Consider the following 72,089-nt stretch of genomic DNA (forward strand, 5'->3'; position numbering starts at 1 on the left):
ATTTGATTCTCAAAACCACCTTGAAAGATAGGTACTACTCTTATCTCATTCTATAGATAGGGAAACTGAGGCAAACAGAGGTTAATAGATTTTCCCAAAGTCATACACTATAATAGATTTAGAGCTGTGAAGGTCCTTAGGACAGCTAGATGGTAAAGGGGATAGAGGAATTGGCCTTGCAGTCAATGCAGACTCATCCACATGAGTTGAAAGCCAGCCTCAGATATTGATTAGTATAGGCAAGTCACTTAACCTTAGTTTGCCTTAGTACCTCATCTGTAAAATGAGCTGGAGAAGGAAATAGCAAACCACTCTAATATTTTTGCCAAGAAATACCAAAATAGGATCACAAAGAATTAGATGCCCCTGAAACAACTCAACAATTAAATTAACTAAACAAATTTTTTAAAGAACCTTAGATTGCCTGCACCAACTTTTCCATTTTACAGATATGGAAACTAATTCTCAGAAAGATTATTTCCCCAAGGTGGTCTAATAAATAGAATCATTTTGGGGCCCAAGGAACTAAAATACTCTACCTTCTCCCTCTCCATTAACAGATCTCTTCTACTCTTGATCATAACATTCCATCTAGACCAGGTTAAGTAATGAGAGAACTTGACCACCAGAAGAATTAGAGTTCTTTGCTGCAGTCATTAACCCATTCCCTGTTTCTACCCTCCAGCCCAGAGCCCTAAGAAAAATTAGTTAAAGCTTAGATTGAGCTCATAGTCAGGATCCCCTCCATAGGGAAGAATACAAAGTTATTCAAAATATAATATCAATTGGATATGGGACAGCTATTTATTTCCTTTATTATACAAATTCCACAAGCTTAAATTGATTTTAAAAAACGTAAAACAATATTTAGTAACGTAACTACTATATTCAATGTGCAGTAACAGAGAGTTAAACCAACAGCAGTAATAATTGAAAGTTTGAAATTTAAATATCAAAACACAAAGCAGTTTGTAGAATTACTAAATGGGCATTGTTTTATTTTCCATCAATTCTGCACAGGCTAGACAACTCTCTTCAGATCTTTGCCTTCTAGCAAACTAGTCTAGATCTTGAGGATTCTCTGACTGATAAACCTTTCCTACAAGAAATGTTGAAGCAGTTGCTAAGGATGACTCCTATAAGTGAAGCTGCTACCAATTAAAAACCCAGGATCATTAGACCTCTCAGAATCACAAAGTCATCTCTAAGCCTGCATATATTCATCTCAGGATCAATATTAAGTCACACATACTCAGCAAGGAAACAAAAAGCATCCTGGCCACATACCTCCTTTAGCGTCCAATAAAAGTAGCTGCCAGGGCATAGGGAAGGGCAGTCACTCTCTCATCACCTCACTGGAACACTATTTCTCACCTACAGTTTCTAGAAAAGAAGAGTCAGAGATGAAACAACTATTAAGGTCTATTGAGTCATCAACTCTTTCTTCTCAATAGCCAATAAAAGGATTGCTCTTCCACCATCAAAGTCTTTCAATGCTCAGTCACAAATGTCCATCTGAAAGCATCAAGTAGCTTCGTTATCTTCAAAACACCTAAGCAATGAGCTGTCACACATGGTCAGCCAGAAGCAAGCAGGATATCCTTGCACATGTCTTGCAGTAATTAGTGACGGAGCTCACTTTGTCCACAAAAGAATCAATTGCTAATAGAGGGATTTCAGGCATTGTGAAGTACAGGTGGGGTGGGGTAAGATTTTGGAAGGCATTGGCAGCTTCTTCTCAGTTCCATTACATCACCTACAACTAATGTCATTTCTATTGTAGAGAACAGAATCAAACTTTAATCTATGGAAGGAATGCTTTTCCCCCCATTCTAGGTTCAAGAAATAGGCTAGAGAAAGAAAGGAGTCTGTTCTTAGACAGTTAACCAACTAGCGCTAAAAATATTCTGCTCTGGTTATTCTTTAATTTTATATGCCCAGTCAGTCAATTTAGAGACCTCTGCTTCCCAGGAAAATCAGCAGCTGAACAACAGGCAGTAAATGGCAAAGAGAGGAGTCTTAGAAATTTGCCCACCCTACCTACAATGACACAATTGATGAAGAAGCATAGAATACAAGATCCCACTGTGTTTATTGTTGGTTGATTATTGAAAAGCATTTGATTGAGAGGAAAATGCAGCCTTAAAGTTTTGTTTTTCTTTTTTTTCCCAATGATTTAGTAAGTAAAGGGAGGGAAAAAATGGATGTTTGATCATTGAAAAACAAATTTTTTAAAAATGCAGGCTTAAAGGCTCTCTAACAAGTTAGATCATATATATATATTAATATTAATTATTAATATTAAACAAGGTACAAAACAGCGAGACACGTATGCTAGCCAAAAGTGTTTATCAGTGACATGGAGATTGTCTTCTGTCAAGTCCAAATAAAAGAGATGTTCTCTATAGAGGATGATGTTCTCCAGATGTACTTTGTTTGCAGATGAGCCTGGAAGACTTCAAAGAGTTTCACCTAATAACACGCATAAGAAAAACCCATTGGATGAAGAATTCTTATTACCCAGATACAGTTGGATGGAAAGCTAATTGAGTTATTCCATTCATAGATCTCTTTTAGACAAATGCTAGTGATGGACAATGATCTGGATAGTAGAAGGAAGAGAACAAATTGTATTGCATTTGGGAAATTTGTGTCAACCTCTCAGTGAACCCAGGTTGCTTCCATATAGTAAAACCTTGCTTTTGAACACAAATATTCTCCTGATGAGGCTATGTGGCTGTGGATGGTAGAACAATTTAAAATTAATTCAATTTAAAATAAAAATCAAGTGGAAACACAATGATACATGGTAATATCAGATTGGCAAAAATGAGGAATCACAAAAGTGGCACATTTGGAGAGACTGTGGGAAGACACACCAGTGCATTATTCCTAGAGATATAATTGGTGCAAATATTTTGGAAAATAATTCGGGATTATATTTTAAAAGTTATCAAACTGAACATTTGACTCAGAGATATCATTACTAGGTGTGATATCTGTAAGGATATTAGAGTCAGAGGGAAAAAATCCCATAAATACAAAAATATTTATAGCAGTACTTTTTCATAGTAGCAAGGAACTAGAAGGAAAGTGAATGTCCATTGATTGTGCCAAATCAATACTATTGCACCATAGCCAAATGTTAAATATGAAGTATCAGGAGAAACCTAACAAAGATTTGTACAAGATAAGATAGAACAAAGGAGAAATAGGAGAACAATTTACCAGATATTCACAATAATATAAAGCAAACAACATTTAAAAACCTCAGAACTATCAAAACAGTGAAAGAAGGTGCCTTCATCAGATTGATGATGGAACATATTTCCTATTTAACCTCTTGTTAATCCATTTTTGATGTACTAACATTCCCCAATGGGAACAGAAATCTACATTTAAATAAACTTCTAAGAGCAATAGATACTTCAAGAAATAATTTTGAATGCATAAATTAATGCAATCACAACCATTATTGATTGATATTGGTTGGCTGAAAGACAACTTTTTCCTTATCTTTAATATATTTTTCCTCCCCAGTTTTCACCAAGAAATAAAGCATGCAACAAATGAGACTAGTGCTAATGATCAAAACTACAGAGAAATAATGGATGATAATAATAGGAGGCATCTCCTTCCTGGAAACTGGATAGCTTGTCTCAGGGAAAGCTTTCATCTGAGATCTATAGAAGGAAAGGGATGTGTTTTGATGGAAAGGATGGGACAGAGGAGGAACTGTGTTTCTAGAACTGTATAGAAGTAAGATAATCATTGGGAAAGGGGAGTGACAAAACTATGTAGCAGGAACTGGCTTTTTACATAGGTGACATGTAGGGTGTTGTAATCTGACCAATGATCACACTTCCTGCCTCCTTTCCAAGATCACCTTCACCTGCACTAAGGGCTTAAAGCTTCTTTAACAGTGCATGAGTTTTGCTAATTTTTTTTTTTGATTGCTTGTTTCTTTGTTTTTAATTTTTTGTTACAGATACAAGGCTCTCTGTTTAGGGAAAGGAGTGTATTTTTTAAATGAATGTGATATAAAAACAAAAAATCCTACTAACAACTAAACAAAAAACCCTGTATGAGCCTTCTATTTCAAATACCAATTAAGAACAAAACCTTAGACGATCAGAGATAGAAAGAAACTTTACAAATGTGAGGACAAGACTGGAAAAAACAAAGAAATGGAGACCAGAGTAAAACATACATAAATAATTCTTGATCTGGATCACATGAATTAAAAATATATATTTATATAAATGAATTTCATTATTATTAGTCACCTTTGCACTTCAATACAGTTTATATATTACATTTAAAAAATATTCCCAAGACAGGCTTCACCATTCAGCCAAAGGGATCCAGGACCCAAAACTAGATATTAGGGAATAATTCAGTTAATCAAAAAAAGTATTTATTAAGGTGGAGCAGGCACCTATTGTAATGGAAAAAATACTGGAGTTCAAATTCTGATTTTGCTGATTGCTTGATTGTGTAACCTTAATTAAGTGGACTGGACCTCAGTTTCTTCATATGTAAAAAAAAAAAAAAAAAAAAAAAAAAAAAAAAAAAAAACCCGAAAGAAAGAAAAAGAAAAGAAAGGTTTGGACTAGCTATCATCCGAGATCCCACAACAGTTCCGAATTCTTTGATACCACGGAGGCCCAAGTATTTGGAGAGGGGGAAGGGAGAAAAGGGTCAAGAAGGGGCTTTATGGGAAAGCATGGAAGGGGGGAGATGAGAGCAAGCAAGGGGCAAGGACCCTGGAAAGAGCGGCATCAAGGCAAGCCCTTAAAATTGTGGGGTGAAGGTCCTCTCCGTTGCCTGGTTGGGAGGGAAATGGAGGTGTGTCCAGTTTCCATGGCAACTCTAACCACGGTTCCCTAGGCGGCCTAATCCCCTTTATTGCTCAGAGCCAGGGCCAGGACTCTCTCCAACAGGGATCAGCCCCAAAGCTTCTGTCCCCGGAAGGGGCCCGGGGAGTCCTTCAGAGCCCTCCTCACCTGAGCAGCAGGGGAGATGGGCTCCACAAATGAGGTCAGGGTCCCCCTCCCAGTCCAGTCAAACACTGAATTAAGTCTCTTCACTCCATTGAAGAGGGTTTATCGAACCCCCTGAGGGGGCACCATCAATCTAAGGATTCAGAGAGATCAATCCCAGGTCCCTGCCCTCAGGCTGTTTATAATGGGCACTGCAGCCAGGAAGCCTTCCCAGATTACCCCCAGAGGGATCTGATTGCTCTTTTACAAGCCATCTCTTCACTTTCAGTGGTCCCACCTAGCCAGCCCTTAAAGAATCCGTTTGGAAAAGATTCATTTCTGGGTGGTCTGCTTCTTTGTTTCCTGCCCCAAATCTGTTTCGTATGCCTGCAGACCTATCTGTGTATCCAGGAGTACAACTGCCTGAGGGCAGGAAATATCACTTCTCCACCCCCTTATCCTAACCACTTCCCCTCCTCCTCCAAAATATTTAGAGCCGGAGACATCTAAATCAGACCCCTTCATTTTTAATTTGAACCTCCAGCCCCCTTCCCGGCTTCCCCACCTCCACAAACACTTTTTGGACTAGGAGGTGCCTGAGGACAGGAAATATGTCTCTCTCCAGTAGTCTGGGAGGACAAAGGACTCTGTGTTCCCAATATGACTGAAATGTTCCCTGAAGTCTAGAGTCGTTATAGGACTTAGGACTGGGGTCTCCTCGAGTACATGGACTTCCTTTTCCGCTAGGAGACTAGAAGCTCTCTAAGGGTAGGGATTGTGTATTTTTCTTCTCCCTCTTCTCCAGAGCTCCACTTTCATCTTTCTCTCTAGAAGCCTAAGGAAGTCCTTCTTATCCTCAAGAAGGGCAGTCTAGGGTCCTTCTAGAGTGCCTGGAGCCAGACAAATCAACACCAATGTCTCCTTGAATCTTACATAAACTATTGCAAGAGCAACAGCTGTGGCAGGTTTCTGATGACTCAGCAGTGTGGGTCTGTAAATTGTTTCCCCTGGGGCTGGATCAGACTTTGGAGACTCGGGACAGCACACACAGAAGCCTTTGCAATACTAGGGGAGGACTAGGAAGAGAGAAGAGATAGGGAGAGCGAGAAAGGGAAAAGTGTATGGGGTCTGGGATAATTTATGAAGAATCTGTTTTTCCCAAGTTAGGAATGCTTAGGCCTTGATCCCAGCCCCCTGATCACTGCCCGATCCCTCTTCCCCCCTCCCTCGCCAGTAAGGAGGCTTCACACACACACACACACACACACACACACACACACACACACACACACACCACAACACAACACACACACACATACACACACACAACACAACACAACACACATCCTAATGATAGGGTCCTAGGCTGGCACTCAGCCAAGAATAGGTCCTTCCCATCATCAGCACTTGGGAGAGCTCTCCAAACTATAGTCCGGGCAAAGATAGAGGAGGGGGGAACACCTCAGACAGAGAAGAGGGGGAAGGGATCACTAAGTACCAATCCTGAAGTGGGGGGGTGGGGAGGGGGGGGAGAGGAACAATTTGACAGTACTTGCTCAGACCACTAGATGTCACTTCCATTACAGGGGAACCTACAAGGACGAGACATATTCCCCCCCCCCCCCCATCTCTTTCCAGGCTCAGCTCCAAGGACATTAAATTTACCAGTCACCAAAAAAAAAAAAAAAAAAATGGCACTTAGAAAATTCTCGAAAGACACTAGAAGTCAGTTTGGAGAGATTCTCAACTTTACATTGATTGTAAACTGAGACCTGGAGAAGGGAAATGACTTGACCAAGATCACAAAATTCTTCCCCCTTCTCTTTTTCTCTCTTCCTCCCCTCCCTCTTTCTCCCTCTCTCTGCCTGTCTGTCTCTCCCTCTTATTCTCTGTCTCTTCTCTCTTTTCTTCTTTCTTTCCTCTGTGAGTGTCTTGTCTCTTTCTCCCTCTCTCTGTATATCTCTCTTTCTCTGTCTCTAACTCTCTCCCTCTTTCTCTCCCTCTCTCCTCTGCATTCTCCTCTCTCTCTTTGTCTCTCTCCTTCCCTCTCACCATTTCTCCTTCTTTATCTCTCTCTTCCTCCCTTCCCTTCTCTAATTCATTTGCTCTCTGGACTTGCATTTCCTCAACAATGAAATAAAGAACTTGTAAGCTCAGTTCAAATCCCATCTCAGCCACTTGGCATTCCACCTCGAATAAGTTCTTTTGCACTGGCCCATCTCCCAGGTCTGGAATGCACTCCCTAGTCACCTCATACTTCTAGAATTCCTCCATCCTTCAAGAGCCAGTCAATCCCCACCATCAAGCCTTCCCTGATTCCCTTGTTAGTATCTTCCTCCTTACTTAAAATAGACTTTTTCCTCCTTACTTAAAATAGACTTTATCAGTATATATTTATTCTATACAAACTTATACATATATATTCAAACGTGTATATACTTGTGCATACATGATGTAAATACTTTGTGTATACATGTATTTATGTGTGTATACATTATATATTTGTATATATGGTATCCCCAAAGTCTTAGAGCAGTTTACAGCATGTTTTTTGTTTAATTATTTCAGTCATATCCAATTCTTCATGATCCGTTTTAGGGGAGTCTCTTGGCAAAGATGTGGAGGAGTATATTATTTCCTTCTCATTCTACAGATGAGGAAACTGAGGCTAATGAGGTTAAGTGACTTGCCCAAGGTCACACAGTTAGGCAGATTTGACTTCCGGTCTTCCTGATTCCAAACCTGCTACTCTACGCACTGGACTTTGGAGCTGCCTAGAATCAGAGGACTTGAGTTTAAAATCTTGAGTTGTTACTTCTTGCCAATGTGGTTTTAAACTCACTGGCTTTAGTTTCCTCATTTATACAATGAAATGAGTAATTGATCTCCAAGTGTGCCTCAGTTTACTTATCTGTAAAAAGAGGATAACAATTCTTGACACTACCTGTCTCTTAGAATTTTGGTCTATACTTATCTAATTATCTATATGCATTTATGTATTGTCTTTCCTGGCTTTATTGTAAATTCCTTAAGGGCAGGGACTATTGTTTTTCCTTAGTTCTTACAAAGATAAAGACTACCAACTAGTGTCCTACTCATATTCAGACCCCAGTTTTTCTAAGATTGGGGTTAATTTAGGAGAGTATTGGACCAAATATAGACTTTGAACCCAACTGAATTAAGTGATCTGATCTTAGCAAACTTTGCTTATGTGTTTATCAATAGATTTGTCAAAATCCATTTAGAATAGGGAAGAAAGGAAGGGAGGAAGGAAGGAAGGAAGGAAGGAAGGAAGGAAGGAAGGAAGGAAGGAAGGAAGGAAGGAAGGAAGGAAGGAAGGAAGGAAGGAAGGAAGGAAGGAAGGAAGGAAGGAAGGAAGGAAGGAAGGAAGGAAGGAAGGAAGGAAGGAAGGAAGGAAGGAAGGAAGAACAATTTTTAATATTCATTTTTTATAAAATTCTGATTCCCAAATTTTCTCTATTAGTTCTTTCTCTAAATGTGAATAGTATTTTCCACAATGAGTCTCGGAATTAACTTTGGATCATTGTGTTGCTGAAAAGAGCTAAGTTGATTATCACACAATGTTGCTGTTACTATGTACAATGTTCTCCTGGTTCTGCTCACTTTGTTTTCCATCAATTCATGTAAGTTCATGTTGAATTTGCATTATTAACAGTTCTCCATCACTTTCTTAAGTTCAGACAATCAACAAGACCATAAATCAAGTCCTGATTTATAGCATTTGTCAATTTCTGAAGTATAAATGATCACACTGAAAATTTAACAATTGGCTCTGAGCTACCATTTTGAGCTAACTCAACCATATTCTTGCTTCTAGATATAAACATATGAGATCATGAGGCAGGAGAGACAAGATTCTAACCCAAGACTTCTGCTTCCAAATCAAGAGCTGGAAGTGCTTTTATACACACTTGTAGGCATGTTTGTAGGAGGTTGGTGGTTAAACAGAAGTGGATGCCCTCTGCCTCTTTTTATATTCCATGCAGTACCTTCTGAAGAATTTTAATATGGACTGGTTGATTTGTTAATGATTTATAATATGCTACCTACTCAGGGCATCAATCAATCAATAAACATTTATTAAGCACCTTCTATGTGTCAGACATTGTTAAGCACTGGGAATACATAAAGAGGAAAAAGACAGTTTGTGCCCTCAAGGAGCTTACAATGAAATGGGAAAGACAATAAACGTACATGGACAAATAAGCTATATAAAGGATAAATGGAAAATAACCTCAGAAGGAAAGCACTATAATTAAAGCAATTGGAAATGGTTTCCTCTAGAACAAGGGTGGGGAATCTTTTTTTCTGTCAAGGGCCATTTGGACATTTAAAATATTGTTCACAGGCCATACAAAATTATCTACTTATAGAACTCAAGCAATAGGAGCAATTGAACTTTTAGCTCATCATTGTCTAAGATTGCCTTAGGAACTGTTTTCATGGCCTCTATATGTCCTATGAGCAGGACATTCCCCACCCTCACTCTAGAAGATGGCATTTTGGGTCTTGAAGGAAACCAGTAAACCAAGAGGAGGTAGAAAAGTGTTCCAAGAGGGACAGAGAGAAAAAAATGTCCAGAGACACTTATACATTGTTGGTGGAATTATGAAGGGATCCAGAATCCTGGAGAGAAATTTGGAACTATGCTCAAAAAGTTATCAAACTGTGCATACTCTTTGATCCAGCAGTGTTACTACTGGGCTTTTATCCCAAAGAAATACTAAAGAAGGGAAAGGGACCTGTATGTGCCAAAATGCTTGTGGCAGCCCTTTTTGTAGTGGCTAGAAACTGGAAACTGAGTGGATGCCCATCAGTGTGAGAATGACTGAATAAGTTATAGTATATTATTCTATAAGAAATGAACAGCAGAATGATTTTAGAGAGTTGCATTAAGACCAGGAGATCATTATATACTTCGACAACAATACTATGTGATCAATTCTGATGGATGTGGCCACCAATAGAGCAGTGATGAACTGAACCAGCTACAACCAGTGAAAGAACTCTGGGAGATGACTATGAACCACTACATAGAACAATCCCTCTATTATTGTCTGCCTGCATTTTTTATTTTCTTCACGGGTTAATTTTCAATATTTCAAAGTCCGATTATTTTAACTGTTTGGACACGTATACATATATTTTATTTAACTTATACTTTAACATATTTAACATATATTGGTCTACCTGCCATCTGTGGGAAGAGGGGAGAGAAGGAGGGGAAAAGTTGGAACAAAAGGTTTTGCAATTGTCAATGCTGAAAAATTACCCATGCATATCTTGTAAATAAAAAAGCTATAATATAAAAAACAAACAAACAAACAAACAAACAAAAACAAAAAACAAAGATAGTGTCCTTGCCACATATGGGCCCCTCTATACATATGGAGCCCTTCTTAAATCTTTATAATAGAAATACAGAAATTCAAAATTGGAAGCAACCTCACAGCTGGATGAAGCATGAATTCCCTTTATAATATCCCCCAAATCATAAAATCACAACATGAGGGACCATCTGGCCCAATCTTTCTTATTTTACAGATAAAGTAATATGCCCCAAGTCACAGAGGTGGCAAGTGACAGGGAGTTCCATTCCTATTCCAGCTAAAACCAAATCTAACTCATTCTTTGAAACCCATCTCAGACGCAACTTATTCTTTTTGTCAAGCCTAATATAATTTATCTCTTTTCTGGATCTTACAACAATCATTGTCTATATAGTTTACCTGGCAATAATTCATGTACTTCTTGTCTTCTGTTGTGGTGTTTATCCTCCATTTTAAAGCTGATGTAAGGAAAAAGTCAGAAGACCTGAATTTGAACCCTGTTTCTACTACTTAATTAGCTTATGTAATCTTTAACAAATCATTTTCCCTCTCACTGGACCTTGAGTTCCTTTTCTACTAGGAAGGAGTTCAGGAAAATAATTTCCCTTCTTTGAATGCAGAGAATTTGTTTATTATCTATTTATTATTATTATTTATTATGGACTTGGAATATTGCATATACTGTCAGGCAACTTGGTCCTTGGTTTTTACTTAACTTTTTTCTCTTTTTAAAATTTTTGCTGAAAGGGATAGCTAACTGGGAAAGAGTCCAAGAGACTATAGATTTAGAGCTGGAAGGGACCTTAGAGGCTACTTAACCCTCTAATTTTACAGATAAAATATAATTGAAGCAAGAAAAGTTAAGCATAATCCAAGTCATACAACTACTAAATATCCAAAGCAGGATTTGAATCCAGGTCTTTCTGAATCTAAGTCCAGTGTCCTATCTTCCACATCATGCTGACACCCTAATGTAGGAAATTAACATCGTGTAAATACAAAAGACATCAATAATCTGGAGGCAACTAAGTGGCTCATTGAGTCTAAAGTTACAAACATCTGAGTTCCTATGGGACCTCAGACACTTGTTAGCTGTGTGACCCTTAGCAAATCATTCAACCGCTGTTTGCCTCAGTTTCCTTCACTGTAAAATGGGGATAATAATAGTCCCTACCTCCCAAATTGTTATGAGGATCAAATGAGATAATACTTTTGATGCACAGTACCTGGCATTTAGTAGGTACTATGTAAATATTAGCTATTATTATTAATAAAAGTAAAATATAATTTAAATAGTAAAATAAATTAGGAAACTTTAAATAAGAAAATAAAGTAAAATGAATTGTTTGATCCTTTCTCATCCTATATCCAATGATCTTTCTCCATCACATCCAATTCAGGTACCTTCTGTCCTGCAAACCTCCCTCTACCTTTTAGTTGTATGTATTACTTTTCCCCATTAAAATGTAAACTCCTTTTATGATGGCATATTATTGTTCTATAGGAAATGATGAGCAGGATGCTCTCAGTCCTCCATGAACTCAAGCAAAGTGAAATGTACTATGTACAAGTTAATAGCAATGCTGTGAGATGATCAACTGTGAATGATTTTGCTATTCTTACAATTATCCAATACTACTCTGAAGGACTTATGATGAAAAAGGTTATCTATGTGTACCCAGAAAAAGAATTGTGTCTGAATACAGATTGAAACATATTCTTTTTTTTTTAACTTCATTTTTCATGTGAGTTTTTTTGGGGGGGAGGGAGATCTATGTTTTCGTTCACAATATGATTTTAAGGACATGTTTTACAACTTCACATATGCCTTCTTATGAGGGAGTAGGGGTGAGGGGGAGGGGATAGCATCTGGACCTCAAAATTTTAAAACTCAAAATTATTAAAAAAAAAAATACAAAATTATATTTTTATGATATAAAAGGAAATTTAAAAAGTAAATATTAGAATGTAAACTCTTTGAAGGCAGGGACTGATTTGGGGGAGGGAGACTTTGTAAACCTATCCTTTAGCACAATGCATGGCACACAGTAAATGCTTAATAAAAGCTTAGTTTCTTGCCTACCCCAGGGGATGGGAAGTCACCAGTGAAGAAGCCTCTGTTGGACAGAATTAATGGCCAACAAGTTCTTCCAATTATTGAACCCAAGTTTGCTTTTCTGTTTCATTTGAGTCAACAAAGACCAGTCTGTTATTCTTAGGTGTGCATTTGTGTGTGGATATGTACTTGTGCCTTTCAATTTTATTTACAAAGTCCTGGTCCAACTCTAAACTTGGATAACTTAGGCTGTTAGGAAATAAAATATATAAACAACTTCTGGGGCCCCATCTAGTCCTGTTTTATCCCAAGGCAAGTCATCATGACTTGGCTGTCATTACTATGTTTTAGAACATATCGTTCACTCATTTTCCATCAAATTGTGAACAATATCTGGTCCCACAGGGTAAGGAACTTTATGATTCATGAGTGTGATCCCCTTATACTTTTGTCCATGCTGTTCCTCCTTCCCATAACTAAGTATGAACTATCCTTCAATCCCAAGTCAAGTTGATTTCCTACACAGGGCTATTGAAATTAGTGCCCCCTCCTTCCATTCCTTTTTGTATAATTTATTTTGTATTTATTTATTGGTAATTATGTTATTTCCTTCTAGTAGAATGTGAGTTCCTAAGAGTAAAGAACATTTTGTCTTTTATCATCAGTACCTGGAACATAAAAGAGAGAAGGAAGAAAGGGAAGAGTGGGGGAAGAAAGGGAGGAGTGGGAGAAGAAAGGGAGGAGTAGGAGAAGAAAGGGAGGAGTAGGAGAAGAAAGGGAGGAGTAGGAGAAGAAAGGGAGGAGCAGGGTAAGAAGGGGAGGAGTGGGGCAAGAAAGGAAGAAGGGAAAAGTAAGAAAGGGAGAAAGAGAAGGAAGAGGAAGGAAGAAGGAGGGAAGGAGGGAAAAAAGGAGAGAGAAAGAAGGGAGGAAGCATAGAGGAAAGGAGAGAGGAAAGGAGAAAAGGAAGGTAGGAAGAGAGCACAGAAAGGGAAGGATGAAAGGAAGGAAGGGAGGAGAGAGGGAAGAAAAATGAAAGGAAAGAGGGAAAAAAGGAAAGAGAAGAAAGAAAAAAGAGAGGGTTTCGGGAGAGAAGAAAGAAGAAAGGAAGAAAGGATGGACAGAAGGGGAAAGAGAGAGGGAGGGAAGAAGGAAAAATAAATGGAGAAAAGGAAGAAAGGAGGAAGGGAAGAAAAAAGGAGAGAAGGCAAGAAAATGGAAAAGAGAAAAGAAAGAAAAGAAGAGAGGGTTTAGGAAGAGAAGAAAGAAGAAAGTAAGGAAGACAGAATGGGCAGAAATGGAAGGAGAAAGGGAAGGAAAGAAGGCAGCCCTTCCCTAACCAAGTCAGTCCACGAGATCTCTTTCTCTTGTGAGTTCCCATATTATATCTGATGTAAACTGAGATCTTTTTTGGGAAAAATGATGTAACCTTTGGGGGGGCCCCCATACACTCCCAGACAAGCCCTTCCCAAGTTAAGCGGCTTCATTCAATTGGAGATCTCTGTCTGATGGTCCTTTATTGATTAGCCTTGACAGCCCCCAGCTGCAGGCCAACATTTTGCCCATATAACCAGGGGTCTGTTAAATACATCTTTGCCAAATTCCTCATTAGGAATCCTGCCCGCTAAGAAAGCCTCCTTCCTAGTTAACAATAAGTCTCTTTTCTACCACTCAGACTTTTTGGGTTTGCCACAATGACCAGAGGGGATTCCCCACCTCAATTCTCACACCTCAATTACCACTAGCACTGCATCCTATCCTATCTCTTCTCCTTAGTGGATAAGAACACAGATGACCTAAAATTGTCAATTAACTATTTCTTTCATTATGCCCAATGTTAAAAGTATGGGAGGACAAAGCCAAAAATTGCATCATATGAACAGAAAGGAATGATTTTCAATTTGCAATGTCAGAAGGAAGAACTAGAGATCTCTGAGATTACAGAGCCATTGGAATATGGGACTATGTCCTCTCTCCCCTGATAGTAAGCTAACAGAGGGCAGGAGTAGTATATTTGGTTTCTTTAGTTTCCTCCCCAACAGAATGCTACACACATATCAGCTGTTCACTGTCTGAGAGCATTTCCACATTAGAAAGGTTGCCTCCTTCCAATAAAAATGTTGAGAAATCACTTGTTTGACTTCCCTGTCCTTGAACACTGTGATAACTTTGATGTAAGAAAGAAGTATAAGGAGCAGTGGAAAGATCTAGAATATAGAAAATTTGGTAATAGTCCCAATGTTCTGATGAATTAACTTGGTAGATTTGGACAAATTATTTTCCTACTCTGAATTTTTCTTTCCTCTCTCATAGAGTATCTGAACTAGATATCCTCTGAGGTCCCTTCTAGCTCTATGTCTTAAGTTTGAATGTTAAAATTCTTAAGTTCCCTCCCTGTCAACATTCTACATCTTGTGCTTTAATATCATCTTCTAAGACCCCTTCCAGCCCTGACATTCTAGTCCTCGGTTCTAACATTCTAAAATTCTATGTCCTGACATTCTACACTCTAATCTCCTTCCTAGCTCTGATGTCTTAAGACTCTAAGTGCTGGAGGGCTGTTGTTGTCTTTCTTATTGAAGAATATAGAGCCTTTCTCTGAAGCATGATGGATTTAGGTTAATTATCATCTTGAGTACAACTTCCAGCCTAGTAAATCCCACCTGTAAGACATTAGGTAGTGTGGTCAAACACAGCTGTGCAATTCTTTTCCCAGACCCCTCTAAAACACAGGAAAGCTCCTCCTCTCTACTAGGCTGGACTGGTGACCCTGTTTTGCCTAGAGGCAGGGGCATGGATAGAATCACCTGGTCAACTTCCTAAGAAATTTCTACTTAAGGAAAAAAGATTTTATTTTGCCGGAGTCCGGCTTTCCTAAGTAAGTCTTTGGGTGGGGGGATGGGGGATCCTTAAAAAAATTTAATGGTTTTTGCCTTGGATCAGTGTAAGGAGGGTGAGAGTGGGGCCTTGATGGAGTGGCCAGTGTGAAGAGATGAAGTGTTGAATGTGCCGGGCCCCTCACCCCCACCTCCTCCATTGTCCCTAACTCCCCTTAATGAAGGCTGAAACCAGAGCAGCCAATGAGGCTTGGAAAATCCGCCTGTTGTGTAAAGGGGCTTTTCCATAAATCACCCTCATTCAGTCTTGGACAGCCCCGTGCCCTGGTGAACGAGGGAGCCCAGGAGCTAGCGACTGGGGCCCGCTGGTTAAGAACAGGTGCTTTGGGGAAGCCTCTCTCTGCTTCAGGCCTCCCCCAGGGGACATGGGAGGAAACACAGCCGACCTTCCCAGGCTCATGACCCTGAAGCTCCCCTGCAGTCCTTTTAGAAAAACGGAGAGGGTCATTTTGCATATATTTGTATGCCACCAGCATTGGGCTCTAATTCTACCCAAGTGCCCCTACACAGAATGCTGCAAAAGCCACTTCAGAGGGTGGTTGGCAGAGATGGAAGGGGAAGCAATAAGCCTCCAGATTCAGGACAGAGATTTCGAATTTCAGTAAAGCCAATCCATTCCTCAATAAGTCGACAATCTGGCCTAGATACTCATTCTGATTAGCATGCAATGGTTGATGATGGGTAGGGGTGGGGGTTGGAAGGTAAAGGTACATTCAGGGAGACATGCAGAGTCCTTGATCCCTGGGAGCTCCAGGTCTGATGAAAAATAATTAAGACCCTGATCCTGGAGTTACCGATATGAACCCCTCTGTCCTGCAGAGGCTCTGTGAATGAGCTGGGGTGGGAGGATAGGCCCTGACTTCAGGGAGTTCACAGGGTGAAAGAGATATTTGCTCTACCTCAAAGTGCCCCTAATCTCATGGGGGAGAGCAGTCACTGACTTCAGAGAGCCCCTGTCTGGTAGGAGACATATATGTTCTTTCTTCTAGGAGCTCCCAGACTTATGGAGGAGATACAGGGCTTCACCTGGGGATGGGAAGATAAAGTCCCTGACCTGGGAAGGCTATTGCTCACCAGACAGTTAAATATCCCTAGAGAAACCATAGAAGGTCAAGCTGGTATTTAGTACTCTCATTAATGGTCTATTGCTGCCTTTTCCCTTTGGGTAGAGCAATTATTAACAGACCCCACACCTCCACTCAGAGAGAAAGTCAGACCAGGCTGAAGTAGCCTATAAGGGGTCACATAGGAGGGGAAGCCTTAGAAATGCATAGTGTAGCTACCTGCCCAGCTGAGGGGATTCACTGATGCTGACACTGTCACAGAGAGTCCTTAGAGACCAGTTCCTATCCTCAGAAAGCCCACTCTGGTGGGGGGCTCACAGGCCTTTTACTTAGACTGGGATAATACCTTAACCTACCCACCCAGGAGGTCAAATCTCAGGGTGCACCACCAAGAAACCTGAGTCACCTGACCCCCAAAGGGCAACAGAACAAGATTCACTCCCTGACTCCAGAGCAAAGGGCCCACTGTCCTTCCTTCTCAGGCCCCTCATCCCACTTTGTGCACAAATGTGGGCATTTGGCTCCAGGGTTATGTTGGTGAGCCGAATCTACTTAATGCAAACTTTCATCTCAGTTGGTTGCAGGAGGCAAAGTGTCTTCAGAACCAGAGAATGGGGACTGCAAATAAATTTTACCCTGCAAAACAGTGACCCGATGTACCTGTGATCTACATGGCTAGACCAGGAGGTCCTGTATCTTAGCTTGCCGTGTACAGTAACATCCCCAGGGTCCTGCCTTTAGCATCCTTGCCTCAGACTTTGGAAGGGATCGGGAATGTTGAAAACGACACTGTTCAATTAGAGTCAGAGGAAATGGCCTTAAATCCCAGTTTAGCTGCTACTAGGTTTGTGACCTTTGACAAACATTTAATCTCTATGGACTACAGTATCTTGGGCTATTAAAAAAAAAAATCAAAAGACAAAAAAACAGTTAAGAATTTAATTAGATGGCCTTTTACCCTTCATCCTACATCGGATTCTTGCAGAGTCCAGACTCAATGCCTGCCTAGACCACCCTAAAATTCTAACCTTTTAGTTTCATTCTTTCCATTTAAGAGTAGGATTATTAAAATGCAAATCCCCACTGAAAGAAGATAACACTTTAAACCCAGTGTCTTGGAGTAAATACAGAACAAATATTGGATGGATTGATTAACTACAGAATATCAGTTACCTCTCCCCTCCCTATCCCAGGGCCACCTACCCTCCTGGGGCCTCTGGTTTCATCAATAAGATAAAAGGACTGGATAAAATGGTTTCTTCTAGCCTAAGATCTTATGACCTCTCCAGTAAAGTTGGGGTTTTTTGGTTGTTTGTTTAGTGGGGTTTGGTTTTTTTGTTTTGTTTTGTTTTGCTTTTTGATCTTTAGAAGAGCCAACCTACACCAAAGAGCAAAATTCACTGAATAAAGGATTTAAAGACCTAGGTTTTAATTACCAATTAGTTAAGTGACCTTGCATCTTCTCTCTGAGCCTTTTACTTATTTATTTTTGGTAAGACAGTTAAGTGACTTGTCCAGGATCACACAGCTAGGAAGTATTAGGTGTCGAAGGCTGAATTTGAACTCAGGGCTAGTGCTCTATGCATTGTGCCATCCTGCTGCCTCTGAGCCTTTGTTTCTTCCTCTGTAAGTTGGGAGTGGAAGTGGAGAGGGGGACAAGATGACGACTACTTTCTTTGTATTATTAGACACTGTTGATGGCCCAGGAATCTTGTAAATAAAAGAGTCTCACTGGAGTTTCTATCCTTAAGAAACTATGTAGTAATAGAATAGGATTGTGTAATGATTTAGTGACCTTAACTATGTGAAGTCACATCATTTAACTCCTGGATGCCACGATCTACTCCCTAAGGATCCAATTATGAAGTTATAGGTTGCAATCTGTGTTTCCATTGTTGGAAATCACAGATTCTTCACTTATTAATATATTCTATTATTTTAATAGTTTTCTAATATTGAAATTCCTGGTATTAATCTTACCTGCTCTTCTTCAATCTTCTTCATATGTTACTATAGCCTCTGACAATATTTTATTGAAAATTGTGGTATCCCTATTCATTAGGGATATTGATTTATAGTTTGGGTTTTTTTTTTCTGATTTTGTCTCTTTCTAATATAGGTATCAAGACCACATTTGTATCATGGAAGAAATTGGTAACACCCTTTCTTCCCTTTTTTTGTAAATTGTATATCAGGGGTTCCAAACTACGGCCCTCGGGCCCACTGAGGACATTTATGTGGCCCACTGGGTTATGGCAAATGGGCTGAGGGGCAGAGACAGAGTGCGAGGTTTTGTTTTTAGTATAGTCCAGCCCTCCAACAGTCTGAGGGACAGTGAACTGGCCCCCTATTTTAAAAGTTTGAGGACCACTGAGATATTTGAATTAGTTATTTCTTAAATTTTTGATAGAATTCATTTGTAAATACATCTGATTCCATTTTTCTATGAGAATTCATTTGTAGTTTGTTCATTTTATTTTTCTGAAATAGGTTTATTTATATTTTCTATTTATTATTTATAATATTTATTTAAATTTACAAATTTATGTATAAATATTTATTACTTATAATATTTTCTACTTATTATGTATATCTATTTTCTAGCCATCCATTTCGTTTAAGATGTCAGTTTTCTTGGCTTATAATGGGACAAAATAGTTTCTAATAATTTTCTTTACATTTTCCATATTTTTTGTAATTTTCTATTTTTCATTTTTGACAGTTTGATTAACTTGGTTTTCCAGATAGTTTATTTATTTATTTACCTGGGATAAAAAAAAAAATCCAGATCCCTTCTCATACTTAAATGAACTCAAGAGGCAAGGAAGGGCAGTTAGGTGGTTCAGAGTCCAGGAACTCTACTTGAATTCAAATCTGATCTCAAACAAGTGTCTCCCTAGCTGTATGATTTTGGACAAGTCATTTAACCCTGTTTGCCTCAATTTTTCATTTGTGAAATGAGCTGGAGAAGGAAATGGAAAACCAATCCAGTATCTTTTCCAAGAAAACCCCAGAAGAGGTCATGGAGAATCAGACAAAACTGATATGACTGGACAATAAAAGGGCAAGATTGAGCAAAAAACTTTTTTTTTTTAATTTTAAGGAATGAAATTAAAGAAAAAAGATGATAAATAATAAAATTAAGATTGGGCTTATTGGTCTCTAAGATTCCTTCTAGTTCTCACATTCATCTTACATACATCTAGGCATAAATGAATTTATTGCTGGCCACCTGCCTCACCCAAATAGACTTTTTCTGTCACCTAGTATACAGATTTCCCAAAGCTCTATCCCCCTCAATTCTATTTCTTTGCCTGCCCATAAGGATCTCCAAGCTTTTCTACTAAATCATCTCCACACCAACTTCTACCCGTGGTGCCTGTACTACTGAACATCTATGACTTGGACAAGTTCCTTCACTTCCTTCACTACTTTCATAGAATTATACACTGGGGTTGGAGTTCAAATCCACCCTCAGATATTCACTATCTATGTAATTTTGCTTTACCCAGTGTCTTCAACTATAGAATGAGAATGATACACTGACACTTAGCTTCCAAGGCTGTTGTGAGCCTATTTGCAAAGTACTTAGCATGGTTCATGGCACCTAATAAATGCTTGTCTCCTTCCATATTTATTTCTTCTAAATCACATAACCCTACAATTCTCCTAGAGAATTAGACAGAAAAGGTGATGCCAGATCAGGGTGAGGTGCTCTCAAAAAACCTTCTCTGGAGAATGATGCTGCTCCCCCAATTATAACCCCATAGTCTCTCACCTCATCAGCAGGAATTTTCCACATATCTTGAGATTTCTGTTTGTGTTCCCCATTAGCCCAGCCAACACAGAGTGCCTGGGGGTGTCAGCTGTAGATAGAAACATGACTAAAAGGCTTTAATGACTGCCCATGGATGGTATGGACAAGGGATTTGAGCTGGGGGCATGGAAGCGAATAAAGCAGGCGAGGCTGTGAGTCAGATGGAAAGTGTGAGGGAGAGGGGTGAGCTAACCCCAGAAAGCTGGACTCAGGCTCCATGCCCCGCCTGCCCAAATGTCCACTCAAAACACAAAGCATGGATTTTTAAATGAGGTCTAATTGCTTCACGTCACATGTGAGGAAACTGAGACCCAGACAAGAGAAATAACTCTGTCCAAGGTCACACAATAGCAGCACCAGGGTCTGAAACCAGGCACTTTTAACTGGAATCACTGTATGACTCTGATCAAGGGAAGTTAGGTGGCTTGATGCATAGAGGATCAGGCTTGGAGTCAGGAAGAATCATTTTTGTGAGTTCAAATCTTCCTCAAACACTTACTTACTAGCTGGGTAATCTTGTGTGCCTCAGTTTCCTCATCCGTAAAATGAGCTAGAAAAGGAAATAGCAAAATACTCCAGTATTTCTGGCAAGAAAATCCTAAATGGGGTCAGCTAGATGGCACAGTGGATAGAGCATCAGCCATGAAATCAGGAGGACCTGAGTTCAAATGTGGCCTCCGACATTTAACACTTCTAGCTATGTGACCTTGGGCAAGTCACTTAGCCCCAATTACCCCACACACACACACACACAAAATGGAGTCACGAAATGTCAGACATGACTGAACAACAAATTCTAACAAGTGCCTGGACCTGGGCATGAGAATCAGGATGCAAAACAGTATTTGCAGTACTATTCAGGCTTTGCAATTCAGGAAAATGCACTGAATTTGGAGTCCAAAGGACTAAGCTTCTTAGGAATTGAGTGATCTTAGACAAGTCATTTCCTTTTTGGATCTTCTTTTCCATGAAATGAGAACAGACGCTTTAAGCTCTCTGCCAAATATAAATTCCGTGACTCTCAGCTTTACCAGGAAAGTTCTACTAAAGCCAATCTTGCAGCCAGGATCAGTTATTCAATTCCTAAAATGGCCTTTTTTCTCCTCACAGATAAAATCTTTTGTGCAGAAGTGTTTTCACAGCACCAGCTTTTGTCATCTGTCAAATAGTGGTGTTGAACTAGAAAGAAACTGTCAATTAGTCAATAAACATTTATTAAGCACCTACTGTATGCCAGGCACTGTGCTAAGGCAGGATGGTATGGAGGAAAGAGCAATGGATTTAGTCAAAGCTGGGTTTCAAACTGGAGGCCTTTTGCTCTAAATGCACTGCTCTTCCACATCTTGCCTAGCAGTGTCAGACACCCAGTAAAATTAGACTTGATGGTCTTAAAATCAGAGTGTTCCTTTCCAGAAAAAAAAGTATTCCAGAAGCATCATAGAAATGAGAACCGCAATTTGTACTGCAAGGCATGATTTTTGCCTTCATGTAATATGTAATCTGGTTGGGAAAGCAAGATTAAAACAGGAAAAGATGTGTCTAACAAGAGAGCTAACAAGAATTAGGGGGAGATAGGTGGAGAGAAAGCCTGGCCTTAAGTCAAGAAATATTGAGTTCAAATCCAGCCTCAGACAGCTAACTTAACCTTGCTTGCCTCCATTTTTCCATTTGTAAAATGAGCTAGAGACAGAAATTACTGCAGTGTCTTTCCCAAGAAAACCCCCCAAGTGAGATCATGAAGAGTCAGACGTGACTAAAAAGTGACTGAACAACGAAAATTAGAGGGAAAAAGGAGCCCTGGACCCAGGATACTTGGAGAAGAAGGAGATAAAACCTGAACTGGGTCTAAACTAATGGACAGATTTTAGATATAAGGAAGAGCATTTAAGGTAGAAGGAATAGCATGAACTTTAATGTTGAGTCAGAAATGGAAATGGTAACAGTGATGAATTCCACTGATGAGATGTAGATTACTTTAGGGCAGGGTTTTTTAATCTGTCATCTGTGAATAAATTGGGAGGGGGTGCTTTGAACTTGTATGGGGAAAAAAAGCATATCTTTATTTTCACTAACCTTTGTTTTCAATCAGTTAATTAACATGCATTAAGTAAAAGCCTACTAGGTGCCAGGCACAGTGCTAAGTAAGATACAAAGACTGGCAAAAGGCAATTACTGATATCAAGAAGCTCACACTTCAAACAGGAGAAACAACTATGTGCAAACAAGCTATTTACAGGATGAATTGGGAATTGTCAGCAGAGGGAAGGCATTAAATTAAGAGTTGTGGAAGGTGAGATTTTAAGGAAACCTTATGGATTTTATTTTATGCATTTAACAACATTCTGAGGAAGGCTTCCCAATCAGATTGCCAAAGGAAATCAAGACACAATAAAAGGTTTAAAAATTCCTGCTTTTAGGAAAAAGTGGAGTCGAGCTCTTTCTTACTAAGACTCCAATCTATTAGTTGTGTGTACCTGGAGCAGTCAATGTACTTCTCTAAACTTCAGTTTCCTCTTGGGCAAAAAGGAAATAATAATCACATTACTTACCTTGAGGATCTCCGAAGAGTCATTTTGGGAAGCTTAAAGCAACATGGAAATGAGAGTCGTTAATTTTTTCCTAAAGGGAATTCTGCTTCTTTCCCCTTCCCCCAAGAAATTCCCCTAAAGTGTGTGACATCCAGCTATGCTCTGCAGGATTTGGGGAAGTCCGCCCTTCCCTCCTCCACCCCCGTTTCTTGTAAGTGCCTCTCCTTTTCCCTCTACTCAAGAGCCCTCCGCACCTATCTTCATTAAGTGTTTTTCCCTTATAGACAACGGGATTATGCATGTTTCTAGAGGGGTGGGGTCCCTCCTCACTGCTGGTGGGGAGGATAGAGGATGGAAATCGGAGGATTCTCAGCTCAGCTGCTGCTCATTTGGGTGCAATTAAAAGCTGATGGGAAACAAATCTGGGCACGCTAGTGGCAGCCGCTAAGACTCCCAGGACACCCTCCCAATCTTCCCAGCCCGCATTCACACCTCCTCCCTCCCCCCAAAAGCAGTTCTGTAATCCCAGAACACAATTAGCAAAGTATTCTTCTTCTGCATCAGTCTCTGGGCCTGACGATGCCCTTCTGCCGGGAACAGGATCCGTCCCTTTCTCCACCGATTTGGTTCCCCAACCATAGGCGCATTCTCACCTCCTTCATCCAAGCCTGAGAATTCGGAAGCGCGCCCCCTCCCTTTTTCCTTTCTCCCAGTAATTTGCCCCAGGAACAAACTGGAAGAAAAAAAAAAAAAAAAAAAAAAAAAAAAACTTTTAAGAATGAGATAAATTTTGAATTGTGTGGCCCAGAAATAGTGTCCGGATGGTTAAAACAGGGACAACTTCTAGAGAATAAAAGGAATCAGGAAAATGTGCCGAGGAAGAGTTGGGGGGATGGGGGGTAGGAGTGGGGAGTGGGAGATAAGAGAGTGCCACAGCTGGGCATTAGATAGGTAAATCCTGTGCGGTATGCGCATCCTTTGGAGATTATCCCAGGATTTGGAATTAACCAATTTGGATTTAAATCCTGGCCCGGATACTGACTGAAGTTGTAAGATCTTGGTCAGTGGCTTAACTTTTAAGAGTCTCAATTTCCCCATCTTTAAAATGGGGACAATTATGCTGTAAGAAATTACTTTAAGAAAAAGTGCTTTTCTTCATATCCAAAATACATAGAGAATTGACTCTAATTTATAAGAAATCAAGCCATTCTCCAATTGATAAATGGTCAAAGGATATGAACAGACAATTCTCAGATGAAGAAATTGAAACTATTTCTAGCCATATGAAAAAGTGCTCTAAATCACTACTGATCAGAGAAATGCAAATTAAGACAACTCTGAGATACCACTACACACCTGTCAGATTGGCTAGAATGACAGAGAAAGATAATGTGCAATGTTGGAGGGGATGTGGGAAAACTGGGACACTGATACATTGTTGGTGGAATTGTGAACCATTCTGGAGAGCAATTTGGAACTATGCCCAAAAAGTTATCAAACTGTGCATACCCTTTGACCCAGCAGTGCTGCTATTGGACTTATATCCCAAAGAAATACTAAAGTTGAGAAAGGGACCTGTATGTGCCAAAATGTTTGTGGCAGCCCTCTTTGTGGTGGCCAGAAACTGGAAACTACATGGATGCCCATCAACTGGAGATTGGCTGAATAAATTGTGGTGTATGAATATTATGGAATATTACTGTTCTATAAGAAACAATCAGCAGGATGATTTCAGAAAGGCCTGGAGAGACTTATTATGAACTGATGCTGAGTGAAATGAGCAGGACCCAGGAGATCATTATACACTTCAACAACAATACTATATGATGATCAATTCTGATGGATGTGGCCATTTTCAACAATGAGATGAACCAAATCAATTCCAATAGAACAGTAATGAACTGAACCAGCTACACTCAGTGAAAGAACTCTAGGAGATGACTCTGAACCACTACATAGAATTCCCAATCCCTCTATTTTTGTCTGCCTGCATTTTTTATTTCCTCTACAGGCTAATTGTACACTATTTCAAAGACTGATTCTTTTTGTACAGCAAAATAACTGTTTGGACATGTATACATATATTGTAGTTAACTTATACTTTAACATATTTAACATGTATTGGTCAACCTGCCATCTGGGAGATGGGGTGGGGGGAAGGAGGCGAAAAATTGGAACAAAAGGTTTTGCAATTGTCAATGTTAAAAAATTATCCATGCATGTATCTTGTAAATAAAAAGCTATAATAAAAATTATATCAGCTAAAGCATAATAAAAAAGAAAGAAAAAGTGCCTTTCCTGTAAAAAAAACAAAAACAACTTTATATACTAACAATGAAGATAGGAGTTTTTCTTATTTTATTGATTGTTTCTACAGAAAAATGTAGAGAAAAGAACATCGGATTTTTAGCCATTGTGCCCTTGGGCAGATTGTTCTGGGTTTCAGTTTTCATCTTGTGCCAAAAGAGGGTGTTGGATGCTGTGGAAAAAGCAATAGAGGCAGAGGATCCAAGTTCAAATCCAACCTCACTACTTTTACCCACTCAGCTAACCGTCTCTGGGACTTAGTTTCCTCATCTGTAAAATTAGGGAATTGGATTAGATGGTCTCTAAGGTTCTTCCAGATCTTAAACTATACACACACACACACACACACACACACACACACGTAATGTATTTAGGTATGTGTGTGTATATGAAGGTATATATATATTTGGGTGTAGATGTGTATATATGTATATATATTTCTAATGATGGCAAGGTGCTTTCTTTATTGCAAACTTGGTCTGTAAGTAGTGTATATATTATTATCCTTATCTGAGGAGAGAGAGAACAGACAGGTTAAGCCTCTTACCCAGGTCCAGAAAGTTAGTAAATATACTATGCTATATGACTACCAGAACTAAAGAGCTACTTCCACACCATAATAAAACATTGAAGGGTGTATTAAGTGAAGAAGTTAACTATGATGAAAACTATAAAAAAGTATGTATTTTTCACTTTACTGGAGCCACTGTTTAAAGGGGGGTGGGAAAGATGGTATTTGTGAGGGTTAGGACCTGGAAAGGTGATTTTATAGTAGGGAACTCCCAGTGTGGAAGCCCCTTCTTCGAATGTAGCTACTATGAGTCTAACATCTCAGACACTAATTAATGTGACACTGGGCACCTGCTGTGTCAGGTACTTTTGTCAAGGAGATTAGGTTCAACTAAGGTCTTTTGCATTCCAAGGCCAGATCTCTTACTAACCTTGCCATTTCTCCTGATTATTATCATCATTGTACTAAGTAAATGTTGCATAATTATTAGAGCACTGACCTAGATCTGGGAAGACTCATCTTCATGACTTTAAATTGGAACTCAGAACTTACTAGCTTTGTGACCCTGGGCAAGTCACTTCACTCTGTGTGCCTTAGTTTCCTCATCTGTTAAATGAGCTAGAGAAGGAAATGGCAAAATATTCCTATATCTCTGCCAAGAAAACCCCAAAGGAGCTCATGAAGAGTCAGACATGACTGAACAACATGATACAGGGGACAGGTCATCATTTTTGATATATGGTGAAAAGCAACATGTCAGGCAATGAGCCATCATCACATTGACATTTCTGTAGAGAACCTGGCTATAGAATCTCTCATCCTTCTAGTGAGGAATACTCAGATTTTACTAAAGTTCTCTGAGTTTCGTCTTTGATCCGTTTCACATGCTTCTTTCTCTTATAGTCATTCATACACATATTCTTTCCTCCTTAGTTGATAGTAAGCTCTTTGAGCATAAAGCCTGGCATATAGCAGGGGCTTAAGAAATGTCTGTGGATTAGTTGGCCCAGGACAGGAACAATGTCCTGTTGCCATGCTCATTGTATCTCCAACCCCTAGGACAGAATCTGTTCCACAGTGAAAATTTTTTAAATGTCCATTGAATTTGTGGTGGGAAGAAGTATGATAGTGTCACTTGTCCTCAGATGAACTGATATAGAAAATATTGGATGCCTGGTGGAAAAGGAGTGGAAGTAAGGAATATATCAAGGGAGACAAGATTAGGATATATTCTTTAGGACATATTCCAGTGTTTTCCCTCTTAGTTCATCCTATTTATCACCCATAATGTGCCAGATCTTATAGAAACTGGAAAAGTTTCAAGTACATACCAGCAATATTGCCCATTAGATGTGGAAAGCCTGAGGCTTTCTAGAGAGCTGGATAATTGAGTATGATCTTTTATTTCTTTTTTTTTTTTTGCCACAGAAATTTACAAAAACTGTGTACTAAAGTATGGAAAGGTTGAGATGAAATCATAGATCCTTGAGATGTTGAAGTATTTCCCTCAAGTGCTATTAAAACCTTTTTGAAAAATCCAACTTCTGTCTCTGTATGGATGGAACAAAATGAAGAGGCTGTTGGAAGGGGAGCAGGGAAACATTCATAGTTAGACTAGAAGAATCTTGGGGTGTTCTTCAGGAGGATGGTTGAGAGCCCAGGATTTAGCAGACCTGAGTTTGAATTCTGGCACCTGAGACAAACAGTTCCTTCTGGGTCCTAGGATTCCACAAAGTAAAACCTAGAGATGTTGTGGTCAGAGTCAGTTCAGGGAAAAATTTATTTGGGGGTGTGGATTCCAGTGGGAAAAGCTTTCTGCCAATTGAAGAAGTACAAATGCTTTCAATCTCCTCTAAACCTCAAAGCCCTAATAGCCCATAGGAGCTGGAGTTCTTCTATTTACAATCTGTTTGACCTTGGACAAATTATCACTTTTCCTTTTAGGACCTATTTTCTCCTTTGTTAAATAAAGTCTTTGATCTAAAGAGTATCTAAGATCAGTTCAAAATCTCAAGGTCTATTATCTCTTATCTATCCTTACTTTGTCACTACACTCCTTTATGTATTGACTCTCATAGAATAAGTTTCTTGAGCGCAAGACCTAGCTCATTTTTGCATTTGAGTTGGGATCTCTCTCTTATACTTAGCACAGCACCCAGTTCTCAGTAAGCACTCAATAAAAGTGTTTTGTTTGTTTGTTTGTTTAATTCACTCATTCCTCAGGTAGAGCTGGTAAGGAGGCCAAGTATGGATTGGTAGCAACTGTAAAGAATTACCCCCAAAAAAGAGCCAAATAAGGCAGAGTAGAAAAGGAAATAAACTCAGCTATTTCCTTCTTGAGCCCCTTTCCTTGTGTTTCCCCCTTGGGAGCTCTAGTTTCCTATCACCAGAGCATCTCTGGACCCAGATTCCAGAGGAGGCATAGGAGTGCCAGATGGTAGGGAGCCAACTTGGAGAAACTCTGATGTGGTTCTGAGTACATGAAAGGTGTGGTTCCCTGAGTGAGTGGAATGAAGAGCGTTCCTTAGGTTGTTTGGGGGAGAGTCCCAGCAGGAATGCTGAGGACCTTGGGGGAAGTGATTTCTGGCGATTGCCCCCCACCAAGAGCCAAACAAATATTGACCCCAGGAGAGTGGAGAATGCCTCTCAAAAGCCCTTCATTGGAATGCCTCGCGAGGTTCCCCTATCACTAGTCTACATTCAGAGTGGAGCCCATCCCTGTGCAGCCCCATCAGGGATCATAGCCATCTGGATAAAGTGGGGGAAGTGGACTGATGGAGAGAGGCCCAGAGATCTGGGGAGCTGATGTTGTAGCATTGTTTTTTAAGGGCTTGAGGTTTGGGGCAGGTCCTCACAAACCACTTTAACCACCAGGTTAAGGTGAAAAACCCAGGAGCATAAGATGTAGGATTCCCCCCTGACCATAGGATTTCAAGCTGTAAGGAAATTTAGAGATAATCTAGACCTAACTGTCTCTGATAATCTGACCCAATCAACCCTTACTGAAGTCCAGAGAGAAGATGTAATCAGTGATACATGACACTGATAGCCTAAACCTAGTGATCAGAACACACTAAGCCCTGGAAATTCTGAGATAGAATCAGGTTCTACCTCTCATTAGCTGTGTGATTTGGGGTAAATTGCTTAGCAAACTGTTTAGCCTCTTTGAGCTTCAATTTCCTTCTCGATAAAGTGAGGATAAATATACTTCCAGTACTTATCTCACAGAATAATGTAAAATGTACGTAAAACATTTTGTTTTCTATCTGCAAAGCAGAATAGAAATGTGATTTAGTATTATCTTTTTTAACATGCCAAACTGAATTACTCAGTAAAAAGATAAATAAATAAAAAGAAAAACATTCCCATTAACTTAGAAACTACTAAACAGAAAAGGTTCTTTTAATGATCAGTATAAAATACTATATTTGGTTAATGAGCTAAACAAAATGACTAAGTGGTTTCCTGCACTATTAAATTTGACCTGGCAATTGTAAACTACATGGAATCTTTAGAGACCCTTCAGTACAACTCCTTTATCTTAACCATGAACAAACAGGGGCCCAAGGAGCTTAAATGATTTGCCCAGTCACAGTAATTGGGAAAACTTCAACAAAATAAATAAAAATACAATATAATACAGGTAATGTGAATTTATGGTTTTCTGATTCACTATGCAATCTGTAGGAATCCATTTTAGTTGAATATAATAAGGATCTACAGCATTCTTCTTTATGTTGTTGTTTAGTCATTTCAGTTATGTCCTACTCTTCTTGATCCCTTTGAAGTTTTCTTGGGAAGAATTAATGAGAGCTGGATTCAAACAAGAGAATGGAGATGCATTCAAGGAGGAAACCCAAGATGAAAATAATTTCTCTGTGGAATTCCCAATCACTCAGTAGCAGAGACTCAGGCCTGCAAACTTTGAGTCCAAAGCTCTTTCAAATAAAACACTATATGTGTTCTATATATGCTATATATTATTATATGTAACGAATCTTGCAAACCTTAAGGTTATATATATGGCAGCTTTTAGAGCTGAAGAGGTCTTAGAAGGCATTTAATCCAGCCTCTGAATTTTACAAAGGAAGAACTAGAAGCCAAAAGATTAGAGTCGTAGTCCAAGATGACACCAGAAAATAGCTAAAAAGTATGACACTTGATTTAACAGTTGCACTCCATCCCATCCTAGCTACTTAGTGAAATCACTTCCTCTATTTTTTGCATGTATTGTAAATACTTATGTATTTATATGATGTCTCCTTTTTTAGTGTAAGCTCCTTGAGAACAGGAACTTTTGAGTTTGTAACACCATCATTTTGTAAATTCTTGGCACTTAAGGACCACTTAATTAATACTTGTTTGTCAATTTATTGATTGACTAGAAAATGAGGAGGATGGACTAGATGAGCTCTGAATTGTTGTTTGGGGATTCTGACAGAACTCAGGGCTAGGGAGATGAACTGGAAGTATGATGAGAGGAATGAGATTTTGGAGATGGAGGGCAGGGAAACATTTGGAATTGTATTAATAATATCTGCCAATCACAAAAACCAGGAACTCAGCATTATCAGTGGATAGAGAAATATGGTAGAGAAAGAGGCAAGAGAGTTAGAGGTTAAGAAGAACTCCATTTTGAGGAGATAATCCCTGCCTTCAGGAAACTGTCAGCCTGAAGGGAGAGACTATGCTTCCTTGCTATCTGGAAGCCTTTAATCTGGGGCATGGGAAGATATAATTCCTGCTTTCAGGGAGTTCCCAGTCAGATGAAAGAAATGGCTTATTCTTGTGTTGGTTTAATGTTTATTATATTGACATAGATTTTGTATATGGGTTCTGGGGAATTTTAAGCTTGGATCTTCATACTCTAAGGATAGTGGCCATGTCTTTATCCTTTGATATAGCTCTTGTCTGTGGTTAGCAGGAGTGGTTAGGTGTTTAAGGAAGATTCTGTGATGATAAGAGTGGGGATGGGAGGAAAAGGGCTCCGGTATTGTGGAATTGTATTGCCTTGGAGATTCCTAGCAGAAGAATAAGCTGACACTTACAAATAAATACTTTTATTTGTAAACTATTGTAAATTTAGTAAATCAAATTTATTCGTAAACCATTGTAAATTATTCTAAATTGTAAGTTCCTTCTCTTGGGAAAAAGTATTGATAGGAGATAGGGATAGGGAGTAAATACAAAACCAATTTTTATTTGTAATGGAGGCAGAGGTTCCCACATCAGCTCTGGCTAAAGCATACCCCATTGGAGCATTCGTAGAACTGAGCTGAGTTTTCCTGACCTCTACATTGCATTTTGGGATGATGTGACAATCTTATTACTGGTTCCTTGGCCCCCATGACAGTGGCTAGGAATGCCTAGGACAAGGAAGATTGGCCACTGGTCCAGAAGAGCTGCCTGCTCTGAAATAATTCTTCTCTGACTTTCTTCTTCCTCCCTTTGGAATGTGTAAGGGTGAATTCCCAAACTTCTAACCCTTGGTAACCCCTTCCAACCCTTTAAATGTGTGGATATTAAGATGAGCTTGAGTCAGCATCTCAGGCTGCCTCTTCTGCTTCATATTTAGGTGACCAAAAAATAATCCAGAGAAGGATGTTTCCAGCTTTAGCGATAACTTCATGAATTCATGAAATCAAGAGATGAAGAGCTCCCAGGTCTCTCAGTCCATGCTGACTGCACTGAGGGAGGTTTTGCCTACCTCTAGTACAATGCTGCTTCTCAGGGAAGATGAGCACCCACAGGAAAACAAGCCCAAGCCCTAATCTGGCTTTTCAAGAAAGCAGAGTTCTTTATCCAAGGGAATAATAACACCCGTAACATCTATTGGGAGGGGGAGAATGATAAGCAAATATATAATAAGTGCTTACTGGGTTCCAGGCACTATTTTAAGCACTGAGGACAAAGAGGAAAACTTGTATGTGTGTGTGACATATGTATATAACTACATATTCATCTTTGTAGTTATATACATACATACATATACATATATACAGTTTATATATCACTGGGCATTCAAAGAAAGTTAGAAGAAGAAGAAGAAGAAGAAGAAGAAGAAGAAGAAGAAGAAGAAGAAGAAGAAGAAGAAGAAGGAGGAGGAGGAGGAGGAGGAGGAGGAGGAGGAGGAGGAGGAGGAGGAGGAGGAGGAGGAGGAGGAGGAGGAGGAGGAGGAGGAGGAGGAGGAGGAGGAGGAGGAGGAGGAGGAGGAGGAGGAGGAGGAGGAGGAGGAGGACATGAACATAGTGAGTGCACTTACATGCTAATGGGAAAGACAACTTGCAAACTTCATTCACTCAAGCAATATCAGATTCAGCTTGTAGCAAGGATCACAGCATTTATTAAGTGACTTCTGTATATTTTAACACTGAGGGGAGAAATCTTGTCCTTAAAGAATTTATCTTCCCTCGGGGCTTAGGAGACATTACTTTCACATAAATAAATCTAACTTAAGCTTAATCTTGACTAACTACTCACAATGAGTTCACAAATATAATGTCTATTTCACAGGGTTGATGTGTCCGATGAGATAAGGCATGTAAAACATTTTATTAAGCATGAAGCCCTCTATTAAAGTCACTTTATTATTATTATTATTGTTATTATATCAGTCCTTACCAAATCCTGGTAGTGTTATTTAGTAAACTGTGCTAGAGTTTCCAAAACTGAATCAGAAGTACACCCTAGGGCAATCTCCCAAGAGGTAACTTGTGGCCAACCTTGCCTTGTCTGCCTTTTAGATTTTTATTGATAGAAATGGGGCTCTGATGCTTTCTAGCTGTGTGGCCTTAGAAAAGTTATTTCCTCTCCTTGAAATTCAGTTTCCTTTTTTGTAAAATGAAGGAGTTGGCTAGCTGATCTCTAAAACCCTTCCAACTTGAAATCCTATAATGCTATGATTCAGCAGCCTGAGCCCATGGTCATTCTGTCTGGTGACATGTCTTCTTGAATATGTGTCCAGCTGAGAATGGGAATAGGGAAGTTCCAGTCTGTGTACCATTCCTCCTTCCATGCTCCCCCCTGCAACACTCCCACTTACTTTCAGGATCCTTTGAACCTGTGGAGCAAGGAATGGTTTTGATAAATCATTCCATCCATCTCTAAGTAGAACCACCCTGAATCCCAACTCAGAGATATCCTCCTCCTATCTCCTTCAGCCCTGAACATTTTAGCCAACACTCCACATGACCAGTAATAGTAGTTGGGATTAGGAGGCTTTAACACCTGCCCAACAAACCTGCACCGAGTTTCCGACCAAAACTCACTTCTTCCTACATTCTTTTCCTGACTCCCTCCTCCCCTGACTTCAACCTAGCTTAGTCAAGAGCCCAGATGAGATTAGGGTACATAACAAAATAGAAGCTGATGAAATTGCAGTTTCCCTGATCCCCACCCTAGGGCCCCCACTCACTGTACGTGTGTTCCCTGGCTCCAAGGGGAGACCTGAATCAAGGAAGGACAGACACACAGACAACTTATCCAGACTTAGGACAAACACTCATGTTAGATGAATAACTGGAATGTTGACCCAAGGGGCAGGCAGAGGGCTGAGTGGATTTTCCAAGGTAGAAAGGTAAGGTAGGGAAGGGGAGAGGGCTTGAGAAGGAAAGCAGGAGAGAGGTGGGACATATTTAGACAGGGTGAGGTATAAACAGAATCTTTGTCTCTCTTCCTTTTGGTTTTAGTAAGCCTCTGGAATCTAGCAGGCTTTCTCTCAATCTGATGGAGGGAGCTTGTGAATGGGAGGTCATAGATGTGAATTTGAATCCCACCCCTTACTAGTTATGTAACCTAACCTACCATAGACTCACTTCTTCATCTGTAAAAGGACGCAATTAGACTTGACCTCTGGAATTCCTTCCAGCTCTAAATTTATAATCCTATGAGAGGGCTTCCTTTATAGGGAAGCTAGCTCTGACGGCGACTGGGGTATGCCCTAATGTAGAATTGGAAGAGACATCAGAAACTATCAAGTCCACTCTTTAATTTTATAAATGAGGAAACTGAGACCCAAAGCCCACATCTATCAAGAATTAGAGGTGAGATATCCACCCATATCCCTGAACCCCCAAGCCAGCTTTCTTTCCATTAATCCTCACTGCCCGTGCTTGGGGCTTGGAGGGGCCCAAGAAAACAAAAACAAAGGGCCAACCACAAAATATGATAAGGATTTGGGGGATAGAAAACAGAATGAGCAGGTAAGAGATTTTACTTATGAAATTTGGCTATTTCTTAGACTGAGGTTTCCCTTAAAGTGGCAGCTATTCCTCTTCTATTAAAATGGAAGCTTCCTGAAGGCAGAGGGTTGTTCATTTAAGAAGGGGAATTCTCTAAAGACAAGGAAGAGACTATCCTTCCCATCAGACAGAGAAATCCCTTAGAGGAAGGACAGGGTCTCCCATAGCAGGCAGCAAGATCCTGATTGTGATAAATAGAGTCAATGGGCAGAAGTTTCAGCTCAAGCCAAGAATCTAACTAGTAGAATGATCCTATCAAGGGATAGGGATTTCCCACTATATAAGATTCCTGCCTATATGATGTCAAATATCCCTTCCAAAGCTAAGGTTTTATGATTTTGTTATCTTCTTTTCTGTCTAGAATCAGTGGTCCTCAAACTTTTTAAATAGGGGCCAGTTCACTGTCCCTCATACTGTGGAGGGCCGGACTATAGTAAAAACAAAAACTCACATTCTCTCTCTGCCTCTCAGCCCACTTGATAAAACTCAGCAGGCTGCACAAAAGTCCTCAGCCCACCGCATCTGGCCGGCGGGCCGTAGTTTGAGCTCCCCAAAGTGTGGGATATAGGGAGGAAGGAGATTAGGTACTTGTTCTGTATGTGACACTTTAGGGCTCTGCCTAGTTACCTGGGAGAGGTTAGCAATGAAAGTGGGGGGAGATTGCTCTATTAGATAAGTGAATACCTTCCATGTCCTCAAGGGGAGACAGCGCCAAGAGTCTGGAAAAGGAGCCAGATTAGGAGAGCTGGCAACAAAGTCTAGCTGACCCAATTAGAATACAAAACAGTGAAAATTGAAAAAGGGACGGATGTTTACAAAAATGACATAATAAGGCGGGGAAGTGTCTGGTCATTACATGCTCAATGAAAAATTATCTGATTTGGACTTGAAGCCTTATCTTCCAGTTTCACCCTTGCTACTTCTTTTTTCTTTTTTCTTTCTTTCTTTTTTTTTCTTTTGAAGTAATCAGGGTTAAGTAACTTGCCCAAGATTACACAGCTAATAAGTGTTCAAAGTAAAATTCGAATTCAGGCTTTCCTAACTCCAGGTCCAGTGCTCTATCCACTTCACCTCCTTGCTGCCCCTACTTCTACTTTTTTTTTTTAATTTTATAATTATAATTTTTTTGACAGTATATATGCATGAGTAATTTTTTTATAACATTATCCATTGTATTCATTTTTCCAGATTTTCCCCTTCCTCCCTCTACTCCCTCCCCTAGATGACAGGCAATCCCATACATTTTACATGTGTTACAATAAAACCTAGATACAATATATGTGTGTAAATACCATTTTCTTGTTGCACGTTAAGTATTAGATTCCGAAGGTACATGTAACCTGGGTAGATAGACAGTAGTGCTAACAATTTACATTCACTTCCCAGTGTTCCTTCTCTGGGTGTAGTCCTTTCTGTCCATCATTGATCAACTGGAAGTGAGTTCAATCTTCTTTATGTTGAAGATATCCACTTCCATCAGAATACATCCTCATACAGCATTGTTGTTGAAGTGTATAGTGATCTTCTGGTTCTATTCTTTTCACTCAGCATCAGTTGATGTAAGTCTCTCCAAGCCTCTCTGTATTCCTCCTGCTAGTCATTTCTTATAGAACAATAATATTCCATAACCTTCATATACCACAATTTACCCAACCATTCTCCAATTGATGGACATCCATTCATTTCCCAGTTTCTAGCCACAATGAAAAGAGCTGCTACAAACATTTTGGCACATACAAGTCCCTTTCCCCTCTTTAGTATTTCCTTGGGATATAAGCCCAGTAGTAACACTGCTGGATCAAAGGGTATGCACAGTTTGATAACTTTTTGGGCATAGTTCCAAATTGCTCTCCAGAATGGCCGGATTCTTTCACAACTCCACCAACAATGTATTAGTGTCCCAGTTTTCCCACATCCCCTCCAACATTCATTGTTATTTGTTCCTGTCATCTTAGCCAATCTGACAGGTGTGTAGTGATATCTCAGAGTTGTCTTAATTTGCATTTCTCTGATCAGTAGTGATTTGGAACACTCTTTCATAAGAATGGATATAATTTCAATATCATCATCTGAGAATTGTCTGTTCATATCCTTTGACCATTTATCAATTGGAGAATGGTGTGATTTCATATAAATTAGGGTCAGTTCTCTATATATTTTGTAAATGAGACCTTTATCAGAACCTTTAACTGTAAAAATATTTTCCCAATTTGTTGCTTCCCTTCTAATCTTGTTTGCATTAGTTTTGTTTGTACACAAACTTTTTAGTTTGATGTAATCAAAATCTTCTATTTTGTGATCAATAATGATCTCTAGTTCTCCTCTTGTCATAAATTCCTTCCTCCTCCACAGGTCTGAGAGGTAGACTATTTTCTGTTTCTCTAATCTATTTATGATCTCATTCTTTATGCCTAAATCATGGACCCATTTTGATCTTATCTTGGTATATGGTGTTAAGTGTGGATCCATATCTAATTTCTGCCATCCTACTTCTACTTTTAAATTGCAAATCAATTGTCTTCAGTGTTTTCAACTCTAAAAAGAAGGGATGAACTAAGATGCCTTCCAGCTCATACATTTTAAGAAAAGTAGGGGATACCGTCTATTTTTCATTATAATCCTAACCCTGGCATGCTAGTATTATGCACTGGAAGTTCACATATTTATTTTGTTGTTCAGTTATTTCAGTCATGTCCAAGTCTTAATGACCCCAGTTGGGATTTTGTTGGCAAAGATACTCCAGTGGCTTGCCATTTCTTTTTTTAGCTCTTTTGACAATTGAGAAAACTGAGGCAATCAGGTTAATGACTTGCCTAGTAAGTGTCTGATGTCAGATTTGAACTCAGGAAGCTAAATGTTCTTGACTCTTGACCTGGTGCTCTATTCACTGTGTCACCAGGATCCTCTATTTAGCTTTTAAAGCCCTTCACAACCTCACCCCTTTGCACCTTTGCAATTTTTTTATACTTTACTGACCTTAATATATTTAAAGGTCCAATTCTATTAGCTTATTTTCTGTTCTTCTCATATCATGCTCCATTTAGCTTTCTGACCATCATGCTTCTCCCTAGTTTTCTACTAATTATCCTTCAAGCCTCCCTCCATCTCTTGGAGTCTTTGATTTCCTTCCCAATCCAATCCAATTGTTTCCTTACGTAGTAATAAGCCATTTCTGGTGTTTCCTACCTCTACTCCACCAGCTACTTGTGTGTGCTCTCAAAAATTACTTTAGGTATACTTATAAATTTATATGTTGCCTCCTTTATGATAATGTAAGCTCCTTGAGGGCAGAGATGACCTTTGAGCATGCTTCTAGTTCTAAATTTGTGAACTTCCTTCACTTACTCCTGGAGATAGAGAAACTTCAGAATCATTCAGACACAACTGAAGAAGCTCCATCAGATGTTCCCCCAAATCAACAAATCTGGAACCTTAAATTAACTAGACAAAAGGTCTAATCAAAATCGGGCAGTGGGGCATAACAGCATTTTTTTTTTTTTAGATAAATTCAGTCTCCGATTACAATTCTCTTTAGCTTTGTTTTGGCCATGTCACTATACTAGGGTGTAGAGAGGCAGAAGCGAGATTAAAAAATGGGAGTAGACGGACTGGGGGGAGGGGGAGGATGTAGCCAGTGCAAATTATGGGAACCAGGAGGTCCTTCCTTGGCTTGACTGTGTATTGAAAATTCTCAGTGTTATCCAACACTGATAACAAGGGGAATACACTTGGGAGACTGAGCACCAACAGAGCAACATTCACATAAATGCTTCCCTAATCCAGCCCCCTGAGCTAGGCTGTTCTGTTTTTGGCAAGCTTTCTGGCCAAGTTCCAGGTGCTATCTGAGGTACATAGAGTTATCTCCATTCCTTATCCCTGGGGAAGGTCCAGAGCTCCAGGTAAAGGCTCCTAAACCCCCCATTTCCTGTTAATATTTACCACCTCAGAGACATACACATAACTCAGATTCACACACACACACACTCACACACACACACACACACACACACACACACACACACACACACACACACACACTCCTATATGGACACACACATAAACACAGACAATACCAATATATACACAAGAGCAGAAATACAAATCCAGATTCCTGAGTTACATATACAGACATACATGAATACCGGTTTGGGCATGTCCCTCCACCCAATAAATCTCAAATACCCTAAAACTTAATTGAAGAAGATAAGCTCACAGGCTGTGGTGTCCATAGTATGACTACTTACCTAATATCTCTATGGCTGAGTTCAGGAATCTGTAAAACAGGCTGACTAAAGGGTATTCTATGTGGGACTCAGAAATAGTACAATAACTTCATAGAATGATTTACCAAACCATCCTAGCCTTGACCAGCCCTGTCTTGAGTCCAACATTATCCTAACCAACACAGGGAACTGTCCATTGAAGCAGGATTTAAAAGAGTGGGTCTAAACAAAACCTAAGAGAAGTGATAGTCCATAGAAAGGGGAGCATGGATGTGGTCTTCTGATTCTTCCTGTCCCTAAGAAGATAGATGAATTTTCAATATCATGAATAACAGGGTTCAGAAAGAGAAGTGAAAACATTTATTATCTATGATAAGCAATTTTCCATATATCTTGAGCCCTAAATCCCCAAAATGATTTAATAAAATACCAACAATAATAATAAACATTGCATCCTCTAGGGAGCTCACTATGGTGTCATTCAGCCTTAAATCCATTATTACAATTACCAAATTGAAGTGAATATGGTTTTTAAATCATAGAAAGAATTATACCAAAGTACCCTATTAACATTTCATGTACTTGGATAGCATCTAATTATATAGTTTCATTGAAAAATACTTTAAATAGCTATTTCAACAGATTGGCATTTGGACTCCATAAATGTAAAATTCTTAATGAGAGTCAAGGATAAACAGAGACTGAAAATTAGCTTGTATCTAGGGGTCCAATTGAATTAATGAATGAAAGCAATACTTAAAAATAGAGTTGCATTACAAAAGACACATTTAAGCATAAGAATGTCAAAGGGAAAGAAAAAGTTTTATATGTTAAGAGACTGACTGGCACCTTGAAGTCAAAGCTTAATGGGGGAAAAAACTTATAGCAACAATATAGTCTTGACATATATTTCTGGCAAAGTAAAATGAATCAGTGCAACAGATCTAGAAAATGTCCAAATAAATACTCCTAATAATTAACAAAACACAGGGCTCATAACCACTAAGGGAGTTCTAGAAAGATGAACACTTCTTTATCTATAAGGAAAAGAACTGACAAATGTGCTGAGGACACATGGTAAACAGATTAAAATTTAGAGAAATAATGATGGAACAAATAAACCTCTTCACTTCAGAAAGGTATAGTAAAGCTAGACAACAAGTTTATGTTACTGAATGGGTCAAAAAGAATAGGAAATACTTTATACACATTCTATATAAAGTCTAAAATCCAAAATTGAAATCAAAAGGTACTCTTTCAATGACATCTACATGATCTCAATCATCTATATGTTGACAAAAAAAGGATCAAACATAAATGGCTGAGTCATATGGATTTAAAAATAGTAACAGAAGTGATTAGGTCATTGCCACTCAAATTTACAAGAATGCTTTCTTTAAGGAGCTCAGGTTTATATGATTGATGGCATATTGTGCAATGAAATATTGGAAGCAGAACAGCATATCACTGTAGGTTGCCCAGACATAATAATGATTCATAAAAACTTAACATTTGCATTCTCTTTTTTTAGTATTGATATTTATTTATTTAGCTTGAAAGATTTGCAAACTTATAATAAGCACAATTTTTACAAATGCATTTTGAAAAATATTAACGAAATATTTATTTTGATTTCAGATTCTTAATTACTGTATACATCAATTTCTTTATTCTTTTATGTTTTATAACTGCACCACTTACAAAGTCCTGAAATTTAGCATAGCCCATTTCCCCTGATTTGTAAAGATAATACATCCATTAAAACTCTTAGAGCATCAGTTTCCAAATGCCCTTTTTTCCAGAGGGTTACTATAAGGAAAGTAGGGTAAAATATAGCAAATGACATGGCAATCAAAATGTTTAAATGACTTTCTTCTTAAAGTTAGTTTCAACTAAGCCAGCTTCTCCATTTGTAATTAGTGCTAACAATTGCACATTTTTCAAGCTATTAAAATAGTGAATGTGTAGGTATCTATGGCATCCTCATCATAATCCAGGCAAATAAGATCCTAATTCAATTTGCTTATTGGATGGCTGATTGGGATGCTTCCGTGAAATTACAGAAGATAAGTTTGCATCCCAATACTTTTATTCAATTAAAATTATTTTATTCTTATGGGTTCTTATGGGATAGTCTATAGTCTGTAGAAGAATTATATGAAGTATAATAGCAGGCTGTCAACTTACAAAGTGAACTCCACTGAATCCAATGAGAAGAATGTAATAACAACACATCAACAACAGCAGCAGCTAATCATAGCCCTCTGTTGCTGTTATTCAATCATGTCTGATTCTTCCCAATCCCATAGCCCATACAGTCAATGAGATTTTATTGGCAAAGATAATGGAATGTTTAGTTACTTCCTTCTCCAACGAATTAAGGCAAGCAGAGGTTAACTAACTTGCCCAGAGTCATACATCTGGTAAGTATCTAAGGCTGGATTTACTTATGTCTTCCTGACTCCAGGGCTTTATCCACTGATCCATCTAGCCTCCCTAGCGGAAGGTGGTGTATTGGAAAAAGTCCCTATTTTAGAGTCAGAAGACCTGGATTCCAATCCCAACTTTACTACTTATCTGTGTGGTCTTGGACCACTCTAGGTTTCAATCTTCTCTCATAAAATGATGCAGCTGGATTTAATGATGTCTAACATCTCTGAAGCTCTAAAACTAATTATCCTTTACTATATATCTGAAGTTAAAGTTTGCAAATATTTTCCTCACAAGGACTCAATAAGATAAGCAAAACAAGTATTATTATTCCCATTTTACAGATAAGAAAATTGTGGCTCAGATACATTAAGTGAATTATTCAGGTTACAAACAAGTCATAATTCTCAAATTTGGGACAAAAAGTCAGGTCTTCTGTCTCCAAGGCCATTTGCATTTTCTAATACTCTACTCTTCCACAGGAAAAGCTAAATAAAATGGATAATGCAAAATGCTGCAGAAAATATGATGGCAACATTTGTCTAGTACTTTAATGTTTGCCAAGTACTAGAGATACATTATCTCCTTTGAGCCCGACAACATCCCATTGAATTAAGTAATGTGGGTAATATTACTCCCATTAGCCCCAGGGCTAGAAGTAAAATCTGAATCCAGATCTTCCAAATTCTATGTCTAGCACAATTTCTCCACTTCATGTTATTTCTCACTATGAATAATGGGGCATCCCTGAGGGTGAGACCATGATTCTCTTTCTTTTTAATCCATCTATTTCAGTTTGCTTTATCTGCAAAATGGATAATAGCAAACACTTACCTGGGTTGCTGTGAACATCAAAGAACCTTAAAGTGCTACATAAATGATACGGGTTGCTATTGTTGACTTTGCCCCCAACCAGCCCCATAGTGTCCATTCCAGAGCTTCACACAAAAGAAGCAAAAGTATGAGACAAAAGGTTCACTACTAGGCTCTCTGATTGGGATTTTTGACATTCTGTTTAGTCTGTCTCAGGAAGGAGAAGTCTCCCAGGGCTTGCCTCTGGCATTTAGGTGAGGGATGGGAAAAGGGTGGAATCAGGGTATGGTGTAGCTCCTAGTATTCATGGAAGGTAAAAAAAATGGCCAGAATCCACATATGAATGCAAGAAAGTAGATTGTACCTGCATGTCATCACACATCCTCAGCACAAGGACAAATTAAAGAAATAAGAATTTCAATATGGAAAGACAAGGGTGAAAAAAGCATAGTCTGAATATCAATCACATGTTTATAAAATGGACACAGCGTAGAAAGTCACAGAATGTCAGAACTGGAAGGTGCCTTGGAGAACATTTAGCCCAACTTCTTCATTTAAGAAAAATAACTAGATAGATAGATAGACAAAGAAGGTAGGTAACTTTTGGTTTTTCATCGTCTTTACTGAATGTAAACTCCTTGAGAACCAGGTAGTTATTTTATTTTTGTCTTTTTATTGATTGTTGGTTAAGTTGATTAATTGATTGATTAGTTGATTAAATATATCCCTCCCCTCTCCCCAACCCAGAAATCATAAAGAAAATGAGAAAAAAAAAAAAAGCAGTTTAGCAAACTCAACCAATGCATTCAGTTAAATCTGACAGTGTGTATTATTTAGTGCGCATAGTCCCCCACCTCTACAAAAAAAGGAAGGAGAGGAATTTTCAAAACTGTTTTCCTCCAGCAAGCTTCCTGGTCATCATGATTAAATAGAATTGAGTTTTATGTTGTTTCTATTTATATTGTTGTAGCCATTGTCTATATTGTTTTCCAGTTGTGCTTTCTTCATTCTTAGTCAATTTGTAATGGTTGTATGGCACATGTCTATACTACTTTATATGGTATCCCTCCAAGTGAAGGCTGTGAGGAAACTGTTTCTGGGAGAATCATGACGCCAAGAAAGGAAAGTGAGTTGGAGAAACTCCAGCATGCATAAACCTTCTGTAACTGATTCCTCACCACATGATGAGAGATTTTTTGATTGGCTTCAGAAGCATTTAAAAAGGGCTGCCAGAGTTCCAGTTTGCAGTCAATCCAGTATCAATACCCCTAGGTATAACGAAAGTGGAGCCTTCTTTGGCATCCTATCATCCCAGAGCCTGAGTTTTGAAGACAGTATCCCACTAATGACCTGACAAACAAAAAATAACCTTTGGGAGTGACTCCAGACCAACAGTAACTGAGATATAGGCAATTCAGCCATTATGCCATGGTAGGAACAAAGCTATGTAGAAACTAAGTTAAAATCAGAACCTATAACCTCAAAGACATGGATTCTATAAGGAGCAGTAGGCTCAAGGTATTGGACAAAGCAGAAGAGGAGGGAAATATGTGCATTCTGTTCTTTGAAGTAAATATCCTATATTACATGATAAAAATGGAACTGTTCTGATAGTCATTAGTCTCATAACACAAAGCTACCAAATTGGGCATACCTTTTGACTATAATAACATTTATATAGCACTTTAAAGTTTCAAAAAAAAGAATAAAATATCAAAATGGGGATAGGAGACACAACTGGTGGAGACTGAAACTATTGGCACTGGAGAAGAGAGACTTGGAACCCTGAGGGAATAATGTAAATCCTGGCCCTTTCTGAGAAAATGGGACCTGAATGTACATTCTACAAACTCATAGGAATCATTATCTGTGTTTCTGAATTCTTCACATTTGTTGTTTCTTAGTTGAAATTTCATTACATTTATGTACCACAATTTATTTAGTCATTCCTCAATCAATGAGTAAATATGCCTTGCTTCCAATTCTTTGATACTACTGTGATAAACATCTTGGTTTGGGTGAGATCTTTCTTTTTTATCATTGACTTCCTGAAGGAATATGGTTAGCAACAGAGTCTCTAAGTCAAAGAGTCTGTACATTTTAGTTATTTTAAAATATTCTTTATAATAGTATTTTATTTTCCTAAATACATGTAAAGATAATTGGATGTGAATGGCACTTTCCATCACAAGTCTATTGGAATTGGCCTTGAATGACCTCATTATTGAAAACAGTCAAGTCCATCACAATTGATCATCACATAATCTTGTTGTTCTTGTGTATAATGTTCCCTTGGTTCTGTTCACTTCACTTAGCATCAGTTCATGTTAGTCTTTCCAGGCTTTTCTGAAATAAACTGCTCACCATTTCATATATAATAATAATATTACATTTATATACCATAACTTATTCAGCCATTCCCCAACTGATGGGCATCCACTCAATTTCCAATTCCTTGTTACTTCAAAAAAGGGCTGCCATAAACATTTTTGCACCTATGGATCCTTTTCCTTCTTTTATGATCTCTTTGGGATACAGATCCAGTAAACACTGCTGCATCAAAAGTTAAGCATAGTTTGATAGCCCTGTGGTAATGGTAACAAATTCATTTTAGCCACTTTTTAAAAAACATAATTCCAGATTGCTTTTGATAATACTAACCCCCTCATTTTACCCAGGAAACTGGAACTCAAGGAGTAGGGATGCCTTGCTCAAGTTCATACAATTAGTCATTGAGCCAGGACTAGAGCTTAGACTTTCTATTTTTTTATCCAATTCTCTTCTATAGCATGAGCCCAGTCTTGGGCCATGAAAAATAGAAATCTCTTCTCAGAACCCCAACCTCAATATTTAGTCAATACCATCAGCATTAACATTGTCACTAGCATTAGTGACTGACATGGTCACTTCCAACAATATCACCACCATCACTACCTATGGAAGCACTACAGGCTTTCACTTATAACAACACTCCCATTTTTCATTATGGATATAGGGTTATAGAATTTAAGAATGAGAAGAATGAATCCCAAGGACCATCAAGACCAACTTGTACCTGAATAAGAATCTCTAATTCTATAAGTGGCTATCCAGACCTTGCTTAGAGACTTCCAATAAGGAACCCCCCAATATCTTTAACGGATATAGAAGATAGAGTGCTGGACCTGGAATCAGGAAGAGATGAGGTTAGATACTTATTGGCTATGTGAACCTGGGGAAATAATTTCACCCAATTTGCCTCAGTTTACTCATCTGTAAAATGAGGTGGAAAAGGAAATGGCAAGTCATTCTAGCATATTTGCCAAGAAAACAGCAAATGGGATTGTGAAAGGTTACACAACTGAAAATAACTAAATACCAACTATGGTATGGGAGAATGTCAGAATGCAGAGCAACTAATTGCAGGTACAATTCCAGAACACAGCCCTTTCTCTTTTGTAATACTTTTATGTTTTCTTTCTTTTTTTTTTTTTTGCAAATAGGATTTTATTTTTCCCAATTACATGTGAAGATAGTTTTTTCAATATTTGTTTTTTTAATAAAATTTTGAGTTCCAAAATTTCTTCCCTCTCTCCTTCCCCTCTTCTGTCCAAGAGAAAAAGCAATATGATATAGATTATACATGTGTAGTCATGTAAAACATATTTCCATATTAATCATGTTGTTAAAAAAATGAAAGGGAAAAACTGAGAGAAAGGGGAGAAAGTGCTCAAACTAGTTTCAATCTATATTCAAACAACATTGTTCTTTATGGATAGTATATGTCCTTTGAAATTGTCTTGGATCATTGTGTTGCTAAGAAGAACTAAAGTCTATCATAGTTGATTATCACGTAATGTTACTGTTACTGCTGGTTTTGCTTATTTCATTGTGTATCAGTTCATGTAAGCCTTCCCAGGTTTTTCTGAAATTAACTCATTTCTTATAGCACAATAGTATTCCATTACATTCATATATCACAACTTGTTCAACCATTCTCCAACTGATGAGCATCCCCTCAATTTCCACTCTTCGCCATCACAAAATGAGCTGCTACAAATTTTTCCTACATGTAGGTCCTTTTCTTTTGGGATATGGACCTAGTAGTGATATTATGGATCAGAGACATATAAAAGTCCTTCTTGTATAAGTTCTTCCTCTGCCTATGTCCCTGAGGAGTTTGGCTGTTTTCAGTTATACTCTTATTAATGCCCTTGACCTAAACCATTGCCTAAACTTAAACTAAAGTTGCATTAAGAGAGAAGTGTTCAAGACAAATAAGCAGTCTCTCTGTAATTTGCACTGGTCAGAATATATTTGGATCATCATGTTTGAGTTCTTAGATGCCACATTCTAAGAATGACACAGACAAATTCTGAAACATTTCAGAAAAAAGCAATTAACATTGTTGACAGGACTGGAAATCATACCAAAAAAGGACTGCTTATTTAACTTGGAGAACAGAGGACTTAGGTAGCTTTAAGAATCTGAATTTGAAAGAAAGATTGTTATAGGCCAGAACTTGAAGCAAGGTGCTAAGTCACTGATAGAGACAACGCTTATGTACTTAGTTCACACCTTTAAAGGAGTTCACACATTAATTCACATATTCACACCTTTAGAGATCATATATAAGGAAGAGTTCACAAGCCCACTAAAGGACAAGCCCACTCTTGGACTTCCCAGAGATTCACAAGTCAGAAGCCCACAAGCCCACTTTCTCCGAGGAGGAGTCAAATTCATTCCAACTTCCACCTTTATGATGGCTGGAGACATTTGGAGAGAGCTCTCAGAACCAAGGAGAGAGATAGGCCTCTAAGAATGCTAACTTGGCCCCAGGAAAGGAAACAAGACTTTGAAGGAGAAAATAAAGGATTTGGACTTTAATCCCTGGCTGCATTTGGGATGATTGAATGCTGGATCGCTCTCTGGGAAGAGATCTGCTGTGTCTACTCAAATCTCTCAGACAGATTCTTCTTCCTGTAGTGAACCGTTGTCTCCAAGCAGTTGCTGTTAACTCTTGTCCAGAGAAGTGACTTCCCTTCCTGCAGAGAGCTGCGTCAATACGGATGTAGTGCAGAGTCTTCTCCTTGAATCCTGGCTCTGAATCTCCTCCAGCTCTTATCCTTCTCCAGGCAGACTGACTTTCCAGGCCCACTGTTGCCTCTTTTATCCTCCCAGAGAATGGGCGTGGGATAATGCAAGGGCTTCTGGGAAGAACCACTTCAGCCAATGAGCTTGCTCCTTCTATCAAGTCAACCTGAGTTCTCACCTTGTAATTGTCCAGACAACCTGAATTCTCACCTTGTCACTGTCCAGACAACCTGAGTTCTCACCTAGTAATCCTAACATCTCCCCCTTTCTTTTGATTTAGAACATAGGACAGTCATGACCTTGAAACATAAATCCATCAATATGGGAAGTATTACACATAATTACATAAATTACATAAGCACATAGTAACATAGTAACATAACACATGCTAGAAGTATATAACAAATAACATAATCAAATAATCATAAATTGAAAATTTATAAATGTCCATAAGTCCATTGTCCATTAGTCTCATCTTGTGTGAGGAAGTCCAATGATTCCTGCTGGTTTTAAAGTTCTTTAACAGTCTTTTTATTAGCCATGCTCTTTCGGTGTAAGATGTTTCTTAGATCTTCTCCTTTATTTTGAGGTCTTTCTCTTTTTCTGTCTCTCTCTGATGCACAAGGCGAATATGACTCGTTGGCACCCATCTGATTCCTTCTCCTGCTGAAGAAATACAAGCAAACCCTCTCTCCCAGGCAGCCAACCTATCTAATTTCCTTCTATTTATCACTTTTTAAATCTCTTTTCATCATCTGGCAATTACATTGGAGTTGTTTGCACTGGACAGAGCCCTGTTGGTTTAAAAGGCCTGTATTCTCCCCAAGTGTAATCCATTTTTGCAATCTGATTGCCTTTTGGCTGACTTATCAGATAATCCTTTTCTGCCATGTGATTGCATTTCTGCTGGTTGATCAAATCAGAGTCCTGGCCTTCTAAAGGTTCTTTGGATGTAACATCAGCTGCCATCATGCCCCAAGTCTTTTTTGCCTGGGGCCCTGGACCTGGGCCCCTCATCCCATTTCCCTGAATTATTCTATACTCTGATGCCCAATGGAGTCCTCTATTGCATTTTGGACATGGGGTTTTAGGTCTTCTTTCACCCTGTCTTCTCACTATATCTCCATACCTACACTGAGCTCTTAGATGTCCAATTTTTCCACATTGAAAACATCGCCGAGTTTCTCTAGAAGTCCCTTGCCAGGAGGGACCCTGCCTTTCCACATTCATCATTGTCCGGGTGTAAAAAGCATTTGTTCCCACTGTAGCACAACGTCTTATGATCTCCTCTAAAGGAGCATCTTTGTCTAATCCCCATATAATTCTTTTGCAAATCTCATTGGCATTTTCCTTAGCCAGATGTCTGGTCATTATTTCTGTAGCTGCATTTTCTCCAATAGTTCTTTTGACAGCAGTTTGCAAACGTCCCACAAAATCTGCAAAAGGTTCATTGGGACCTTGCTGTATTTTAGTGAAAGCCTCTCCGCGATCTTTCTGTCCAGGGAGGACACCCCAAGCTTTTATTGCAGCCTTAGCAATTTGCTCATATATTGTCATGGTATAATTAATCTGTTCTGAATTCTCTCCATACCGACCTTCACCAGCCAAGTGCTCAAAAGTGAATTGTGTGTTAACTCCTATTTCCAAATTGCATCTGACTTGAATTTTACATAATTCATGAAATTCCACAAGCCATAATAAATTTTCTCCAGGTTCCAGGCATATCCTTGCTATGGATTTCCAATCATTTGGGGTTAGGACTTCATAAGACAAACCATCTAGTAACATTTTAACATAAGCTGATGTAGCCCCATAAAGGGTACAACCTTTTTTAAAATCTTTAATTTTATTCAAATCTAAAGGTGCATATCTTCTCCTTTTTTGACCTACAGAGTCAATATTTTCAATCACAGGATATGCATGTATAAAATCACTTATATCCTGTCCTTCTCTCTTAGCTCCGAACTGAAACTAAGGCTGCCTCCAAAAGCTCCCCAAGAAACCTGCTTCCAGAGAATATTATATTTTAGAGAAGAGAACACTACAAAAGATCACCCCTATTCTATTTGGCCTAAAGGGTATAACATAGAACAATGGCTAGAAACTCACTGAGACATATTTTAGCATCATATAAGGAAAAATGTTCCAACAATTCATGTTACCCCAAAGTGGAACAGGCTGCTTTGCAAAGCAATGGTTCCCTCTTCTTTCTTTTATTTGACATCTGAAACAGCATGACTGCTTTTGCGGTAATATGGTAGAGGAGATTCCTGTTCAGGGTTGAATTATATTCAGAGTAAATATGTTGGGGAATATTTAACAACCAACTCTGAAACAGGGTGGGGAAAATGTATACAATATTCTTTTACATTGAATTTTCATTATTAACATTTTCTTTGCTTCCTTAAGTCCAGACAATCAATGAAACAATAAATCAAGCCCTAATTTGTGGCATTTGCTGACTTCTAGGGTGAATTAGATTTCCAAAGTGCAAGTGCTCACATTGGAAATTTGCTTATTGGGAACAACTAGGTAGCATAATGGATAATATTCTGGCCCCAGAGTCAGGAGGATCTGAATTCAAATCTGGCCTTAAACACTCTAGTTGTGTGTCTGAGCAAGTCACATAACTCCAATTGTCTCAAAAAAGAGAAAATTTGCCACTTGGCTCTTCATCTAATTCTAACACACCTTTACCTTTGATGGCCCTTTTACCTCCAAGATTCTATGATTCTATCATCCCAACTACTGTTGTATGATTTAAGAAAAGTCATTTCCCCCCTCTAGGCTATTTCCTCATCTGCAAAATGTGTGGGTTGCATAAATATCTAAGATCATTTGCATCTGCAAAATCCTGCAATCTATTTGCCCAATTCCTATTTGATGCCTAAACTGAGTTAATCCTTGATTTCTGTTATGGGACACCCCTGTCCCTTCCTCTCTCAAATGAAGATTTCATCAGCCATTTAGAACTAAGGGACTTTAATATCATCTAATCCAACATTCCTTATCCTATTTTACAAAGGAGAAAATTGAGACCCAGAGAGGGAGAATGACTTTCTCTGGATTTTACAATTCAAGTGGCAGGGCTTTGGACCATAATGTCCTGAGTCTAAATGTAGTTTCAAACTGAGATTTCCAATCTTCTTAATGTTTCTTATCAGTTGATCTTCAGGATCATTGAAAATGAGAAGCAGCATGACTGTGGTAGTAAGGGATTAGAATTTGGAGTCAAGAAGGTCCCTGTTCAAATGACAATGGGACCCTGAGCAAGTCAATTAACCAATTTATATATTTTTTCTTTTTTTATTAAAGCTTTTTATTTTCAAAAACATATGCATAATAATTTTTCAACACTAACTCTTGCAAAACTGTGTGTTCCAATGCCTCTACAGGACAAGTAATCCAATACATGTTAAACATTGGAAAAAGATATGAATTAATCAATTTATAAAATAAGAGATTTGGATTCAGTTTTTTTCTGGCTCTAAATCTATGATTCTACAAATACTGACATAACTATTTCATTAGCCTATGTCCCACTTATAGAGGATTTAAATATATTCAATTTAGCCTTCACAACAACACTGGTGAGACAGGCAAGGAAAGAGTCTTTCCCCCATTTTACAGATACAGGGATTGAAACCAAATAAAAAAGCAAAAATTAGCTCCCATGTCTCCTGATTCAAACCCTTGTCCTGGTTGGAGTATATCAAACTTGTTTTCTAGGAGGTCAAACCCTTAAGATCAGGAGTCAGAGCTAGAAGAGAAATTAGAAATCATTATGTCCAAACTCTTCATTTTATGTATGAAGAAAGTAAGATCCCTGGAAGTTCAGTGATTTTCCTAGGAAATAAAATAATTTGGAAGAGAAACTATCACCAGAAGTATCTATTTTATCACGACCACCATTACCCTCTGTGTATTTCTCTCCTGGGGTTGCCCCTAATCAGAATCACCACATCAAAAATGATATGGAGAAAAGGACAGGTAGGCGACAAAATAGATACAGCACTGGTGCTGGAGTCAGAAAGTCCTTAGCTCAAATTCAGCCTCAGAGACTGGACTGGACAAGTCACTTAACCCTGATTGTCCCCTAATTTAAAGAAAAAAATGGATATGGAGAAATTAAAACACTTGTCTGGATAATTCAAGAAGAAAAAGTCCCATTGTATTACTTTTATTGTTTTTTCTTTCTTTCTTTTTTTTTCCCCCTGAGGTAATTGGAGGTTAAGTGACTTGCCCAGGGTCACACAGCTGGGAAGTATTAAGTTTCTGAGACCAATTTGAACTCAGGTCCTCCTGACTTCAGGGCTAGTGCTCTGTCTTTTTTGTTAAATAGGCAAATAATACTGTCATTTAGATAAATAATATGCAGCAGATTGAATTCTGGGTCTGAAGTTAAGAAGACATCTTCCTGAGTTGAAATCCAGTCTCAGATACTCACTAGCTGTATAATTTTACAAAAGTAAAATGAGTTAGAGAAGGAAATGGCCAATCACTTCACTATCTTTGCTAAGAAAATCCCAAAATAGGTTCGTAAAGAGTGGAACATAACTGAAACAACAGAACATAACAAAATATGGCTAAATCTGTTATGGGCCAGAACTTGAAACAAGGTACTAATGCTTATGTATTTAGTTCAAACCTTTAAAGAGTTCACACCTTTAAAGAGCATATATAAGGAGGAGTTCACAAACCCGCTAAAGAACAAGTCTACTCTTGGACTTCAGGAGATTCACAAGTCAGAAGCCCACAATCCCACTCTCAGAGGCAGAGAAGATTCATTCCAACTTCCATCTTTGTGCTGGCTAGAGACATTCAGAGAAAGCTCTTGGAACCAAGGAGAGAGATAGGTCTCTAAGAAAGTTAACCGGGACCCAAGAAAAGAGACAAGAATTAAAAGGAACAATAAAGGATTTGGATTTTAACTCCTGGCTGCATTTGGGGTTATTGAACTGAACAGAAAGGAAGGCTGCCTCCAGAATCCCCTCAAGAAACCTGCTCCCAGAGAACATTATAATTTAGAGAAGAGAATGTTACATCGATAATGATACATTTTTAAAATCTAGCTAAATGCTTTTGATTTTCAAAAATTCAATTCAAAAAATTGGAATCAACTCCATTAAAGTATCTACTACTCACAAGACAAGATTCTAGGAATACAAAAGCAAAAATGAAAACCATGACTGCTCTCTTAAGAAGCTTTCATTCTGCTAGATGATGCATCATCTATACAGATAGGTCAACACAAGATAATTTGAAAAGGAAGAAGATATGAACAACAAAGAGAATAAGGAAAGATGTCTCATTAGGGGTAAAGTTTGAGTTGAACTTTAAAAAAAAACAACTAAGGACTCTGGGAGGAATAGAAGCATTTTGTGCATGAGAGGATGGCCTTTACAAAGATATCAAAAAATAAAAATAGGAAGTTCAGTTCAGGGAATGACAACTAGGCCAGACTAGCTGGAACACAGAGTATGTGAGTTCTTTCCCAGTCATCCCCCTTGCTAGTTCCTTCCCTCTGAGATTACTTTGAATATGCATTCTTTGTATCTTGCATGGGATATTCCAGGAAGACTAGCACCTTTGGTGTGAGAGCTTGCCAAACCCTATTCAAGGCTGCTCATATACCTTTGGTGTTCACATTTCCCCAACTCTCACCAATGACTCTAAGCAGCTATAATCTGCTGGCCATAATCTGGTAAGACTGACTCAGCAAATGGGTTAAACCAGATTGAAGATAACCAACAGGACTCAAATCTTTTGATGAGTTAGGGGGATGTCTACTCCAAGCATGTGAAGACTTCCCTTGGTGGAATGCAGATGAGAATAATTTGTTCCAAATGTCAAGAAGGTTGCTGAAACAGACATTGCGAAGAGCTTAGAGCTTGCTCAAGCATCAAGGATGCCAGGGTCATCCACTACATCCCAGGTCATCACCAGTTATCTTGACTTTTGTCTTACCATTGAACTTTGATGACTCAGAAAGAGAGAGGCTAATGATTATGCAATTCGGCCTGACTTAAACCCAAATTATTTGCAAGTCAAGACATTACCTGTGATATCTAGGTCCCCTGCAAAAAGTAAGAACAAACAACCTCTTGTATGTACAACTTTTTTTTTTGCATTAGAATATGATCTCCTTGGCTTTGGTTTGGTTTTGATTTTGGTATTCCCAATATTTAAAAAAAAACCCACAATAACTGGCACATAGTAAATGCTTAATAAATGTTTGTTCACTGACTAACTGACTGACTGACTAACTGTGAAGTAAGATGATATGTGTGGAAAGGTAGGTTGTAGAGGGTTTTAAATGCCAAGCTAAACAATTTGTAGTTTATCCTAGAGGCAAAAGGAAGCAACCAAAGATTCTTGAGTAGTGAAGTGACTTGGTCAGACATATGTTTTAGAAAAATGATTTCAGCTTCTCCCTGAAACAATAGCCTTTCTTTTGTTAACAGTATTTGTCCTGTGATGGTAAGAGTCACAGAATATCACAAAATCAGAAAGATTGTGCTTGAGGGTCACTCAGAGGACAATGGAAAAGTACACAGTGGGCATGAGGAAGCTGTAATACATTATCAGCCAAGAATTCTACAAGAGATGCAGCATGAAGGATGTCTTCAGAGAAATGTATGGTCAGAGAAGGTAGGCTGATCGTGTGGCAAAGACTGAGGGATAAACAATGGACAGCTGCATTCGGATCCAGACAATGTCACAAGCTCGAGAGGGTGGACCCGCAGCTGTTGCCACTGCCTGAGGAGATGAAGTTGGACCAAGCAGGATTTCAGCAGACCTCACAACCTTGAAGATTAATTACATGGAGACTTTGCTTTGGACTGAACTCACTTCTGTTATTCCTTGAGCAAATATTCAGTGAAAATGTAAAGAGAACTTCATCTCAGACATGAAATGGAAAAAAAATGTTTTGATTCCCAGGATTATGAGAGAGATGGCTCAAGAAAGATATTCTGATCAGTTTCTGGCTCTCTTTTGGAGACAAAATGTTGGGGGGGGGGAAATTCAGTATGAGAAGATTTTCTGGCTGCCTACTAAAGAAACTCCATTTTAAAATATAGAATGTAAAATGGAGTACTTAAAAAAAAAGAGAAAAATTCAGAAATATTGGAATTCATACTAAGAGCAGAGTGTAGAAGCTTCCTACTAGCATGCATCAAAAGAATTAATTCTGAATAATTTTCACATCAATTATAATATCAAAAGGATAAAGAAAGCAATATCTTTGGTTTACCTACATATATTAAGGAAATGTTTATGTTTAGCCTAGGTGAGGAGGAAGTGACAGTCCACCAATCAATGTCTTTTAATAAAAGAAAGAGATTTAAAGGAAGACTCCCAACCTTTTGTATTTGATTTATGGAAGATATAGTCAAGAGTTTACAAGCAGCTTTTATTGAACTTGTAGGTTTTGGGGAACCAACTAGCTTTCCAGGGTTCATGATATTACTTGCTCCCCTATTCCTTATTTTCCCATTCCTTTGACTGCACCCCTCTGGAATTCCAGTTCTATAATTAACAAACTTCTCTTCATTTTACACCTCTTCCTCTCATGCTCCTTCCATCTTCTGACTCTCATTGAGATTTGGCTCTTCCCCAAAGGTGCAAAATCCCAAGATTTCTTTGTTGTATTGATTCTATTTTTGTCATATGCTTAGACTCATTGGTTATCCATCAGTTACCTCTACCACTTTTAGAATCTCTGTTCATAACTCTCATTTAACAACTTTTTTTCTACTGGATTTCACAGTATCTAAATTTATCACTCCACTCATATCCTAATAGTAATAGGTAATAATATCTACCACTATCTAGGACATTCTCCCTTCTTCCTCAATGATTTCAGAGCTTGGACCACAGTAATCCTCTTCACCCCATCAATATATTTGCTAATATTCCCTCCAATTCCTGTGTCTCCTCATCTCCTATGACCTACTTCCCCAATCCACCTCAGCTTCACAGAAAAAATGGCAACATCCTCGATTTTGTCATTAACCAAAGTGTTTTACTGCTATAATCAATAACTCAAAACACCTTTATTTGATCCAAATGTCCTATCATTCCATCTTTCTCTATTCTTTATTTGTAGGAAAAAGTGAGGCAGATAACTGCACTTAAATCCAATTCTCTTGCATGTCATAACATAATCTCCCCAATGTCATGGTCCTTTTTGAGAATGAAGGACAAACAACATTCCTTATTCCTCTTACACCTATCTTTCATGATTGTTATGACCTATAATCTCTTCATCTCATTGGAATTTTTCAGGCCATCACAATTGCTTTGTACATAATCTTTTCCCCTAGTCTATCCTCTATTCTTGGTTCCCTTAGTCTCTTGTCCTAATACTACTTGAGAAATCTTGATTCTGAATTATTACCACTATCTACCTCTTTTTTACCTTCTCACAGAAAGAAGATAAAGAAGCCCTAAAACTATTCTTTTCTTAGGGCTCCAGTAGTATTATTTCTCCCATTCTCACAACTGAAGCCCTTGTCTCTTATCTTACTAGGGGGGAAAATTGAGGTTATTCAATAAGAACTCTCTTTTTCCCTCTTTCTCATATGATAACTTCTCATTACACAATTCTTTGAATTCCATCCCCCCTTTTTTCCTTCAGTCTCTGGATAGAAATGTGGTCTTCCTCTTCATCAAAGCCAACTCATCTACTTTCAACCAGTAGTCTTGACTTATGTTTGCCATTGGACTTCCATGACTAAAGGAGAACTTTTTGCAGCTCTTCCTCACTTAAATCCAACTCATGAGCAAGCCAAGACAATGCTCTTGTTTTGCCATTGGTCCTCTTTGAGAATGAAGATGAACAACGCATTTATTCAAACCTTTGTTCCTAATTCCTTCCTCATTCAGGATATTATCCCCACTTTCATACCCATTCCCTTTACATTTTTCAATCTCTCTTTATCTATTGGTTCTTTCCCTAATGCCTACAAATATTCCCTCATTAGATCTCATCATCCCATTAATTATTGTCCTATATGTCTTTCTACCTTTCTTAGTCAACCTCTTTTGAAAAAGCTATCTACACTCAGTGCCTCTACTTCCTCTCTTAGGACTCTCTTCTTAACCTTTCTCCAATCTGGCTCCAAAAATTCAACTGAAACTATTTTCATTTTCAACAATGATCTTTTAATAACCAAAATTCTTGGCATTTTCTCCATTTTCATTTTTCTTGATCTCTCAGATGATGTAAAAATTTATATAATATTTTATTTTTCTCCAATTACATGTCAAAACAATTTTTAACATTTAGTAGGGTTTTTTTTATAATTTTGAGTTCCAAATTCTATCTCTCTGTCTCTCCTTTTCCTATTACCCATTTCCCATTACCATTAAGATGGTAAGCAATCATGTGCAATCATTCAAAATATTTCCATATTAGTCATTTTATACAAGACTCATATAAAAGATGTTATGGGCCAGAACTTGAAACAAGATGTAATGCTTATGTACTCAGTTCACACCTTTAAAGAAGTTCAAACCTTTAAAGGAGTTCACACATTAGACTTCACACCATTAGAGAGCATATATAAGGAGGAATTCACCAACCCACTGGAGGACAAGCCCACTCTTGGACTTCTGGGAGATTCACAAGTCAGAAACCCACAAGCCCACTCTCTGGGAGGAGAAGTCAAGATTCATTCCAACTTCCATCTTTGTGCTGGCTGGAGACATTCCAAGAGAGCTCTTGGAACCAAGGAGGGAGATAGGCCTCTAAGAAACTAACCAGGCCCAGGAAAAGAGACAAGACTTTGAAGGAGAAAATAGAGGATCTGGACTTTAACTCCTGGCTGCATTTGGGGTGATTAATTACATTGAACTGAAAGGAAGGCTGCCTCCAGAAGCTCCCCAAGAAATCTGCTCCTAGAGAACATTATATTTTAGAGAACACTACAAAAAGAGAATGAAAAGAAGAAAGAAAGAACAAAAGGAAAAGCAAAAAGAAAAAAGGAAGAGAGAGGAAAGAAGGAAAAGAGTAAGGGAGAAAGGAAAGGAAGAAGAGAAAAACTGCATTCAGACTAAAGTAATTCTTTCTCTGGAGATGAATAGTATCCTTCATCATTGGTCCTTTGGGATTGTCTTGGGAGAATAGCTAGATCATTCACAATTCTTCATTGAATAATATTGCTGTTACTATGTACAATGTTCTCCTACTTCTGTTCACTTCAGTTTGCATCAGTTCACGTAAGTCTTTCCAGGTTTTTCTGAAATCATTCTGCTTGTCATTTCTTACCTCTCAGATGCCTTCTGGATGCTCTCTCTCTTTTCTGGGTTTTTGTAACATTGCTCTCTCCTTCTTTGCTCAGTCTTCTTTGCAGAATAAGTATCACCCGACCCAGCTCTGGGTGTACCCAAAGGCCCTTTCCTCTTTTTTTTTTCTCTATATTATCAGTTGTTAATCTCATCACCACACATAAATTCAATTATCATCTCTATGAATATGTATATATTCACTCCTATTCTCTCTCTTGAGTTCCAGTATTGTATTACCAAATACCAACTACACATTTCAGATTGGATTCCCTAGGAACATCTTAAGCTGAACATGTCCAAAGCAGAATTCATTATTTTTCCCCCAAAATCCACTCCTCTACCAAATCTGACTATTAAATTTGAGGGCACCCCAACTTTTCAATCATCCAGGTTTGCAAATTGGGTGTCATCCTTCCCTCCTTACTCTTGCTCACTCTATCTAAAAAACTGCCAAATCTTGTCATTTTATTACCACAACATCTCTTGTTTCCTTCCTTTCCTCCCCACTCGCACAGCTACCACTCCAGCTTGGGACCTCAGTGCTTTTTGCCTAGTTTGTTGCAAAATCTTTCTATTTTTGGTCTCCCTGCCTAAAGCCTCTCCCCACTCCATCCTCCACCCAGATGCCAAAGTCCTAAAGCGCAGGTCTGAGCTCTTGCTCAATAAACTCCAATTGCTCCCTAGTGCCTTAAGAATCAAATACAAATGGGGTGGGAAGGAGGGGGAGGGAAAGGAAAAAAAAAAAAGAAATTTACATGATAATTTTGTTGTACATTTGAAAGGAATAGCTTAATTGATTTGTAGTTTCAAGTACAATTATCTTTTTTTATTGTACCATGTTATAGAAATGCTTTATTCCATAAGTTTAAATATTTTTAAAAAATCAAATGTAAATTGTGACATTTAAAGCCCTCTACAACCTGATTTTTCCCTATCTTTCCAATCTTCTCACACATTTCCCTTCCCACATTCTGTAGGATGCAGCCATTTAAACCCAACTTGCCATTCCATATACACAGCCCTTTGCTCCCATCTCTCTGTTCCCCTGCCTAGAATGTACTATCATCTCACCTCTGCCTCTTAGAATTCTTGATTTCTTTTTTTCTCCCTTTATTTCTTTTTACATTAATACATATTTATGGAATAAAATAAGTATTTCCATAGCACAGTGCAATAAAAAAGATGATTGTAAATGAAACTACGAATCTATTAAGCATGACGTTCTATTCCTTTCTTAGCTCTGCCTTCTACATGAAGTCCTTTTCTGATCTTCCCCAACCTCCAGATCCTTGTTCATTTCTTCCCCAAAATACCTGGGATTCATTTTGCATAGACTTATATATGTCCATGTTATCTTATTCACTAAAGTCTAAACTTTTTGAGAGCAAGTACCATTTTATTTTTCTTTGTATCTCTAGCACTCAGCATAATTTTTGACATGCTCTAAATGCTTAATAAATGCTATTGATCTACTGACCAATGAGAGGGCATGGATGACTTGAAAATCTGCATCAGTGGGAGGAAATATCCACATAATAGTCATGCACAAAGTATGGAACAGATGTGCTAGTATCCTCAGCTCAGGCTCCCTACTTGCCTATATGACAATATCAGCAAATCACAATTCTATAAAAGTACAAAATTAGCTAAAGGTAACCAGGAGGCCCTGCAGACCTAGAGTTCAGAAAACCTGAGTTCAAATCTAGCTTCGAACACTTACCAGAAGTGTGTGTGACCCTAGGCAAGTGACTTAACTTCTGTCTGCCTCAGTTTCCTCAACTGCAAAATTAGCATAATAATATTGCCCAAAGTGAAGACAAAATGAGATATTTGCAAAGCACTATACAAGTGCTAGCTATTATTGTTATTATAAGAAAATCAATGGGGAAAGGAGAGAGACTGGAAGCAAAGAGGACACTTAGATGGCTCTTGGAATAACTCAGGCCAGAAGTGAGGCAGACTTAAACTAGGGTGATGGTTGTGTGAGGAGAGAAAGATGTGATGGAGACGGAATAGACAGGACTTGACATCTGTTTTGATATGAGAGGTGAAGGATGATCATGAGTTGTGAATCTGGATGGTTAAAAGGAGTATAGTCAACAGGATTTGGAAAGCTGAGAAGAGGAAAGGGTTGGGGTAAAGGAAGCGAGGGAATAAATAAATGAATAAACAAACAGACAAGCAGACAGGTAAATAGACAAACAGGTAGATAGGTATGTAGGCAAATAGAGATAGAACACTTATTACATGCCAGGCCCTGTACTAAACACTATAATACAAATACAATCAAGTAAAAAAAATCTGTCTAAAGGAGCCTACTTTTTAATGGGAGAAGACAAAGGAGAAAGCTAGAAGGGAAATGGATGACTTGAGTTCAAGGTAGCATTGAGTAGAAATAGCCAGGAAATACAATGGAGGTCTGCATCTCAGCAAGATAAAGCTAGCCAATGAAATCCCAGGGTGAGAATGTTTTAAACATGTTCAATTTAAAATACCTTCAGAACATCCAGGTATAATTGCCTACAACTTTCAAGGCACTATTTTGCCCAATTTATTTTATTCCTGATATTCCCAAGAGGACAGAATAATTCATATCTCTCACTTTTTGCAAGAAGGCTTCCCAGATTCATACTATCTGGTTGGATTGTCTATTTCTTTTTTTGGAGAGGGGATTTTTTTGTTTCTTCATTTTTTAAGGCAGTTGAGTTTAAGTGACTTGCCTAAGGTCAAGTGTCTGAGGCCAGATTTAAATTCAGGTGCTCCGGGATGCTGCTCCATCCACTGCACCATCTAGCTGCCCCTGGTGGTCTAGTTCTAGGGTATTGTCCTGGTTCTATCTTTATTCTGGAAGAAGCTTCCATAGGCTAAGGGATCTCTAAGGGTAGAAACTGTGTCTCTCGTCAGAATGAGAATTCCTCAGAAAAAGGGATTTTTATGAGTATCTATGTTAGACTGGAAGTTGCCTGAAGTTCCCTCTCCACTCCTATTGGACTGAATGGCAAGAATTATGTATCCATCATTTTGGATGGAGGGAAGGGGAAGGGGAAGAAAGAAAGAGAATCCTGAAAAGCAGGAATTTTAATCTATGTCTCCATTGGATCCTCAGATTCCTGAGGCAGAAACGACGTTTCTTCCTACAGATGAACAGCCTAACAGAGCCTAAAGCCCTGCTACTTTACTATATGTACCTGATTCATCTCCTTAGGACTACAAGTGTCTTAAAATACAAAGATGTGGTATTTCAGCTGGCTCCATGGCTTGTCGCCACGTGACCATGTAGAGAACAAAATAGGCACCTAGACAGGTGGTTCTGGGGTCAGTGTCACCATCCAGTGTCTGCTGGAGGGACAGTGGGACCAGGAGACTGCACCTTATCCTATGACCAGTCTGAGTACACACACTCATACATTCACACACAACAGATAGCCTCTCCCTCCAAACAAGCACATTCTCATATCTGTACAATATACACATTCATATATAAACATATATGCACCATCAGGCTTGCACTAACAAGCACACACACATTAAAAACATACACAGGTTTAACTAAACACACACACACACTCGGGATGAGCTCCCTTCCATTCTCCCCAGAGAGAAGCCCCCAAGAGACCAGTCTGTGTGTGCATCCAGCATCCACAGACAAAGAGCAGGCGAGAAGGGAGCTTTCATGCTCCTTGTGTTTGCTGAGAGTGACTGAGGTTCCCTCTGAGACATCATCATTCAGATGATAATGGGGCCAGTAGGGGCCTCAGCAGGAGGCTCCAAATTCTCCCCCCTGCCTCAACAGTTACCCAGCAACCCAGCCCCCAACACACAGAGCAAGAGAGAGATGGGCATTGTACCTCAGCTATACATATTGTACACCTCACCCCAGAAACACAATGGATGCAAAATCTTACCCCAATACAAAACAGTTCCTCCAGTCGGACTACACACGGGGTCCTCAGCACCCGTGTCCACACCCAGAGATTTGTAAAGTGCCTACAGTCACCAGTGAAACACACACACACACACACACACACACACACACACACACACACACACTACGACTTAAGACATCCACAACTAATCTCAAAATCACATAGAGGATCCCAGAGCTAAGAGCTGGAGGGATCTTAAAGCTCACCTAATCCTTATAAAATCACCCTTATTTGACAAATGGCCCAGGAACCAGTAGCTTTCCTAAGATCTTACAGCCAATAAGTAATAGAAAAAGGGTTAAAACTCCCATTCTCTTCAAATCCAGCTTTCTTTCCAATATATTGTGCTGTGCTCCAAGGATGTCACATGCACATAATATACATGTCGGTGGTCACAATTAGGATCTGAGATAGAGGACCCGGTGCCTGCCTTTGAGATTGTATGATTAGGGATATGAGGCAAGGCTTCCCTGAAACTCCCATTTTCTTCCTTCGATGTCTTCTCAGTCTAATTCCACTGCAAGAACAGTGACTCACAGATTCATCGTGATCAGTCCTAGAATGCCAGGGGGATTCCCCTTCTCCCCTAACCTAGACTTAGACTCTCAGTTTGTCCTCATTCCTTAAGGAGACTTTAGAGGGAATAATGCCACATACTATCACTTTGTTAGGACACCCATTAATGGGTCAAAGTCTTCAGGGACTTTGTCCAGTCTTCTGAGGGCCAGGTAAGTCATGGGATTGGCACAGGGTGACATCACCTATGCCAGGATCCCACATCAGGAAGGCACTTGAAAGCAGAGGGCAGAGCAAGCTGTGTTTCAGGGACTAGTTTGCCTTATGTTGGGAACCTAGAAACTCAGGTGGAGGAAGGTAATAAGGAAAGCTCCTTACTACCTGTCTTCCCTTAATTCAGAATGCAATATGTTAACCCCCCTAATACCTACTACACTGAGGCTTGGCTTCCTGGAAAGAGAGCCACCTGTCTAGCTCTGAGGAAGGCTGGGTAGGTTTAGGACTCTGAGGGAATTAAGACTTCCCACTCAAGATGCGTTAATCCCATAGTCTAGTAGAGGAAAAGCATATAAAATTGTAGGACCACAAAATGTTAAATTGAAAGGGATCTTAAAGATCTTTTACTCCTATACCATCATTTTGCAAGGAAGAAATTAAGTTTCAAAAAGTGCAAATAATTTGCCCAAGGTTAGAGTTAGAATCTAAACTCAAACCCCAGTGAAAAACCAGTTTTTAAGGATAAAAAAAGCAGAAAAATGCTGTTATTCATGCTAAATCTAATATATGCTTTAAAAAAACCTTTTTGAATGACAATGATATTCATAGTTTCAAATATAATCCTTTTTTCTATTCTTTGTATATGGTATTGTCCCTATTTGTAGATGTTTGTCAAATTTATTTTCTTAGAAAAAAGTTATTTTTAAATAAACTGGGACACGAGGAATTCTTCGACCCAGAAATTCCACTGCTTGATAAATACATGAGATCAAAAAATAGGAAGAAAGGTTCTACACATTCAGAACAGCTTTCTCTTTTGTGCTAAGAAAGAACTTAGAGCACTAGCCCTGAAGTCAGGAGGATCTGAGTTCAAATGTGACCTCAGACACTTAACACTTCCTAGCTGTGTGACCCTGGGCAAATCACTTACCCCAATTGCCTCAGCAGAAAAGAAAGGAAGGAAGGAAGGAAAGAAGGAAGGAAGGAAGTGAAGAAGGAAGGAAGGAAGGAAGGAAGGAAGAAGGAAGGAAGGAAGGAAGGAAGAAGGAGGAAGGAAGGAAGGAAGGAAGGAAGGAAGGAAGGAAGGAAGGAAGGAAGGAAAGGGAAGGGAAGGAGAAAAGGAGGAAGGAAGGAGAAGGAAAGGAAAGGAAAGAAAGAAAGGGAAAAAAGGAAAGGAAGGAAAGGAAAGGAAGGAAAGGAAAGGAAAGGGAAAAGGAAAGGAAAGGAAAAGGAAAGGAAAGGAAGGAGAAAGGAAAGGAAAGAAAGGAAAAAGGAAAGGAAAGGAAAGGAAAGGAAAGGAAGGAAAGGAAAGGAAAGGAAAGGAAAGGAAAGGAAGAAAGGAAAGGGGAAAGAAAGGAAAGAAAAGGAAAGAAAGAAGGAAGGAAAGAGAAAGGAAAGGAAAGGAAAGGAAAGGAAAGGAAAGGGAAAGGAAAGGAAAGGAAAGGAAGGAAATGTTCATTAATTGGGGAAACAAGTTATAGGACATTAATTTATTGGAATATTATTGCACTATATTATAAAAAAATGAAAAATATGAAGAATTCTGAGGAGTACAAAAAAGATATATATGAACAGCATGCAAAGTACAGTAAGCAGAATGAGAATCGAGGAAAACAATATATCCAATGACTCAGACAATGTAAATGGAAAGAAAAACAACAAGAAGAATGCTACTGTCAGACCTAGTTGATATGTAGGTTGATTTTGTGGAATGTTTTCTCTCTTCCTTTTTTATTTTTAGTTTATAAGAGATAGCTTACTGGGCAGAGAAAGGGAAATGATATATTCAGAAACTAGACTTAGACTCTTATTTGTCCTCACTAAAGCAGGCTAGCAGGATAGGATCTGTGATTTCATTGATACAGGGAATTTCTGAATTAGAAAACCCTTTTTATCAATGAAGGTTGACATCTTCACAACTTATAGGTGACTTGCTCAGATTCAGATGTGTAAGAGACTTTCTGACTTCAATGCTAACTCTCTATGAACTACACCATAGTTTCCTGTCAAAAGATATCAGTAAAAATTAAAAGAGAAAGAGATCTTGGTTGACAAGATTAACAAGAATCTATAATATTGACTGTCCTAAAGAATGGGGGGAAAATAAAAAGTGAACTTTGTTTCAACTATGAATCAATGTGGTTCAATGGTCATAGCAGTACAGGGCAGCAGTACTCAACTTTCTCTAGTAAGAGGATCATTTTTTTTATTATTATAGCTTTTTATTGACAGAACATATGCATGGGTAATTTTAATTTTAAATTAAATTCAACATTAGCTCTCTATCCCTAGTACTGTACTTAAAATACTTTTTTGAATGTCACCACAGACCAACTAATTGTCCAATTTAATGACCATTTCTCTCTCTTCAATGTATCTGTTCTTGACTCCTTAAAATTCGCTCCTTGACTTCTATAACAACAAAATGTCCTGGTCTCCTTCTTTCCTCTCTGACAAGCAGTAAGCATGCAAAATAGGATTTGAACTCAGACTTCAGAGTCTGCATTTAAACTAACCTCAAAGTCAGTATCTTTCACTGGACCATGTTGCATCCCTATTATATCTCCAGGGTGGTACAGTGGAAAGAACATTAGATTTGGAATCAAAAGACTGGGATCCTGGTTCCTATTGCCTTTGCCCACTTATTACTTGTGTGGCCTAAACTTTCTATGTCTCAGTTTCCTCATCTGGAAAATAAGGGATTTGCTAAATCAAAAGTTCTCAAAATGTGATTGAGACCCCCCTAAGGCCCTTGGAGGTCTTCCAACATTAAAACTATCTTCATAATAATTTTCAGATGTCATTTGCCTTTGTCATTTTCTCACAAATGTGGAATGGAATTTTCCAAAACTACATGACCTGTGAATTAAAGATTTAACTGTAAACATGAAGACTGAGTTAGCAATTCATCTGCAGAAAAAAAACTTTTGCCTTACAAATGGACAAATCTATAGATGTTTTGCTTGATTTGTACAGTATCAGCACAATTAGCCATCGAAGATCTTTTTTGTAAATGTTTGGCAACAAATACAAGTGGTACTGAAATATTCAAAGTGTTTAATAAATGGTATGATATGGTATAGTATATCCTGGAAGAACTGGATGGGGATTTGTAAAAATAACAGCAACAGCCACAACTAGCATTTATATAGGGATTTTAGGTTTAAAGTTCTTTACAAATATAATTTTCATAAATTGAGGCAGTTAGAGGCTAAGTGAATTGTCCAGAGTCACTCAGGTAATATGTCTGAGGCTAGATTCAAAGGTTCCAAGTCCTGTGCCACCCTGCTGCCTCTGATGACAAAAGCAATAATGGATAAAACTACTATGACATATTCACATAAATCAAAGCAATGCACATTGAATTATACTTGTAATCATAATATTCTTCACTGCTATTCACCATTTAACCATCTTCACTACACTCACCATTTTAAAAAAAAACTTTCACATAAGAATGCTCTTGACAAAGGAATAAAAATTTTATTAAATCTCTAACCTTGTGTACACATCTTTTTAAATATTCTATGTGATGAAATGGGAGCTTTTCTACCAACGTACAATAATTCTCTCTCTCTCTCTCTCTCTCTCTCTCTCTCTCTCTCTCTCTCTCTCTCTCTCTCTCTCTCTCTCTCTCTGTTTCTCTCTCTCTCTGTCTCTCTCTGTCTCTCTGTGTGTGTCTCTCTCTCTATGTCTCTCTCTGTCTCTCTCTCTTTCTCTCTGTCTCTGTCTCTCTGTCTCTCTGTCTCTCTCTGTTTCTCTCTGTTTCTCTCTCTCTCTCTCTCTCTCTCTCTCTCTCTCTCTCTCTCTCTCTCTCTCTCTCTCTCTCTCTCTCTCTTTCTCTCTTCCCCTCCCCCCTCTCTCACACTCTCTTGTAACTGAGCTGAGAGCTGACTAGTCATTCTTTCATGGAACACATTTTACGTGAAAGAGCAAGTGATAGACAAACAACTGTTATTCAGACTTGGGTATTTGGCAGATTTTTTCCCCAAAATAAATAAAGTCTTTTACTCAAGAAAGGAAATAAGTGTTTATTAAGTGCCAACTATGTGCCAGGTGCTGTGCTAAATACTTCAAAAATATCATCTCATTTGATCCTCACAATAACCCCAGGAGGAAAACTTGTATCAGATACCCTGAACTTGACAGATTCTCAATATCTAAAAACATTGTTTTCAGACAAGATCAGTGACAATATTAACTAATGTGATTTTTAAAATAGTATACAATGAAAATGTGTCAACATTTGAAACATTTGCATAAATTGGTAAACCAATATTCTTCAAAACCAATGCATCATGTTAAAAAAGATCCATTCACAGTGTGAGAGAGCAGTGGATTTTAATTGTAACAGAATATTAAAAGTTCATTGATGGGGCTTAAGTTTTTACATCATAACTAACCTTGAAGAAACTACCAGTTGTCTCAGTTTTGGTAGAGTTATCAAAGAAGAATATCCACAATTACCAGAAAAAGCTATTAGGAGACCCCTCCTTTTTCTATTTGCATATCTCTGGGGCTAGATATTCTTCCCATACTTCAAAGAAAACAACAAATTGTAACAGATTGAATACAGAATCATATATGACAATCCTATTGTCTTCTAAAATGAGCAATGTCATTTTTCTCCTTGATTTTTTTTGTTTTGGAAAATATTGTTATTTTAATGAAAAATATTTTTATATTAACATGTAATGTAATTTCATTTTTTTAATGAATGGATATTTTTTAATTTGTCTGTTTCAATTTCTAATATGGTAAATAATGGTCAGTATAAACCATATAAACAAAAGTCTTCTGGTCCTGAGACCAAAAAGTTTAAATATCACTGGACTAAATGAAATCCAAGGTTTCTAATGGTATGATATTCTGATAATAAAAGAGCAGATGCTTAGAGTGGAGACAATGATGAAGAAGTGAATCTCAGTTTGAAGAACTGAAAGCAAGATAGAAGCTTAAGAGTTACCTGGCCTCTTCTAATCACCTTACCCTAGTGTATTAGTTCCCTTTTACTTTGCAAATAAACTTTACCTTAGAAACTCACTCATCATGGAGTATCTGAGGTAAGAGGCGGGGAGGGGAGAATGAGAAAGGGTTGCTGGAATTAAGCACCAATCAGCAGAAGAAAGGAGAAGGTCAGTCTCAGAGACATAACTAAAAATGTCTGGGTGGGAGGAGTTCAATTAATTTGAATATTAGATTTTAGAGCTGGATGAAACTTTAGAAGTAAGTCATCTAATCCAAATGCTTACTTTGTTATTGTTCAGTTCTTTCAGTCTTGTCTGACTCTGCATGATGCCATTTGGGGTTTTCCTGCCAAAAATACTGGAATGGTTTGCCATTTCCTTCTCCAGCTTAGTTTTACAAATGAGGAAATTGCTAAGTGACTTTCCTAAGGTCACACAGCTAGTAAGAAGGTGAGACTGTATTTGAACTTAGGTTTTCCTAGCCTCGGGCCTGGTACTCTACCCCCTTGGCCACCTAGCTGCCCATCCCTTCATTTTTCAGAGGAGGAAACTGAGGGACAGGGTGGTTAAGGGAGTTGCCCAGAGTTATTCATGTGAATGACAAGCAAGATTCCAAATATTTGGTGCTGTTTCCAATGTGACATCCTACATTTCAGGAAGAGAAAGCAGTCATCAGGATACTAGGAGGCCTCTTCATTGCTGAAAGAAAGACACAACTGGGTAATTCAGTTGGGGAAGTAGACCTGGGGGTAAAGAGGGAAGCTGCCAAGAATAAAATGTGGGTCCCAGGATGATTCTGTCTGCACCTTCTTTTAAAAAAAAAGCTCCATTATTCCGCAAAGGGGAATAAGTTCAGCAAATCAGCTGAACTTAGCGAGCCAAGTAGGCTTAGGGTTAAGAAAGATCAGAAGTATTTCCAGTTAGGGCTCAACCATCAGGAAAGAATTATAAAATAGTAAAGGTGAAAGCCCTGGGGTCCAAAGGCCAAGGTCCTCTGGATAAGTTCCAAGCAGAGAAACCAATGGCCTCAGGAAGCTAATGAAGATTCATTTAGGCCCAAGGTCCAGGTGGCTGCATTCTTCAAGACTTTGCCATCAAGGAGCTTCCAACTGATGGGGGAGACACAGGCCCTGCTCTGAGGGATCCCTTAATCTGATGGGGAAAGAAAGCACAAAGTCAAGACCGAAGGCAGAGAAAGAGAGGCAAAGACCATAACAGTTCCAGTTGGGTATTCTCCAATAAATGCCTATGGAGAAGCTGGAAGGCTTGAGGTAACCAGAGGTTCATGGGGTCAAGCTGATAAGGCTTCCCAAGGAGGTCGATTCTGAGCCATTTTTGAAAGAAAGGAAGAGACCAAGTTTGGGAGAATGAAAGAAGAAGTTGAGCGGTCAGTGGAGAGGTCTAGAGCAGACTCTTAAGAGGGAAGGGATAGAGAAAGATAGTATATGGAACTGGCAAGATAGTGAGTGAATTGACTCAATGGTCTACCAAATATTGTTGAAAGTACTTTCAAGGTCATCTAGCACTTGGCACAGTGCCTAGCACATAGCAGGCGCTTAATAAATGTTTGTTCCATTGAACTCGACTAGTCCCTTAACAGGTGCACAAACTAGTCCCACAGGTAGTAATTTGAACCCAGACCCTTTGATGCCAGCTAGGTAGCTCCATGGATACAGCATCTTCATGAGTTCAAATCAAGCTTCAGATACTCACTAGCTGTGTGACTATGGGCAAGTCACTTAATCTTATTTGCCTCAGTTTCCTTATTTGTAAAATGAGCTGAAGAAGGAAATGGCAAAATACTTTGGTATTTTTGCCAAGAAAACCCCAAATGGGATATTACTGAAATGACTGAACAACCTTTGATTCCACATCCAACATGCTCTATGCCTCAGTTTCCTCATCTGTAAAATGAGCGGGTCAAACTAGTTGACCTTTAAGGTCCCTTCTAATTGTATAATTTTTGGCCTTTCAACAAAGACCTAATCTTGAGTTTCAGCAGCACACCAGGGCTTGGTGATGGGAATCCTCTGCCCTTTCCTCAAGTCTGGGAAAAGTTATAGGGACCTAAGTGCTGCCTCTTAGGATGACTGGGTCTTCTTGGGCAGCAGTGGGTCCTCTAGGCTAGAGGCAATACAGAAGTGTGGCTAAAAGGACCTCCCCTTCTTTCAGAACTCCCATAGACCTCAGATGTTTTTCTTCTCCCAAATCGACCTAACCTTTCCATAGCATGGGGGCAGCATATTGGACTTTACCCTCTGATTCCTGTAGCAGGGAACTCACAAGTCCCAGATCTGTTTGTTTGCCTTAAAGTTACAGAGCCCTCCTTGCCAGGGGTGAGAGGTAAATTAGAACATAGGATGAACATTATCTAGTGTGGGACTGGTTAGAGAAAGCCCACTAGTGCTCCCCTTCTACATCCCCCCTACCCCAATGATAACACCAGACCAAAATCTCCCAACTACTTCTCCACCCCCATACTCTTATATACATACACACACCTGGGCCAGTATGTAAGCCAACAGGACTGGGGTAATCAGTAACATAACTGGAGTAGGTGGTGGCCCTTTAATACATCCCTGGGAAGGGATGACAGAATCAACCCACTGAACTTTGGACCCTTTGAGGCTGATGTGAGGGGGAAAACAGTTTCTCTCTCTTGAATGTGTGTTAATATATTGTTCCAACCCCAATCCAGAAAAGCACATGGAGAAGAGGATGTTTTTCCTGGTAACCGACTTTTAATTCTCAGTGATCCCCCATCATGTCCATCCTGACCTGCTAAGAAGACGGGAAGAGACTGCTCTCTGGTCTTCAGAGATGTCTCAGAAAAAAGAAAAAAAAAGAAAAAAGATCTTACGTTGCCCTTTCTCCTTTATCCAGTGTTTCCCACTTGGTCTCTAAACTTAATCCTTCCTGTTTTAGTGAGAGCCCACTTCTTTCTGTAGTATCATTCAGGAAGAAATGAGACCTTGTCCAGAGAGACTAATGGTCAGTAATGTCAATTGTACATACGAAGGATAAGAATAGAACATGTGCAAACAGACAGACCAAACAGATTTTCCATGCTGTTAACCTGGTCCTCTCAGTGGTAATAAAGAGTATCCATGACAGTGAGATCTATTTCATCTTAGAAAGAGAAATGCCCCCTCCAGGGGCTTTCCTCCAAGAAGGCTTCCTAGGCTGGTCAAGGAGAAATCCAATAGGTTTCTCCCCTCCTTCATTGGGGTAGCAGGTACTGCAATATTTAAAGGGGTAGGAAACCATTTATCTGCTAAGGGCTATTTGGATATTTCTAAAATCATTTGCAGGCCATAGAAAATTATAGAATTCAAGCAATGGGGAGTTGTTGTGCCTAGCTTTCAGATCATCATCTACTGCACTGGCCTTAGCGAATGATTTTTCGGGCCTTTTAAAGCCCAGATGTTCCTCATCCCTGGTGCATTTAAGCTGATGTAAGGAATACCTGAGTTCAAATCCAGCTTCAGATACACAGAGATTATGTCTCTGGGGCAAGTTACTTAAGCTCTTTCAGTCTCAGTTTCTTCATCTATGCAATGGAGATAATAATAATACCTCCCTTCCAGATTTTGTTGTAAAGGTCAAATAAGATAATAAATATAGAGTACTCTGCAAAGCTTGAAGCAGTATATAAATGTTAGCTATTTGGATATTCTTTGCCCTTTCTTCTGTCCATTACTCTTTTAAGGTAATGGTATTCTACTGTTCTCTCATTCACTTTCTTTTTCTGAAGATTATTTAAATTCTTTATTTCCTGTTCTGTTAATCTGGGTATTATATGTTTTATTAAATGTTCATCCATGTTTATTTAAATTGTTGATTTTGTGAGCATATAGTTGGGCAAAATAATTTCTAATAATTTCCTTTATTTCTTCCTCATTCTCCTTTTCATTTTTGACACTGGTGATTTAGTTTTCTTCTTAAAAAAGAAAAACATAAAGGAAATACTTTCTTTCTTCAAAATGTTCATGTCTTACAAGTGGGAATAGACAAAGATAAGTAAGTGCAAAACACACATAAATTAAACATAAAATGACTTTGGCCTTGGTTCTCTGGACCACCTTTATCAATATAGATCAATGACATCAGACATTAACTAATGATGTCTATCTGTACAAGCAAAGACAGGGTCCCTGTGCACAAAATCACCAGATATTGCCTTGCAAGGAACCTGGGGAACCATCTAATCTAACCATTCCCCAGAATGGCATCTGCACATGGTCATTGAGTCTCTACTTTCAGGTTCCAAATGGCAGGGAGCTCACTACCTCCCAAACATCCCTTTCCACAGATAGATAGTTGTAATTACTCGAGTTTTTCTGCAAAAGTCATTCTGACAATTCACCTCAGTGGCTCCAATTTTTTTCTTTATGGAATCACACAAAACAAATAACTGTAATCCCTGTTCCATATAGCTCTTCAAATATTTGAACACAGCTACCATGTCATCCTTCACCTTCCCTAAGGTTTCTCTCATCCACACAAGACATACCCAATTCTCGTGATATGGACACAAAGCTCTTTCACTGTCCTGATTTTCCTCCTCTGGGTGCTCCCTAGTTTATCAACATCCTTCCTAAACTGGGGTGCCTAGAACTAAACACAGAACCCTGATGTGATCTGACTAGAACAGTGTGTATGTATATAATAGGACTCTGATCTTTTTTTTTTAATATAATTTAATTTTTATTTTATTTTATAATTATAACTTTTTTTTTGACAGTACATATGCATGGGTAATTTTTTACAACATTATCCCTTGCACTTACTTCTATTCAGATTTTTTCCCTTTCTTCCCCAACCCCCTCCCCCAGATGGCAGGCAGTCTTATACATGTTAAATATATTACAGTATATTCTAGATACAATATATGTGTGTAGAACCGAATTTTTTGTTGTACAGGAAGAATTGCATTCAGAAGGTAAAAATAACAGTTTACACTCATTTCCCAGTGTTCCTTTTCTGGGTGTAGCTGATTCTGTCCATCATTAATCCATTGGAATTGGATTAGCTCTTCTCTATGTTGAAGATATCCACTTCCATCAGCATACATCCTCACACAGTATCATTGTTGAAGTGTATAATGATCTTCTGGTTCTGCTTGTTTCACTTAGCATCAGTTGATGTAGGACTCTGATCTTCTTGTTCCTCTCAATATTTCCATGGACTTTCTGGGCTCTATAATATTGTTGTTGACTAATTTGGAGTCCACTAAATTAGCCTTCAGCTTTTTTTCAGACAAACAAGTACAAAGAATGAAACAAACCCTACTCAAAATGAGTTCACATTCTAAAGTGGGAACTCATCAAACATTTATTAAGCACTTATTATATACCAGGAAGTGTGGATGAAAAACAAAAAGGAAACACTTCCTTTCCTCAAAGAGCTCAGGTCTTACTGGGTAGAAACTAGACAGGGATAAGTAAATACAAAATACATGTAAATTAATGTAAAGTGACTTTGGCCTTGATTCTCTGGACCACCTTTATCAATTTAGATCAATGACATCAGACTCAAGAATTCAAAGAATAGGGGAAACTCTTAAAGGAATGTCCAAAGACAAAATCATTCATTTGTAGCTATTCCCAGCTCCCATGAGGATGAAAGATCCAGATTCTGAGGAAGGGAAGGGAAGGAACTGAATTTAATTTTGCAAATACTGTTACGCTTCGTCTCACTGAAGCCTGGACTCCTTCACCCATATCCTCCTCTATAGGCTCCTTATTGGCTGTGATGTGTATCCCCAACATTTAGCACAGTGAATGGTACATAGTAGACATTCAATAAATGTACATCTCTCAAATAATCAGTCAGTCAATCAATAAGCATCTATTAAGCTCTTATGCTCCAGGCATTATGTA

Source organism: Sminthopsis crassicaudata, chromosome 4, assembly GCF_048593235.1.
Source record: "Sminthopsis crassicaudata isolate SCR6 chromosome 4, ASM4859323v1, whole genome shotgun sequence".
In the NCBI taxonomy this organism is placed as follows: Eukaryota; Metazoa; Chordata; class Mammalia; order Dasyuromorphia; family Dasyuridae; genus Sminthopsis; species Sminthopsis crassicaudata.